General features: G+C 35.0%; 6 protein-coding genes and 1 long non-coding RNA gene across 8 annotated transcripts; 4 read left to right on the forward strand and 3 right to left on the reverse strand.

Moving 5' to 3' along the window:
* Positions 1-2,945: 2,945 nt before the first annotated feature.
* Positions 2,946-5,396, forward strand: LOC109154581 (40S ribosomal protein S9-2-like). Of its 2 annotated transcripts, XM_019302367.1 has the most exons (4): positions 2,946-3,140; positions 3,766-4,147; positions 4,949-5,133; positions 5,190-5,396. In XM_019302367.1, exons 1-3 carry the CDS (start codon positions 3,113-3,115, stop codon positions 5,130-5,132), a joined length of 594 nt encoding a protein of 197 aa, XP_019157912.1. In that variant the 5' UTR covers positions 2,946-3,112; the 3' UTR covers position 5,133; positions 5,190-5,396. The 2 variants fall into 2 exon arrangements, with proteins under 2 accessions (XP_019157912.1, XP_019157911.1); XM_019302366.1 differs by having other exon boundaries at positions 4,949-5,396.
* A 499-nt stretch (positions 5,397-5,895) lies between these two features.
* Positions 5,896-7,810, forward strand: LOC109154357 (pentatricopeptide repeat-containing protein At1g74630). The gene has a single exon (XM_019302170.1). The coding sequence runs from the start codon at positions 5,914-5,916 to the stop codon at positions 7,456-7,458; it is 1,545 nt and encodes a 514-aa protein (XP_019157715.1). The 5' UTR covers positions 5,896-5,913; the 3' UTR covers positions 7,459-7,810.
* A 1,852-nt stretch (positions 7,811-9,662) lies between these two features.
* Positions 9,663-24,716, forward strand: LOC109154566 (phospholipase A1-Igamma3, chloroplastic-like). Its single transcript, XM_019302346.1, has 2 exons — positions 9,663-11,385; positions 24,686-24,716. The coding sequence occupies exon 1, from the start codon at positions 9,806-9,808 to the stop codon at positions 11,378-11,380; it is 1,575 nt and encodes a 524-aa protein (XP_019157891.1). The 5' UTR covers positions 9,663-9,805; the 3' UTR covers positions 11,381-11,385; positions 24,686-24,716.
* Positions 24,696-27,725, reverse strand: LOC109154567. Its single transcript, XR_002049745.1, has 4 exons — positions 27,402-27,725; positions 27,172-27,268; positions 26,864-27,004; positions 24,696-24,908 (listed from the first exon to the last, which is right to left on the reverse strand). It is a non-coding gene; the product is annotated as an uncharacterized LOC109154567 (long non-coding RNA).
* A 13,839-nt stretch (positions 27,726-41,564) lies between these two features.
* Positions 41,565-44,953, forward strand: LOC109154356 (protein RETICULATA-RELATED 4, chloroplastic-like). Its single transcript, XM_019302169.1, has 8 exons — positions 41,565-42,245; positions 43,389-43,457; positions 43,587-43,718; positions 43,842-43,895; positions 44,004-44,048; positions 44,207-44,361; positions 44,472-44,597; positions 44,688-44,953. The coding sequence occupies exons 1-8, from the start codon at positions 41,697-41,699 to the stop codon at positions 44,749-44,751; spliced, it is 1,194 nt and encodes a 397-aa protein (XP_019157714.1). The 5' UTR covers positions 41,565-41,696; the 3' UTR covers positions 44,752-44,953.
* A 4,986-nt stretch (positions 44,954-49,939) lies between these two features.
* LOC109154415 lies at positions 49,940-56,688 on the reverse strand. The gene is made up of 3 exons (XM_019302213.1): positions 55,882-56,688; positions 50,246-50,788; positions 49,940-50,079 (listed from the first exon to the last, which is right to left on the reverse strand). The coding sequence occupies exons 1-3, from the start codon at positions 56,671-56,673 to the stop codon at positions 49,981-49,983; spliced, it is 1,434 nt and encodes a 477-aa protein (XP_019157758.1). The 5' UTR covers positions 56,674-56,688; the 3' UTR covers positions 49,940-49,980.
* A 4,432-nt stretch (positions 56,689-61,120) lies between these two features.
* On the reverse strand, positions 61,121-62,500 carry LOC109154388. Its single transcript, XM_019302190.1, has 2 exons — positions 62,079-62,500; positions 61,121-61,979 (listed from the first exon to the last, which is right to left on the reverse strand). The coding sequence occupies exons 1-2, from the start codon at positions 62,498-62,500 to the stop codon at positions 61,121-61,123; spliced, it is 1,281 nt and encodes a 426-aa protein (XP_019157735.1).
* Positions 62,501-72,089: the final 9,589 nt, after the last annotated feature.

The following is a 72,089-nucleotide window of genomic DNA, read 5'->3' on the forward strand; positions in this document are numbered from 1 at the left end:
CAATGTAGATGAGTACTTCATTTTGTGATTGCAAGCATCAAAAGTTTAAATTAAAATTTGTATCCCAAGAAAATGTGATACTTGGTTCTGCATTGTTGTAGGGATGAGTTTTTACTCTTAACTGATCTTTTGAAAAAATGCAAGGTGCAGTGCATGGTATAAAAGATTAGCCTCTGTGAGCATGAAGTGTGGCCGCTTCAAATAAGTTTGGGTTTTACTTGGTACGTGCTCATTAATGGATACGGACACATGGCCTTAATAGTGTCAAGTTACAGTGAGTTGTAATGACTGTAAAACTTGTGCGTGTTATATCTACGTTTCTTCAAAGAGACTGCGTGATTCAAGGTTCGTCCATCACTGCGATCCGAATTAATGTAACGCATATAATACTATGTGAAAGTTCAATCTGTAAGACACTTTCATTTATGTATGAGTTTTGGATCTGTCTTGGTACAATATTAATTTTTACTATATAAATGGAGGAGGAATGTTGGAAATTTATATAGTAATGAAAATTAATGTTTCAGATGGACTACCATGAAAACTTAAATAATATTTGAAGTTGTGGAGTTATAAATATTATTTTAGTTTTGGTAGAAATTAAATTGGGAAATATGTTTTGGAACCAAAGTTTAATGATTCGTTGGTGTTACCGAATCGTTGAATTGTTTCGATGCACGATTCGTGTGAATGGTTTCGGCTGAAGGTTTTTTAACGAATCGATGAATTCGTTATTTGGCGAAAGTTGATGGCTCTTTGTCAATTCGTTGGTTAACGAAATAAGAAATTGTGTACTTTCGACTTTGTTACTGCATGCGTGGAAGTTGGAGTATATATGTATGTTAAGGGTATAGTTCCAGTGAGAACATGTGTTTAGGTGAGAACACATCTTGTGCATCCATCTAATATTTTTTAATGGTCTAGATTAGATTAAGTGTGTGCGAACGCGCATTAAATGTGTGCAAATACGATTTAGTGTGTTTGCACACATTTAATGCGCGTTCGCACACACTTAATCTAATCTAGACCATTAAAAAATATTAGATGGATGCACATGATGTGTTTTCACGTTCTCACCTAAGCACATGTTCTAATTCTGTATGTTAATATATATATATATATATATATATATATATATATATATATATTAGAGAAGAGTATTAGTAAAGTGAGAGAAAAATAATGATAATATTAATAGGATGTCGAGTCCGAATCATATTTACAATTAGGTTACAGATGCGCCGTGAGGTGTGCCACGTGGCTATCCACGCCCCTTCCTAGGCCACCCCAATCTCCCTCCTGGCAATGACATCACCCTCAAGTCCATGGCATCACCTTCCTAGCGCATAACATCGTTTCCCTAGTCTTATAAATTGTAAAACATAATTTCGAGTAATTTATTTTTAAGAAATATAATCAATTGAGAACACGGCATTAAGTAAAAACTCGAACTAATACAAGTCGTTAATTTGAGATAATCAAGAGTAAATACATAAAATGGTCCCTCGACTATAGCTAAATTCACAAATTGGTTCTCGATTTTTAATTTCAACCAATTAAGTCATTAACTTTGTAATTTTGACACGATTTAGTCCTCAATTTATTTGACCATTTGTTGACCGTGATCGACGATCTCCAGAAGAACATTAAGCTCTCGTCGGAGCACGTGGAGGCCTCCAGGATGACGTTGCACTGGCTCGGAAACACGTCGTCTTCTTCGCTCTAGTACGAAATCAACTACATTGAATCTAAAGGGAGGATGAAGTAAGACGACCGGATTTGGTAGATTGCTTTCGGCGGTGGATTCAAATGTAACAGTGCGGTCTGGAAATGCAACTAGAACCTTAAAAAACTGACGATTGACCATGAAATTACATATATATCCTCAAAAATCACAGTCAACAAACGGTCAAATAGAAAGAGGGCCAAATTGTGTTAAAATTACAAAGTTAAGGACTTAATTTGTTGAAATTGAAAGTCGATGATCAATTTGTGAATTTAGCTATAGTCAAGGGACTATTTTAGGTAATTACTCAATAATCAATGACTCTAAAATAAGGATGACAATGAAGAGACAATTTCATAAATATTACAAATCTTTAATTGCTAAAAGTGCATCACGTAAAATTACAAAGTACATATGATGATATGTAAAAGTATATATGATAACCAACTGTATGTAATTTTACATATCATCTGATGCTTTTTATAATTTTGCACAATTCACTTTTAAATTACAAATTTTGTGTGTATTTTACATATAATTAAATGCACTTTATAATTTAACAAATGCACATTGACACATTCTCAATATGATTGTGGTTTTAATATTGGACATGAGCTTTCATGCATTTGTGTTTTGTAATTATAAAGCGGGATAAATGGGCAAACTATGCTGTGTAATCGTGTGCATCATGCATGGTGCACACTGTTCTATGTTCATAATTACTGAACAATATGTTCATAATTATAAAGCTATATATTCATTATTTTTGAACTTTATATTCATAATTATTGAATTCTATATTCACAATTACAGAACTCTATGTTTATAATTTTCAATGTTTATATTCCCAATTGTTGAACTCTGTATTCATAAATTACAGAGCTATATCTTCATAATTTGATAACTATACAGTTTAGAAATTATGAATCTACAGTACAGATATTATGAATCTGCAGAAATTATAAATCTATTGTATAGAAATTATGAATCTACGGTTTAGAAATTATGAATCTACAATATAGATTTTATGAATCTACAACATAGAAATTATGAATCTATAGTATATAAATTATGAATTTATAGTATAAAAGTTATGAATTTGGAACCGTGTGCAACTTGCATGGTGCACACGGTTGCCCAGAATATCGTTCCGGATAAATGAACATGATCCAAAGGCCTTATAACAGTTTTCTTGGGCTAGAATACGGATTATCAGAAAAACCGTATGGCCCAAGTAAAATCCCGTCAAGAATTCCTCCGTAAAACATAAACTCATACAGCACTCTCGCCGCGCTTCTTCTTCAGCGGAAACCCTAGTCTCCACTCCAGATTGCACCTTGAGCACCGGACTGAGGATCACACCGCCGTGTGCGGCGGCTTAGCAGCATGGTTCACGTCAACTTTTACCGCAATTGTCAGTTTTCTTTTCTATATGTTCTTTCCTATATACGTCTGTATGCATTCACTTTTGCTTTTGGCATGATCTGAATCATTTTGCGTGCTTGTGTATATTATTGTTTTTGTTCATCTCGTTCAGTATGGGAATTTATTAATTACTCTCTGTTCAAATGTATTTTAATCGAGGCCATTACATTTTTACTCAAAAAGCGTAGTTATAGTCTAGATGATACGACTCGTGTGTCTTCTGGTGGTAAATTTAATAATCCGTACCTGTTTTAATTTTGATTGCATATCAACGCGTGCAATTCATCATGTCTCTGGAAATACTTGAACTAAAGAAGTATCACGAACTAATTTATTTTCCACTTTCTTTTTATAAATTTTAAAATCCTTATGTGTCTATGATCTCTAGTAAATTGAAGAAAAACTGTCAAATGAAAAGGTGTAGTTGTTATTCACCCATCTGATTGTGTTTCCCAACATTTTTTGATGAATTTTTGAGGCACATTTGGTTTGCTTTGTCATCCAGATCTTATATTAATGAAAAAAAAGTTAGATAGTTTGTAACTACTAGCTTTTTAATTTTTTTTTTTTTAAGGTTATATTTTACCTCATTTATGGTATGCTATGAACTGTAGATGGAAAGACATTCAAGAAGCCTCGACGTCCATATGAGAAAGAGCGTTTGGATGCGGAGTTGAAACTTTTGGGTGAGTATGGTCTTAGGTGCAAGAGGGAGCTTTGGAGAGTACAGTATGCTTTGAGCCGAATCAGGAATAATGCAAGAATGCTTCTTACTCTTGATGAGAAGGACCCACGCCGTATTTTTGAGGGCGATGCCCTCCTGAGGAGAATGAACAGGTATGGTTTGTTGGATGAGAGCCAGAACAAGCTTGATTATGTCCTTGCCCTCACTGTGGAGAACTTCCTTGAACGCCGTCTCCAAACTCTCGTTTTCAAGGCTGGCATGGCAAAATCAATCCATCATGCCAGAGTTCTAATTAGGCAAAAGCATATCAGGTAAATATAACCATTCTAATCATGGCATAGTTCTGAATATGCTCTCTATGTATATCATAACATGTTAAAACATACTCCGGAACTTTTTATCTGATGCAGTGTGTCTGTTAAGGAGTTATAGGTATAGAATGCTTGTTGCATATAATAAATATGTGTTTTTTTGCATCACCTTGATCTGGAAAAGATATTACAGGTCTTACAATACTACTGAGGATTCTATTTATTTGGATTTAAGTTTGAACTCCTTGGCCTAAAAAAGGAATACTACCAGTAATGGTTGTCTTTATCGGACTAAATAATCTAATTATTGGGGATTATAGGTTAAGTAAGTTACCTGTTACAAGTTTGGCAAGTATTGTTAAAAGAAAACAAGATTGTGGGATATTTGAGCTTATGTAAGCCTATAAACCAAACATAATGGATTATTAGAGTTAATAATTATAATCATTCTTCATTATTACTAGTGTAAACCTGTAAGGTAACTTTTATTTCCTCCATTTTTTGGATTGCATTTTTATAAATACATTTTGTACACACATGTTAAATACATGCTGCAAAAGATGTTAATATTTTATGATTTTGAAAGGAAATGGCAACACTTTGCTGATGAATACTAGCAATTTCTTACTATTACTAATTACTGGTTTTCGGTTTACAAATTAGAATTGGTTCATCTTGTGGGTAGTGAGCCTTGTTATGTAAAGGCGTAAAGCGTTAACTAGGTTTTAGATGTTTCAAATTACATGTGCCTACTTTTCTCCGTATTTGTTTGTAAATGTGTTTGTTTTGATTTAACTTCAGGGTTGGAAGGCAGGTGGTGAATGTTCCCTCATTTTTGGTTAGAATGGACTCCCAGAAACACATTGATTTCTCTCTCTCTAGTCCTTTCGGTGGTGGACGCCCTGGCAGAGTGAAGAGAAAGAACCAGAAGGCTGCCGCAAAGAAGGCTTCTGGGGGTGATGGTGATGAAGAGGATGAAGAATGAGGTCCTTGACACCTTGTCTGACATCCAAAATAAAAATATCAAAAAGTGAAGAATGAGGTGTGGCTTGTCACTTTGGAAACAGAAAACAATTAATGATGTTGGAGAACTTCATTTTAAGGATTTTGCCAGCTTAGAAAGTTAGAATCATGTTGCTTAAACAGTCTGTTTTTCTTTTGAAGTTATGAGAAGTTTTGTGACTAACCAGAATTTTTGTTGTGCTTCCTAATGCATTTGTGGTAATCTTAATATGAATTCAAGTAGAAATAGGCCTTGAACAGAATAGAATGCCTTTCAACAGACAGCTTTGATCATAGATTTGATTTTGGGTTGCCCCCTTGTGCATCTTAGCTTCAGTAGATGCAGCCACTCTCAAAAAGCCTTTTTTACTAATTAGTGGATTGGGGTCCTAACTATAAGAGGCACTCAGTGCTTACTATATTGGTATGAGAGGGGATTTTAAACTTGGACCTCTTTTAGGGGATAAGAGGGAGTTTTGAACTCCGACATTTTTTAAAGAATAAAGTGTTCTGAACTTCGATCTCTTTTAAGTGATAAAACTGTCAACTAAGTTGGTTAGGTTAACTCACAGGTAGGCGGCTAGACAGTATTTTGAAGAAGAGATCAAAATATAAGGTTTGAAATATTATGCTCAAAGTGAACAGATATCAGCGAACAGATCCTTGTGGATTTAATGTCTTAGGAGAAGCACATTTGGGATACTTTAAGATTGCAGTTTGGATCCAAAAAAATTTCTATTTTGCTTCTTGAAAATGCAGCATAAATGAACAGCGCTACCGGAAATTTATGCTTTTCGCTCTTGGGCAGTTGCAGGAGTCTGAAAAGCGTGAAGCAACTCCACGCCTACATCTGCAAGACCGGTCTGGAATCCGACCAATTCATCGCCGGAAAGCTCCTCATTCAATGCGCGGTGAATATAGGCGACGCACTCGACTACGCTCGCCGCCTCTTCCTCCACATTCCAAACCCAGACGTCTTCATGTACAACACACTCATCCGCGGGCTCGCTGAGTCCGACTCCCCACAGGATTCCCTGGAAACCTTCGTCTGCATGCTCCGAAGCTCGGATTTCCCTCCTGATAGCTTCTCTTTCGCTTTTACGCTCAAAGCTGCCGCGAATATGAGGTGCTTGAAGAGTGGGTCTCAGCTGCATTGTCAAGCTTTGGCTCGTGGCCTCGATCGCCATCTGTTTGTGGGGACTACCACGATCAGCATGTACGCTGAGTGTGGAGCTATTGGGCTTGCTTGGAATGTGTTTGATGAAATGTCTGAACCGAATGTGGTTGCTTGGAATGCCATTCTTACGGCTTATTTACGGGTCGGTGATTTGAAGGGCGCAGACGGAGTGTTCGATTTAATGCCGTCAAGGGACTTGACATCTTGGAATCTGATGCTTGCTGGGTATGCTAAAGCAGGTGAACTGGATTGTGCCATGACGATTTTCGCTCAAATGCCAAGAAGAGATTGTGTTTCTTGGAGCACTATGATTTTCGGGTTCGCATGTAATGGCTATTTTTACGAGGCGTTTCGGGTTTTCAGGGAATTAAGGAGGGAAGGAATGAGTCCAAATGAGGTGAGCTTGACAGGGGTTCTATCTGCCTGTGCCCAAGCTGGGGAGTTTGAATTTGCAAAAACTCTCCATGGATTTACAGAGAAAGCTGGGATGATGTGGATTACATCACTGAACAATGCACTTCTGGATACATATGCTAGGTGTGGGAACGTGGCTATGGCTCGCTTAATCTTCGAGAGAATCCCAGGGAAGAAGAGTGTCATTTCTTGGACTTGTCTGATCACAGGTCTCATAATGCAAGGCCATGGCGAGGAGGCGATGCAGCTTTTCCACAAGATGGAATCCACTGGAACTAAACCCGACGGGGTCATCTTCGTTTCAATCCTGTACGCATGCAGCCATGCCGGTCTGATCCAAGAAGCCCAACACATTTTCGATAGAATGAGCAGAGAATATGGCATGAACCCAGATATGGAGCACTATGGTTGCATGGTTGATCTTTACAGCAGGGCTGGGCAGTTGAAGAAGGCTTATGATTTCATCACCCAAATGCCTATCCCACCCAACGCCATCATCTGGCGAACACTTCTGGGCGCTTGCAGCTTCCATGGTGAAGTCCAGTTAGCTGAGGTGGTGAAACAAAGGCTGTCGGAGGTGGACCCTAACAACTCCGGTGACCATGTTTTGTTGTCTAATGTTTATGCTGTTGCTGGGAAATGGCAGGGGGTTGCAACACTGAGGAGATCAATGACTCACCAAAACATGAAGAAAACCCCTGGTTTCAGTGTAGTTTGAGTGGACTGTTTTCGGTGTGGCCGGTGCAAATTGCACCATTAGGAATACGCATAAATGCACACCACAATGTTAAAAAATGTACCAGAATGAAATGCACAAAAAAATGCACCACACACCAAAAAAATGCACTTTCAAACACCTTGTGATGCATTTATGCCTATCTAATGATGCGTGACTGCACGGCTGCACGAGAAGCATTGTCCGTACGGGAACCTGACCCTATATACTTATGCCCAAAAAATATCCATTCTAAACCCATTCAAACCCAATCTTGTTGCTAGAACTCCAGAAGCAACTAAGCAAGTCTTAAATACAACGGCAAGAGGCAAATTATACTATGGACCATAAACAAATGTTCATTTTTTAAGGTTTATTATTTAGTAGTATACCAAATAATCTATCTTTAAAAAAATGAATCTTTAATGTATTAAAAATGTACCTTAGGTAAGTGGTCTACTTTACATAGTGAATCATGGTCTATGGTATAATGATTGGATAATTTGATTTGAGTCATCTTACTAAAAATCATTACATGTAAATTTGGGTCTTAACTAGGTTTTTTGGTTTTGACTGTATGCCACCAAATTAATACCAGTCACTTAAAAAAGACGGAAATTAAAATAAGGAAAACAATTTTCATAGTACTTGTTTGTATTATTAAAAATTAATAATATCACATTGTAAAATCGTTTTCAAAAAAATATGAGCACATTAAAATCAATCATTTTGCTTAGTGGTGGGAGCCAGCGTCTCAGACGGACTGAACAAGACCCTGTTAGTTAAGCAATCACGATGTGAAATCTTTGTCTTCTTCTTCTTCTTAAATTAATTTTTTTTTTTTTTTGAAGATTTCTTAAATTAATTTTTACTACCACATTTTTTTAGTTTTTAATAATTGATGGATACCAGCTTCGGGTACACAATTGGCATTACTTGGCAGTCAGGATATATAGGAAGGTGGTCATTAGCCCGACGGCCAACTGTAAAGTGAGAATTCAGATCGACACTCTATAGATATTAGAAAATCTGTTACCATATTTTCATTCCAATTCTAAATGTATAAATACCCCGTAGGAGGGGAAAGTATATTGTGAGGGAAAAACTTCTACCCTCTAGCAAGAAAAAGGAGAGAGATCACACTTGTGCATATACAAAAACTATCTACAAAAAATAGCGGATCTTAGCTTGGCATCGTCCAAAAGATCAGTGATTTTTACATACCATTCAATTTCCACGTAAAAAATATCATGTCTCCTCCATTTTTCCCTTTCAATTATTTATATTTTCTCATCTAATCAGTAATATTGGTCCGTCAACTAACTACCCTGGGTAGTCATAAAACCAACAATAATAATATTAAATTCATACTGATTTTAAATTAAGGTGTTATATAGAATTCCCTCAAATTTATGAATGAGACATGTCTCCTCCAACTTAACTAGAGATTAAAATTTATAAGGGAGTGCTTTGTCGCCTATCTAAAATGAACATGATTAGTCATAGTGTGGTAAGAAAAATTCCTTAATTATTATGCATAAATCTGAAAATATGATACTCATCCTTCTCATTTTAATTGTCATGTCTATTGTTCAATTCATTGCTCAAACAAACTCTTTTTTTTATTTGTTTTAATTTTTTAAAATATTTTTTTTTTTTAAATTTGATTTGTTGTGTTTAATAATATATAAATTATATATATACTAATACTAAGTTTAATATTATAAAAATTGAATTAAAAATAACTTCAATCAAGTTTAGATAACCCAATGGAACACATAAAATGAGATGGAAGAAAGTAGTTTATAAAATATTCATGGGTAATTAGATAACTTGTAAAAGAGGCTTTCTACATGCATATACCCAAGACATCAAAGCATTCATGATTGCATTGACTCATGATCATCTGGAAGCTAAGGTAGTCCAATTCTGTTTAATATATAAATTCTATAACACTTCAATTTATGCATGGCTTCAACATAACCCTTCTTTATTGGGAGTTACTGATTTAGAGTAGTAGCAATGTTTCATTCAATAGAAAGAAAGACAAGTCAAATAATATAATATATAATTAAGAGTGATGAACTACTGATGTAGTGATGTGTTCCTGGAGCAGATTAGAACAGTCTAGGCCCAGACCTTATAAGCTTTAATTTAATTTGTTTGTTTCATGTGAACAACGTGAGGTTCAGGTTTTTTTCACTACTTATTATCTATTTCTCCCACAATCTGCCACCCAAAAACGAAAAGAAAGAAAATGAGTTCACAATAATGCAGTCTGGCCTGGCCTGCATATCAATAACCCATCATCATATTGGCAACCACAACACTTTCTTTCTTTCTTTCTTTCATGGCTACTTCTCTCCATTTCTCTCTCAACAACCCCAAACTCCTCCCCTGCAGCTTTGAAGATGGCTTATTATCATTAAACAAAGTCTCTTTCTTCCCCATAAAACCCTCTTCTTCTTCCCTTAGGTCATCATCTCACCAGTTTTCCCTCAAGTGTTCAACCCTTTCAAGCCTACCCCCACCGCAGCTTGAACAACAACCACCCCACCAAGAAAATGAAGAAGAAGAAGAACGAGCACAAGAAGAAATAGTAGAAGAATACATGGAAGACCAAAGGCCTCTTGAGAAAATATGGAAGCTAATCCAAGGATTGGATCACTGGGAAGGGTTACTAGACCCCATGAACTCTCATCTCCGCAAAGAAATCATTCGCTATGGCGAGTTCGCTCAGGCCTGCTACGACTCCTTCGACTTCGACCCCCACTCCAAATACTGCGGCACCTGCAAATACTCCGCCGCCGATTTCTTCCACAAGCTCGGCATCGCCCACCGCGGCTACGACATCAGCCGCTACCTCTACGCCACCTCCAACATCAACCTCCCAAACTTCTTCCAGATGTCCACCGTGAGCAGCATCTGGAGCCAGCACGCCAACTGGATGGGCTACGTCGCCGTCGCCACCGACCCCGACGAGATCCGCCGCCTCGGCCGCCGCGACATCGTCATCGCCTGGCGCGGCACCGTCACCTACCTCGAGTGGATCCACGACCTCAAGAACATCCTCCACCCCGCCCACTTCCGCGACGACCCGGACATCAAGATCGAGTCCGGCTTCTTCGACCTCTACACCAAGAAAGAGAAATCCTGCAATTTCTGCACCTATTCTGCCCGGGAACAGGTCCTCTCGGAAGTGAACCGGTTGATAGAGAAGTACAGAGGCGAGGAGCTTAGCATTACGGTCACCGGGCATAGCCTGGGAGCTTCCTTGGCTTTGCTAAGCGCTTATGACATAGCGGAGATGAAAGTGAACATTTTGCACGACGACGACGACTCCCTCACGAGAATCCCGATCACCGTTTTCTCCTTCGCCGGCCCCCGCGTGGGCAACTTAAGGTTTAAAGAACGGTGTGAAGAGCTCGGGATTAGGGTCTTGCGGGTGGTGAACGTTCACGACAAGGTCCCCACGGTGCCGGGGATCATCGCAAACGAGAATTTTCAGTACCAGAAACAGCTAGAGAAAACTCTGCAATTTCCATGGAGCTATGCTCATGTGGGAGTGGAGTTGGCTTTGGATCATACCCACTCTCCTTTCCTCAAGAAAAGTGGCGATATAGGGTGTGCGCATAATCTGGAAGCCCATTTGCACCTCGTCGACGGGTTCCACGGCAAGGATCAGCCGTTCAGGTCGGCGACCGGCCGGGATGTTGCGCTTGTGAACAAGGACTCCAACTTCTTGAAGCGTGAGCTTGACGTGCCGCCTTACTGGAGGCAAGATGAGAACAAAGGAATGGTGAGGACTAGCGACGGGCGGTGGGTGGTGCCGGACAGGGCAAGAATTGAGGCCCATCCGCCGGATACCGGCCACCACTTTGAGAAGGTGCTCAGACTTGCAAGATCCAGATTAGAATTATTTTAGATGATGAGAAATTATCTCTCATCTTTCTTTTACTACTACTACTTTCAGTAATTTTAAAGTGCATATGTAATCCTGGTTTACTAAGGTGAATGATAGATGTATTCAGGTGGAGTGTAACTCTATCTAAGTATATGAGTTTAATTTTGTAAAAAAAAAAGTGATTGAGTAAAATTTATGAAAGCGTTCTTTTTCTAATCCCCATTAGCTCCGAGAGGTTGGGAGCTGACCCGGGAAATAGTTGTTTGTAGAAATCGAACTCGGGTTATTCCGAAATTCTCCCTCACGAAGAGAGCTCATTTATGAACTGTTTTTTTTTTTTTTTTTTGAATCAATTAAAGTTAAATATCTGGGTAAAAAAAAGATAAAAGAGTGTGTAGTATTACTCATTTACTAATAGCCTCTTTCTTTTACTACTTTCAGTAATTTAAAAGTGCATTTATCCCTATGTAGTCCTAGTTTACTAAGGTGAATGATAGATGTGCTTTGGTGTAGTATATGCATTCGTTAGGGGTGTTGATCTCATGCAATTCAATCCACCAATGACATATTTGATGCTAGTCAAAGAAAATTCTAAGGTAAAAAAGATAAAATAAAATAAAATAATAATATAAGAATTTAAACATTCAAAAATAAAAATGACAATAAATTTTCAAATATCCCATTTAATTCATTAGTGACATATTTTTGTTGGGTGGATTCACATCCCATTTACTTTGTGGATGTACATTGGATTGGAATGATTTAGTATATCCATGCTCACCCCTAAATGGAGATATGGTGAACACTTTTATATATATATATATATATATATATATATATATATATATATATATATATATATAATGGACCCAATTTAATAATTCAATTTCCTACTTCTCTTAATTTCCTTCCCCATTATCCCATTATACTGTTATTGATTATTTTATATTTAAGAAAATACTTAATTTTTTTTTATTGGGTTCAGGTGCGGCGGTGTCCTTAGATGCGACGGTGCAGCGTCACCAATAGTTCAACAAATATACACCATCAACATTAGAAAAATACACCACAAAAATACACACATATTTGGTACGCATCACCAAAAACACATCATTAGGTGTGAGTAAAAACACCATACAGTGTTCAGAAATACACAATTGGGGTGTGATGAGTTATATGATGTATTTTTTGGGTCTGTTGTGTATTCTGTGATATTTTTTTGCATTTCATTGTGATGCGTTTCCCTTACACTGTTGGTGTATTCTGTAACCGCCGCACGGGAACTTTTTCCCATATATATATATATATATATATATATATATATATATATATATATATATATATATATATATATATATATATATATATATATATATATATAGGCTTCGAATCCGGTGCACCTCCTCTAATAGATGAGACCATGAGGCCTCCTAATATCCATTGATTCAATTTCCATCAATGGTTGAGATTATAATAAATTAGAGTAGTAATTAAGGACATTTACCAATGTAAAGGTTATATTAGTAATTGTAATTCTAATTTATTTATGGACATAATATTATTGGAATGTGAAGCATTATTTTAGGGATTTGTGGATGGAAATTAATAGTTTCAATTATTACAAAGCTGGAGCACATTTCTCAAATGGCTAGTATCAGTACTGGTAAGTGCATTTATATGTCACCGTCTGTGCATATACTAAAGAATGGGTTTTTTTCTCCGGTGGGGTGTGGGAGGGGGGTGTGGTTGTTGGACGAAGTAGTAGTCCATTGACGAGCGTAGCGTGTTCGTGTTCAGGTGGGTGCGTACAAGGTTATTTGTTTGACCGATATGATGGCGGGATGATGCGTAGACAACAAAAAGTATGTGCGTAGACATCCCATCCATTTGTTAATTTGTAATGGATGGATGAGATTGAATGAGGAATATAATATAAATAAGGACATATTTTAAATAGGGAGGTTTAAAATTAATTGTATTAATGTGCTAATTTTGGTTAGAAATAGATTGGAATCTTTGACATAATGAAAGATCACAAAATTAATGGAAAGTAGTAGTAATCCATTGTTGTTAGTAGGTGTAACAGTCAAACCGTGAACAAACTGTGTTGAAGCACACAAACAGTCCAGAGGTTGAAGATGGCGAGAACTACCACGGGTAGGTGATGCTGTTTTGAATTGTAAATTGATTTTGAATGTCGGTTTGTGCATTGTGGACCTATGGCATGTGCGAACGAACATTTAACGCATTTGTTATTGTGTTTTGTTGATGTATTTTGAACAATTAATATGTAACGGGAACACGAAGCAATTGGGGGGTTTTTGTTTCTGATTTTTATTAAAAAGAAGAATGCAAAAGCAGTTGAGTAATGGGTAGACTATTGGTGTGTGCGTGTGTTTAAATTGGCATGTGCATGTTGTAGATTAGGGGGGTTTGAAATTTGTTTGTTCTTCATTTTGTATCCAAAATAATTATTATAAAGGGTTGTGCCTGTAATGATATTTTTAATTCATTTTGAATGAATTAGACGATATAGGTATTATTTGTTGGTCTGCTATGAAACGTATTTTTTATAGACACTAGTGTGTGTGTGTATGTTGGTAGGTTTGTGCCCGGGAAGTTATTTGGTTGAATTAGACCCGTATGAGTATTTATTTGGTTGATTTACTATGCCACGATTTTTTTTTTATACATGTTAGTGTGTGCGAGTATGTGTGAAGGTGTGTGCGTGTATGTGGGAACGTGTTTTTGAAGGGTTCCACGTATGTGCGATTGTGGGTAATAGTTTGTGCAAGCAGCTTTATAGTTGCAGGCATGTGCGTGTAATTGGTGTGTCTGTGATTGCATAAGAACGGGCGTATGCTTGGAAAAGCATGTGCGTCTGCAGATATGAACATTAACATGGAATAGAATAACACAATCAAATTGTTAAAAAATGAATACGAGGAGAGGGGAAATTGCATTACTCAGAGTTGATTAAAAAAAACGGTTCAAATTAACTAAAATAAACGAAATACGTCAAAAGTCATCATAATAAAAATGAAGAGACAAACATAAAGTATTTTAAACAGCATATAAGGTGTCAACGAGCATGCCCCCGGAACACACAACACAATTGATATTTGATACACGGTGTGTGTTAGCCAGAAATAGTAGAATTTCGTACAAAAGCGCGCGCGTAGTGCAAGCATGGCCCGTGCATCACCCCTTCGAAGCCCGCCCCTACAATCGAACACAGACCATAATGTTCAGGCACCCCAATTAAAAGCCCTGTAATGTCAAGTCCAGATTAATGCAACATGCACATAGTGAGTCACCACTACACACAGAATTAGCAACCAAACATTCAATTATAACCAACTATACCCCTTTTTTGACAATAGACTATTGTAAATGAAAATGACAATACATACAAGTTAACCTTATTTTTTTTGGTGCAAACCAACCTTAAAAATTGAATTTAACTTCACATTCTAAATACACATACACAAAGGGATATAATGCAACGCACACAGTGAGACACCACTACGCAAACGCCATGTCACCAAACATTGTAAGCCCCAAAACCAGCTAAAATAACATAATATTGTCAACACGTACACTAACGCAAGAACACACACACCATGAAATTTTAAAAGAATAAACCTCAAATGGCGATACCCAATACCAGAAATTTCAACAATTTTTCACACCCAATACAAACATGCATATATAAAAATCCATTACAAACCAACAATGGAGAAACCCAACACCAAATCTACACTAATATGCACACGACGACAAAAACTCATGCCATAAATTGACCACGCACAGAGTATGCTGAAACGCGACTATACACATCGGGGACCAGGAAATAAAAAGTTATACAGTAAAGTGCACAAGCGTACATACACTACGCACAAACCAGAGTAAAAAAAAAACACAGTAAAAAATTTTGCATTCCAAAAATACAATGAATATAAATATTTGATCTCGAAACAAAAAGATTCTAGAAATACGTGAAAAACTCATGCTCACTCTGAGAAACAAAGATTTCTAACCAAATACAAGGAAAAATACATTATAATACCATAGGCATGCCAATACCCCGGTCACGTTACAACACTATGCACAGACTAAGGGGGATGTACGCACACACCCCATATGGGTATTTATTTGGTTGATTAACGCAACCCGCCGCGCAGACTTGAACTGCCACCGTCCGGCCACCCTCGAAAGACACACAAGCAGCGACAACCCCACCGCCCAAAAAAAAAAGGAAACCCCAAAAAATAACAACGAAAATGAAACACCTGATCAAAAAAACCAAACCCCTGCAATCGAACACAGACCACAAAACCCCCAACCCTTGCAATCAAACCACAAAAGAAACGACTAAAAAGGGCGATTGAGAATACCTGCAATGGAACCCACAGATGACCTCCATAGCCTCTTAGATCGCCGGAAACTCGAACCATCCATGATGAACGCCACCAAAAACGTCTATGCCCGGAGAGGGAGAAAACAAAGGAGATACAACGTGGAGAAAGGAAAAAAGTGGGAGAGACAACCAATGAATCTGAATCCTTGAATTGGGAGAGAATTAAATACACCGTAATAAAACCCATTAAGAAAGTACAAAACAGCCCCTCCCATCCTGACATATCAAAGGCACATGGCAAAAAAGCAAACTTAATCTGAACCCTTAAATTGAACTAATAAACGGCCAGCAAAGGGACTCACGAGCTCATCTAACAAGGGGGAGTGCACCGGATTCAAAATCTATATATATATATATATATATATATATATATATATATATATATATATATATATATGTGTGTGTGTGTGTGTGTGTGTGTGTGTGTGTGTGTGTGTGTGTGTGTGTGTGTGTTAACTTCATGTATAACTTCTTTTTTTTTTGCTATACCTGAATTTATAAAATAATAGGATTGGGTCTACGTATTTGATTGATTATTAAGGAATGAACTAATGTTAATTTCTTAAAGGAAAATGGTATATGTATTCCATGGAGTATGGCTCTTACCAAGTATTTAATTTTTATTAGATAAAAAAATGAATAAAAACCATGGTTCTCCCTTTTTATTAATCAATTCCCAATCAAAGAATGACACATAGTATAGAGAAAAATTAAAGTAAAAAAAAAAAAAAAGAGTAAAGAATGGAGTTCATCTAGTATTAGTCTTTAGCATGAATAAAGGGATTTATGTCCTAAGACCAATCTTATCGTAGTTTTTCTCATCAAATTAATGTATGATAAGGAGGAGAACTGCGAATTGAGATTTGCTCTTAGAGTTTAAATCTTTTTATTTATGTTCGAATTAGGATCTTAAGTTGAAAAGGATGAATATACCCTTAAAAATTTTAGATTTCGACATGTCTTAAATAGAGGGGTGATCAGCATGATAAATTTTAGCACTAAAATAATAGTCGTGAATGAAAATTAGTACTAAAACAATAATAGTAGATAAAAATTTTGTAGGAATTAAACATATAAATCAAAATTGTCATTTTGTTAATACTCGTGAAACAAAAATTAGTATTTAGTCATTAATCTTTCATAAATGACTAGTGTGAAAATTTATGGACTTACTTCTCATTGATTTGTGGTCCAATTTGATTATCACGATTTCCATGACTGAACAATTGTTAATTGACATTGAAAGGAACAAGAGAAGCAACAGCATTGTCACCCCACCATTAATGTGAGGTTTTGCTAAACATTAAGACTAAGAGAACCATTCAAGATCAGAATATATAGGATCCAATACTCCAATAGGATGGGAAAGTTTTATCGTATTGCGTGCTTCTGTCCTTAGAGTTAGAATCTATTACGACATCTCCAATGGGATACAATAGGATTCTTAGAAGATTTATATTATGTATTCTCAAATTTTACTCCATCACTTTTACTTCATGATATTGTAAATTAAATAAAAATGGGCTATTTTTATCATGTGGATTATGGATCCAGTGAATGGGTCTACATTAAGAATTTGTCTACATGAGCCACTCAAGTAATATCTAAGTAGTAAATATGGACTATATATTGTTGGAAAAAATAGCTTAAAATGGCATGTTAAGTGGCTATTTTGTGGTACAATTATCAGTAGGGTCCATTTTCGATTTGGGTCGGGTCAAAGTGGATTCGGATTCTTCGTAGTGAGACGAAGAGATTGATATATTGTACGCTCAAAACGGATAATGGGTGAATGAGATATTGATTTTCAAAGTAGACCCATTTGAGTTGGAAAATGAAGGGAAAATGTGAGCTTTTGTCCGACATTGGTTTGGAAAGAGGATTTGTCCCACTATTTATACAAGAGTCTTTTAGATGCTTATTGAATGTATAGCATAGAGGCTCTCTCTCTCGCGCGCGCGCGGGGAGGGGGAGGGGGGGTTGTAAATCAAATCTCAAAATGAGATCGAAAAGGCTTGGCTCAAGCCTGATCTACAGCAAGTTATGGCCGAAACATGTTCGTGGCCGAAACATGTTCGGGTGAGTTCTGTTGTGGAGATTAAATTCATCTGTTACGGAATTAATATTACTTTAATTTCAATTTTGAATTCTGAATTTAATCTTCAGGTAGTGGCTTGCTGTTGCAAAGCTTGGCTTTATGTCATCTTTAAATGCCATAATAAAGGCTATTCACTCCCCAGTCCCTATATAAGAAGGAGTTGGGCAGTAGCAGATTTACACACAATAGAAAGTTTATTTTCAGCCCCAAAACTCTCTGTCTCTACTCATTTCTTAAGCCAAACTGTGTTCATAATCTTGCTCTAGTTCGCCGGATTCCTTGTTTGGGTGCTCAAACATTAAATCGTAGCAAGTTTTATCCTGGGAAGCCTAGGCTACAACGCTCTTAGCACTTGTGGGAGGTAGCAAATAAGATTTTAAGAAAAGAGTGATCGCTTGACTCTTGCTAAAAACCCAACACCAAACACGAGCCTTTCTCTTCATCTTTCCTTCCCTTTTTTTCTACATAAAATAATAATCCTTATTTTTAGGATTATTATTGGGTTATATCAACGAGATTTCCAACATATATGATATAAGATCGAGTTTTGATAGATGTAGTTAATTAGTATGGGGTTTCATCCAATATATATGATAGGTTTTTTGTAGGCACCATGCATTCATCCTCTTATTTAATGGGTCAATGACTCACTTTACCCATTCACTATCTTATCAAGCTAGTGTGTGAGACTCTAGGAGCAAGGGAATTTCGATCACATTTTGGACAAATTATGCTATGCAACCGTGTGCATCATGCATGGTGCACACTGTTCTATGTTCATAATTACTGAACTATATGTTCATAATTATAAAGCGATATATTCATAATTTTTTGAACTTCATATTCATAATTATTGAACTCAATATTCACAATTACAAAACTCTATGTTCATAATTTTTTATGTTTATATTCTCAATTGTTGAACTCTGTATTCACAAATCACAGAACTATATGTTCATAATTTGATAACTATACAGTTTAGAAATTATGAATCTACAGTTTATAAATTATTAATCTGCAGTACAGATATTATGAATCTGCTGTATAGAAATTATGAATCTACTGTATAGAAATTATGAATGTACTGTATTTAAATTATGAATCTACGGTTTAGAAATTATATATGGATCTACAGTATAGATTTTATGAATCTACAGTATATGAATTATGAATCTATAGTATAGAAATTATAAATATGTAGTATAGAAATTATGAATCCAATTCTGTGTGCATCTTACATGGTGCACACGGTTGCACAGCATAACAATCTCACATTTTGTGGACAATGATTCTTTGAGTTTGAATTAATTGATTTTATTAACTTTTTACAATATTTAATAAAAGTTATGAGAAATTAATAAGGTATTTTTGCATCAAGATGAAAAAATACTAATAATTCTTTAGTTTGAAGTTTGAACCATAATCTTGAATTAATGTTCTTTAGTGCTTTTTCTTTGAAGATGGGTGGAAGAAGTACATCGTGAAATATACTTTAATTGATTCTCAAATATTTATATAGTGCCTAGAACAAATTCAAATTCATACCTCCATTGTTTTTTTCTTAATCCTTGGTAGGATTATTGGGTGCATAGACTATGTTATTAATGAATTTATTGGGTAAAAAAAAAAAGAAATGAAAGAGATAAAGTGAATAAACCCTAAGGGCGTTTTGACCAAGTAGTTATTTAACATTAACATTATAACATAGGACAATAGCATTCCTGAAATTGTCCTTATCAACCACCGCACTTGATAAATGCATTTATGGTTGTTGTAGTGAAGGAGCTTCATTCAATTCGCAGTTCTAGTCTTCCGGCCAGTTTCCTGGACCACTACTGCATCTTCTGCATGTTCTTTTGCTTCTGTCGTCGCATGATATCCTAAAGATTCAGCAACGTAACACTCAATAAGAAAACACAATAATAAAAAAGACAATATATAATCGCAATTGATATAGATGCATCATATCATTTGAGGTGGCGTGTCTAATTTAATAACCGCTAGTAGACATATTTGTGATCAGCTAAGGTGGCCAGTGATATACATATATATAGGTTAAAGTTTCAGTGCGGGTGGATGCTTCCTGTGCAGTTGTGCGGGTGATTAATGTGCGTCAGTTTTGTGCTTAATATGCATGAGTTTTGTATTTAATGTGCTTGAGTCTTGTGCGTAATGTACGTGAGTTTTGTGCGTAATGTGCGTGAGTGTGTACTTAATGTGAGTTGTTGTTGAAACTTTAAAGTGCATGAGTTTTATGCTTAATGTGCGTGAGTTTTGTGCTTAATGTGCGTAAGTCGTGTGCTTAAGATGCGTGAGTTTTGTACTTAATGTGCGTGAGTGTGTACTTAATGTGAGTTATTTTTAAAACTTAAGGTGCGTGTGTTTTTGTGATTAACATGCGTGAGGTTTGTGCTTAATATGCGTGAGACTTATACTTAACATGTGTGAGGCTTGTGCTTAACATGTGTAAGGTTTGTGTGCTTAATGTGCGTGTGTTGTATACTTTAAGTGCGTCAGATTAATGCTTAACGTGCGTCCACTCGCACAACCGCACGGGAAGCCTCAAATGCACTTGATCCCATATATATATATATGGTCCCAATGAGAACACTTGCTTAGGTGAGAACGTGAGAACAAATCGTGTGCATACATCTAATTGTCTAGATTAGATTAAGTGTGTGTGAACGCGAATTAAATGTGTGCAAACGCATTTAATCACGTTTGCACACATTTAATTCGCGTTCGAACACACTTAATCTAATATAGACCATTAAAAAATATTAGATGGATGCACACAATTTGTTCTCACATTCTCACTTAAGCAAGTGTTCTCGTATGAATGATGTGTGGTTGTTTTGCTACTGTTGTTTTCTTGTTTTGTTTGTTCCCTTTTAAATTTTGTCAAATTTCACGTAGTTGTTGATTGTTTGACGAGTGGATAGTGAAGGAGGTATGTAGTATAAATAATACAATGCAAGAAAACGGTACATATATACCCGCAATCTTGATTAAGAATTTCTTGAAAAACGAAATAATTTAATCTTGTTATATAACGTGTATGTGTAAAAACTTTATTGCGCAACATGTGAACGTACTCTTAGCATATTTTGCTAAACAATTGTGCAGGTATGGTTGTAGCATAAATTGACGTGTAGTGGTTTTTGAAACAAGAATGTGCGAATTATTGCTGTCAATTCATAAAGCTTATTAGGTCATAGTGGCACGTACTATATATGCCTGCATGCTGATATTTGATTCGTGAATTGTCAGCTTTTGCTCTCGATCAAGTATTTGTACAATAATATTTACAATAAACTTAAATTCATTACTTTTTCACTTATGAACGTATTTTTTTTTTTTTTTTGAGTTTTTTAACCAATAATTAAAATATATTCGAAGCACACTATTTGTTTAATGCTATTACATTAAATAATTGCACTTGTTGGAGATATATAGGCCAATAAGAATTGGGTTCTACCTGAATTAATGAGCTCTAGATTAATTGATTCAATCGTTATATCCTACACCACGGCGCACATAGCACTGTGCGCCGCGCACCTCCCAAAACGACGTCGTTTTGGGGTAGTGTTGGGAGGCGCGGTAGGAAGTTGCTGAGATTATGTGTATTTGTTCACAACGTTATGTGTATTTGTTCACAACGTTATGTGTATTGGTTCATACAGTTATGTGTATTTTTTATACAATTATGTACATTCTTTTTATACAATTATGTACATCCGAATCAGAAAATTTGTGTGTATTATGTTAAGAGTTGATGTGTATTATGTTAAAAGTTTATGTTTATTATGTATTATGTTAGATTATGTGTATTATCTTTTAAAAAGAGTATGCATATTTTGTTATATAATTATGTACATTCATGTATAACATTATGTGTATTCTAGTATAACATTATGTACATTCTTGAACAGCGAGTTTTTTTTTAAAGAAAAAACTACTGCCATTCACTGGGGCGGAAAATTTCAAAAAAAAAAAATAATTAAAACGACGTCGTTTTGCATCTAGGCGCATAGTGCAACGCGCGCCGTGGTGTAGGATATAAATTGCCTAATTGATTCATTAGGTTATTGGTTGATTGATTGATTGATTGATTGATTGATTTATTATTATTATTATTATTATTATTATTATTATTATTATTTAGTTAAAAATGGTGGGACTTTAATATATAGATTTAATGTTGGTAAAGAAAAGTGCGAAAAAAACAGGGATTTAAATTTTAAGAAATAATTTGTTAGCAACAATGATGCAGAGAGACATGGCCTTTATGCTGTATAATATAATTCAAACTTCTCAAAAATATGAATGGTATATATACTAGTGTAAATTCACATTTCTTTTCTAATGTGAGACAAACTTCTTACAAGCTTTCCAAACGCTATTTTTTAAATTTATGGGTACACTTTGAGAATCAATTTTTCATTTACCCATTATTTATTTTGATAGTACAATATATCGATTTATTTGTTTGACTTAGAAGAATTATAATTAACTCTGACCCGATCTAAAATGGAAATGAATCTCACATATATTTGTACCACAAAATGACTACTCAAATGCCAATTTTGCTAATACCAGTAGTTTCCAACAATTAAAAGACTGGGGCGTATGGTGGTTGCGATAGGCATATGTTTGGCTATTTAATATAGAAGTGGGAAGAAGATGGAAGAATGATTTTACGTTGTCAAAACATGCGCACGCAACTAGAAATGGGAGTACGTGATTAATAATGAAGGCTGTATAAATTCAAAATCAAGAGATTGATTAAAGATTTATGCCCTGTTTGGTAATATAATTAGTTTATCAGTAAATTTTAGTTTATATAATCATTATTTGTTGTTTGATTTGATTACACAATCAATATGAGTATTTGATTAATTAACTTTTTGTAACAATTTTTTGCTTCAAAATGTTAAAATTCAAAAAGTTACTCAAAACAACTTTTTCAATAACTTTTATAAGAAAGTAATATTGCATGCAATCAACTATTAACTAACAGCTAATTACCAAATATTTTTTACAATCAGTTAATGTTAAATCAACCAGTCAAACCCACTAACCAAATCAGCTAACAGCAATTTACCAAACACCCCCCTAATATCTTTAATCACTATAATATTTATGTGTAATTGAAAAACAACCATCTTTAATTATATTTTCTTATAAAATTGGTGAATAATAAAGGTCAAAAGGGTTCTACACCCAACTCCTTGATTAAACTAACTCATCCTATTATATATTACTCCATCTGTCTCATTTTATTTGTCCTATTTATTACTATTCATTGGTCAAATCAACTTTTTATTCTTTGCTTATTTCTATTAGCATTTTCTTATAATTTTTAAATTTGATTTTTTATTTTTAATAATACTTTTAATATAATTTCTAAATATATTCAATTTTACATACTAATTCTAAACTTAATATTATGAAAGCTTTTGACTAATTTTATTTGAATCAAGTAAGATCAAGTTACCAATGATTTTGTGATCCAATGGTACCATGTTACTCTGTTATGCGAGAGATGATTGGTTTGAACTTCAGTGGGTATCCCCTTCTTATAAATAAAAAAAAAAAGTAAGATCAAGTTTATCCTTATAATTTTCTTCATTTCATTATGACATGATCAATGCCATGTCACTCTTTCTTAAAAGAAAAAAATGAATGTGGAACGAAAGGCTTGCGAGTGTACGTTACAAGCCTTTTATCCAACACTTATGTTACCTTTTGGCAATTAAAATCACACCTACCTTACCAAATAGTAAGGTTGGCTTATTTTATTATTATTATTATTATTATTATTATTATTATTATTATTATTATTATTATTATTGAAAGTCAATTGAATTATAGGGATGTCAAAAAAAAAAGTCAATGTATTATAAATATATTAAATATGAAAATAGAACTTACTTTTAGAAGTAAGGGAGCATTGAAGTGATAAATATAATTTAACTAAGATTTACGATTTTTAAGCATCAGATAAGATACAATGAATAGTAAAAAACTAGTTACAAATAGCGATGGTACATTATTTTCTTAATTTCACCTCTTTAAGGAAAAAATATATTATTAATCTTTGTCATTTTTATTAATAAATTTTTTTAACACAAAGTGTGATCTGTCAATTTATGTTTAAAATGAAAAAAAAAAAAAATTATCAAGTCAAAAAGTGTAGATTTACAATCATTTTAGGATAAATCCATGTTCCCTGCATAATCATTATCCGAGCACGTAATTAACATATTTTTCCGTCTTTTTTCCCATCATAGTTCCACTTGTTCAATATAAAGCGCATAAGAAAAGACAACTCCTCAGCTCGATGCTCCGCCAACGTAACTTTGAGACAATCCAGTGACGTAATCAATCTGTGTTTAAGTCAATATAATACAATTATTAATGTTACATTTAGTTAGAATTTATTTATTTATTATTGTTTTATTAATGTTATAATCTTCCTATATATTAAAGCCATAAGAATTCAGCCAATGAAATGGCTCCATTTTCCCGCTCAAACAATACTACGTCGTTTTATGTACATAAATTACTGATCTGATTTAATTGCTTATTCACACTGTTTTACACCCTTTGATCAGGTTTAACATAAGTAATTATGTAATTAGTTGGCTAATTTATTGCTTTGCAACTTACGAGAATTAAAGATGGCCGGTGCACAATATTCGAACTATCTGGGAAGTCGAAAAGGGAAAAATGAAATTGAATTTACAATTTACATTTTACACTCTAGAACTAATATTTACAACTAATACATATGTTCTATTTCTGAAAATAAGTAATTTGAAATTTGAAATAACAAAATGATTATTTCTCATTGTTCCAAAGTAGGACTCTTCGTTTCTCTAGGAGAACAGTCCTCATAGCACATTCCATCTCTATATATAGAGGTCGATGAGATGAAGAAGTTCAATCTGACTTCTATACAATACAAACGTAATACTCTGCCAAAATATCCAATGCCTTCTCAATATGTACTGGTCAAGAACATTAGTCTGCACACCAAGCGAGAAGTGGCCAAATTACGATGAGTAAAAGAATGAATATTTCACGATGAGAAGGTAAAAATGATTTAGAAAGCAATCTTTTAAATATTTTTCTACCATACAAATAGCAGATTTATACAAAAGAGCCATGTTTTTTTTTTGTTTTTATCATACGAATAGAACTTATATAATCTGTACTATAATAGGTTACTTTGCTCTTTATCATGTGGTACTACACCTATAAAACAACTGGACATAAGTATCTGATTAAGTTTAACTATAGCACTGCTGTCAAAGAGAGTAAACAAAAACTATTCTCTACATAGATGTTTGCCTCAGGTCTTTCGAATCATTGAGGAATCCGGATGAAGTTAATGACAATGAGCTATTTGGTAAGCAAATATCTTTTTAATCCTATATCAAATTAACTGCCTGATTGCTGTTTTAACAACTATTTTTTTTCAATAGATGTGATAGGGAGAGTAGTTGAAATCTACTCGCCAGTCAATAAAATCTGGAAAGCCTATATTCGAATTTGATTGAATTCCTAATAGCTGATACAAAGTTGGATAATTATTTTATATTTCTGTTTGTTAATTTACATTCTATTTTGAAACATTTAAAAACTGTACAACTGAAAATTCAGACACAGTCAAAAGATGCATTCTGGACCAGTTCTCTTCATCGAACAAAGATGCACCACTGTGAAACCACAAAAAATTTGAAGTTTGTGTGTGGGGACAGTTTTAGATCTGTAATGCTGTTTTCTATGGATTTTGGATGTATTTAATTGGTAGCACTGTTACAGTGCTATCAATTCTATTCATGCTTTCTATTTTGCTATTGGCTTAAGTGTCAAATTAAAACTCATTAAACTTCTATTACTCTAAATCTATATTGATTACTATTTGTTTATCTAATTTGTTGTGTTAGCTTAAGCGGAGTAATGCAAAGTTATATGTTGCTACAACATTGAAGTCATGATACACCTACTCTATGGCAAGGAATTCAAGTTTACTGGCAAAGTCAAGTGAAAGAGAGTACTGAAGTCATCAAAAATAAAGTATGAAGGAAAGTGGTTGGTGTTTTTTTATATAAATCAACTGAATTTTACTTCTTATTTATCTGATGGCAGCAAATATTTGGCAAACAAAATATTGCAGATCATTTGCCCAAATAGGTAGCAAGTAAATGATGTAAAAATAGTAAAATTTGTATAAGCAAATCACTCAAAGGTGCATTATAAATTTTTTTTTTTTTTATGTTTTGTAATCAAATAAGCAAGTTCTAATCTATTTTTCTTTCCTTTAGGAAAGTCAAAATATACCACTGGAAATTAGTTGTTTGGTTGGTCTGGCATGGGTGTTCAAAATTGCTGTTTGTGAGTAACAGTTTTAAAATTTACACAATGCTTTACCAGTTATGCAAATAAAAAATGACAAGGATATGTTTGCTATTCAGTGTCCTGATATGATTGGCAGTAATTCCAAATCTATTTTTTTTTTCCAAACATGGTTATCTCTTATATTATTCTACATTAACTAAGTGTTCTATAGGGTTTCTTCTCTGGAGAGGAGGTTGAAAGATAAGTGCAGGTTGTGGACACTATTGGGATTTCTAAAGAAACTGAGAGTGAGGTGGTTAAAAGGTGCCTTTGAGTGCAGGTACGAGATGGGATGTAATATTGAAGCTTCAATGGAAAGAAAGATGTTCATCAATTACACAATCATATTGTATTTATTAGTAGATACACTTATGCAAAGTTGTATACATATAGTGCAAAATGTATGATCACACAGGGATTATAATACTATATTTTTTATTATTATAAATCAATATTGTTATTTATAATACTATCTTTTGGCTAAACTTATTGTAATCCACTGAGATAATATTTAAAACATTTGCAGACACACAGAATAATATTTAAAACATTTGCAGACACATAATAAATTTAAACTTACCTTAATTAGTGTTCAAAGCATTATATTGGCACCCATGAGTCCCTGATTTCAATAACCTCCATTACTTAGCCATCAATGAGAGCACACTGAATACTTAGCCATCAATTAGAGCACATTGAATTTGTACTTCATCGCATAACTCTGTGAACATTCACATTTGATTAGTTACTTTATATTCAAATTTAAAATTTAAACACTCACATCACTAACTTGCAAACAAAGTAAATAGAACATATTCAAATTTAAAATTTAAACACTCACATCACTCACATCCCTAACAAGAGCTCGGAAAAAAAAAAAAAAAGCACCTTCTGTATTTGTAGACCTGCTCATGTCCAGTTCTTGGTTCCAGATCCTACAGGTCTGGTCATGCATGTACTAGATCCCACTTTACAGCTCCGAAATCTACATAGAACATTAACATATAATTCAAATACTGAGAGTTAGTCTCATATTTCATATTAGAAATGTAATCAATTCAAATAGACAATATTTATACAATAAATATACCAGAGATGTAAGCTGTACAGAATCTTACACTCTTGAGTTCAACGATGACTGAAGACAAACTCCGATCTCGCTTGATTATATTTCCGCTGAACTCATACCCTAAAAAACAAAACAAAAAATTAAGAAAAAAATTGAAGACATGTAGTAACCTAGCGATCGGACAGGCAGGTTCAACAGATCCATTCCAAAATCAAGGATTTCGGAAAGGATCTACGCATTTAACACTAAAATGTGTGTAGATAAAGCGATCGGAAACATGCAGATTTTTAGGAAGAAGGAGTATATGCTTCGTATCTTGAGAGTGGAGAGAGAGACAAAAATGGTGAAATGAAGAACTTTCTCGATTCTTAGCACCGGATTATAATTTACCATTATTGTTATTATTAATATATTATTAAATATTATTAATTAATTAATTAATAATAATAATTATTATTATTATTATTATTATAAATATAAATTAGATTAGAAACACTGCTTTCTAAATTATTATTATTATTATTATTATTATTATTATTATTAGTGTCGTATTTATTTTAATGAAATTTTTATATTTTAAAAAAATATAAATTCAATATCTAAATCTAATAATTTCGTTTTTAAAGCTTAGAAAAATTTACGAAAAGAAATACAGATATTGTGATCGTTCTTTCCATTATGGAAGGACGTTGGTGAATTTTACAATAACGTCTTCGTCAACTTGCAATATGAATCCGCTTTGTATTGCAAATGTGGGTTGAAATCTCCGTTATGTGTAGCTCGTGATAGTGGACATAAATTTTTTGGTTGTCATCAATGGAATGTTATATTACAATTATTGATATAAAAATTATTTTGTTATTATGTGGTTAATTTATATGAGTCTTTTGATATCGCTGGAAAATGGTTTTGGATTTTTTGTATTTGTTGATGATATTCTAATGAATGCTCAAGTTCAAGAGATCCCGGTCATTGATTATGAGGCAACACTAAATGCAATAAGAGATTTGAGTTGTATTGCTAAACAACTAAGAGATGATATGTCATATGTCCAAAGAGAATGTGAGAGAGTTAAGATGTGAATCAGTAGCGGTACTGAAATTGAAAAGAATGTTGGTCCAAGGTGCTTATTGATGTTGTTGTGATAAGTGTGGTTTTATTAGCAATGTTGCTATGTTTTGGTACAAAAAAAAAAAAAAAGAGTAATAATTTTAATATGCCTGTGGTTTTAGTAATACACAGATTTGCATTATGGTTTGTTGATTACAAATGTTGCCTATAAGAAAGTGTGTGATAAATTCTACAAGAATTTAATAAATATTGGTTTCATTTTGTTAGAGTCAATGTCTATATGCAATGTTTTCCCTTAGAATTCTTCATTTAGTAATTTTTTATTTCTGTCTATAATATATCTTTGAAAGACAGCTACTCTATTTTTATTTTTATACCGTGCATCGCATGGGTGGAATCAAGTACAACTTCTATATCAACCACTAACATTGTATATCATGAAGTTTTCAATAATTTGTAATGCTCTAACACTTTGTTTTTATTAATAACATAAGTTGTATTTTGAGTATTTATTGTAGAGTATTAACATGTTTATTTTTCTGTTCAATTCGCAATTTAAATACAATTTTATGATTATTATTTTCTCCGGTATGAAAAATAATAAATTAAATTATAATTAAGGCACACAATTGGACAATAAATTTAACAATTTTTTATCCCGTGCATCGCAATAAGTTTAATACCACACAATAATCATTGATGTTTTTGTATATAAAAAATTTTAATTTCTCTTACAACATCCAATTTAGTTAAATGATTGCAAATGGGCTTTAGTATTCATACTCTTCTAATTTTGAAATTTCACATTCAAATTTTGGAACATCGATTATATTTTCTCATGAAAAAATAATTTTTTTAAAATTTATTATATATATTTTGATTTCCTAATTTTTAAAATTTGTTATAAAAATGTGTGTGTATGTGTGTTATATATATATATATATATATATATATATATATATATATATAAGTCTCCGTGCGGTTGTGCGATAATTAAGGTGTGTGAGTTTTGTACTTAAAGTGCGTGAGTCCTGTGCTTAAGGCGCGTGAGTCTTGTGCTTAATGTGCGTGGGTGTGTACTTATGTGAGTAGTTGTTGAAATTTAAGGTGCATGAGTTTTGTGCTTAAGGTGCGTGAGTTTTGTGCTTAATGTGCGTGAGATTGGTGTTCTTAATGTGGGTAGTTGTTGAAACTTAAGGTGCATGAGTTTTGTGCTTAAGGTGCGTGAGTTTATTCTTAAGGTGTGTTATTTTTGTGTTTAATGTGCGCGTGTTGTGTATTTAAAGTGTGTCAGTTTAATGCTTAAGGTGCGTTTCTTTGCACAACCGCACAGAAAGCCCTTCCCGCACCTGACCCTTTCCGTATTGTAGTTGTTGAAATTTAAGGTGCATGAGTTTTGTGCTTAAGGTGCGTGAGTTTTGTGCTTAATGTGCGTGAGATTGGTGTTCTTAATGTGAGTAGTTGTTGAAACTTAAGGTGCATGAGTTTTGTGCTTAAGGTGTTTGAGATTTGTGTTCTTAAGGTGTTTTATTTTTGTGTTTAATGTGCGCGCGTGTTGTGTATTTAAAGTGTGCCAGTTTAATGCTTAAGGTGCGTTTCTTTGCACAACCCCACGGAAAGCCCTTCCTGCACCTGACCCCTTCCATATATATATATATATATATATATATATATATATATATATATATATATATAGAGAGAGAGAGAGAGAGAGAGAGAGAAATTATTTAAATGTAAAATTTTCAAATCTCATGTGGTATTTAATAACACAATTCTTTATAATATATGCTAATAGTATGCTGTGATATTCAATATAACAACCAATTTCTTATTGCTCTAGAAAAATGCATCTCGAAATAAATTTTCATGATTAAAGTTTGATTTTATCATTTTTTAAAAAACATTATCAACAAAATGTTACATAAATTTAATGTCATGCATCGGGGGCAACTGGAGAATCAATAAGTACGAGTACAAATATTATTTATAGGAAAGTTTTCAATAATTTATAAAAAAAAATTATTACTAAATTATAAATACTTATTTATTAATTTGTAATAGTTGCACGTTTCAATTGTTTTCATTATTATAATTAACAATTTATGATATATTATTATCTTATTCTGTTTTATTTATAATCAAATTCTTGATCCTACAAGTTATACTAATTTAAAAATAATTGATGGTGTATGTTACAATATTTGTAGAGATGCGTGTTACGTTAGAGACTTAGAGTGTTAGTTGATGATGACAGAGAATATGTTGATGCAATAGAATAAGTAAGTCAATATGTGGCAGAAAGTAATTTGAGGAGATTGTTTGTAACGTTAAGAATGTCAAACTCAATTGCAAAATCATAGTTTCTTTGGTAAGGTGTGTAGAACCATCTGTCTGAAGATGCACAATTCAAGCTTCAACAACAATTGTGAATCTCATTTTTGAGATAAATTTCTTACAGCTTTTATTAAGATATAAAAGATTGCGTTTGATGTTAATATAGAAAAATATTTGTAGGAACAAAGGTCTTAATTCCCATAATGTCACTAACACCGTCATATCCAAGATTGCCTTTCAAATTCCAAATGAAGCAATTTCCTTTTATGCTATCTTATGCCATGACAATAAACAAAAGCCAAGGACAAACAATCTCAAAAGTAGGATTGTTTTTGAAAAGACCTGCATGTCTTTAACCATGACCAAATGTATGTAGTTGTTTCACGGGTTAGTAACCCAAGAGGTTTAAAAATTTTGATATGTGGCAAAAATATAACATGCCTAAGTACAACTAAAAATGTTGTGTACAAAGAAATCTTCAATTATATGTAATAAAATTAAAAAGTTTATCATTTCAAATTTATTAGGTTTTCAAACTATATATTTTTTCATCTGATTATATTATATTGTATATTCCATATACTATACATATGGCCGTGCATCGCACGGGTGTAACTACTAGTTATTTTCAATAAGCGAGAACTATTAAGAAAAATATTGAGGGAGGTGGTGGGCTCGGGGCGGGGGTGGGGTGGGGGGTATAACAGAAAAGATGGGAAACTTTTTGTTTTGTTTTTAATGAAATTATGAATCCGATAAAAGATAAGTTAATTACCGATTTCGTCTCTTGACTATGAGAATTTCACCAATTTAGTTTTCGATTTTTAAAATTTTTCAATTTAGTCTCCGATTATGCTTTTTTTAATTCAAAATGGTCCTAACCGTTAGGCGTCTGTTAACTCGGGACCAAATTGATAATTTTGTCATAGTCAAGGGACCATTTCAGTCATCACATACACCATTTTCTCCGAAAGTTAATTGCTGAAATGGTCCATTGACTATAGTAAAATTATCAATTTGGTCCCGGGTTAACGGACATCCAACGGTTAGGACCATTTCAGGTATTAAAAAAAAAACATAGTCGAGAACTAAATTGAAAAATTTCAAAAGTCAAGAACCAAATTGGTGAAATCCTTATATTCGAGCTGATGTACCAAATCAGTAATTAACTCATAAAAGATAATAAGATTGACTTACAATAGTAACATAATGAACATGCACTAGTGACCTGATGGACTTGTGATGCAGTACATGAATTGAAGCAATAATGATTAAATACATGAATTTCAAGAGACATGTAGTTTGGTGATTAATTTTATTAAAAACTTGAATTAGTTTCAAATATTCTTAATATTTGTAATTCTCTTTATAATTAGTTTACTTTTTTATGCATGTTTTTAATATTTGTAATTTTCAATTTTTTTAATTATCTATTTAAACATACTTTTGTATTGAAAATTTAAATTTGAATATCATTAAAACTCTTTGAGTTTGAATTATATTATTGTATTTTTTTGGTTTCTCTTGTCCTACATAACTTGTAATAGTAACTCAATGAATCTATATTACTACATGCATTAGTGACTCAGATCAATAGACTTATAAGTTGAGCCTATTAAAAAAAATGAAAATCATCAGCAGTCACTAAGCTAGTGCCTATCCTATTGGATAGTGAAGGCCACCAAGTAAGAAATAAAACAATCATTCATCTTCATAACCCACGTTTCCTGCATAATCATTAATTATCCCACTGGACCCACCATCACATTTTCCTACCACCATGAACTACATAACTCTATGAACCATGAATAAAATGTTGATTTTTAGTATACTAAATTACATTATTTGAGCACTTAAGATACAATATTTTGTATATTATATTATTATCAAAATAATGTACATTCAATATATAAATAACGAAAAAATGTATCTTTGGTCTTTGATTTATACTCAAGTTCTGACTCAATCCTTTAGTTATGACCGTATTCATTTTTGGTTCCTCAGTTATGAACGAAGTAGCGCATTTGATCCCCAACCGTTAAAATTGACGAAAAAATTATAAAATATTTAAATTTTGAAGGGTGAAGTAGGAAATTCACATTTTATTCTCCTTCTTATATCAAAGCTACGTTCACAACATTATTTTTCATTTCTTACCTTCTTATTTCAAGATTGTTCAATTCTAAAAGCATTTCAATAACTTTAGTATGACTTGTTAGGAACTTGGCTCTCGTATAACAAACTTAAGACTTAGCACAAACATAGAAACACTTGATCATTGTCTTCAGACGTGTGAAACACACTATCCTATCAAATTTCAATTTTCTTTGCTTAAGCAACAAAGGTAATTAATCAAATCAGAAATTTTGAGATACAAAATGATGTCAAATTTCTTTGCTTGCTTTTATGAGAAATTCACCAACGGAATAACATGAGATTTTTAGTATGTAAAATTTTTTCATATGCAGTAGTTTAGTTAGTAATCGTTTTTAGATGTTACAAAAGTTTTTAAAATTTTCATAACTGAATCTTAGATTCCTCATTCATTACTCTGGTTTTTAAGAAGACAGATCAGAGGAGGTGATTGATATATATATATATATATATATATATAAATATATATATATATATATATATATACAATTTTCATATATTGTCAGGATATACGATTCTAGATTAAGTTACCACAGAGCTTATGAAAGAATTTTACATACGTACTAAAAATCTAAGTTACTCCCTTGGTGAATTTGTCATAAAAATAACCTGAGAGATTTGATATCTTTTTGTATTTCAAAAGTTATGGTTTGATTACCATTATGTTTAGTCAGGGAAATAAGAAACTTTTCGGGTGGTATGTTTCACATGCATGAAGACAATGATCAAGTATTCTCTTGTTTGTACTGAATCACAGGTTTCTGATACGAGACTCAGGTTACTAACAAGTCATACTAAGATTATTGATGAATTGCTTTTTGGAGTTGAAGAACCTTGAAATAAAATGCTACGAAGTTGAAAATAATGTTGCAAAAATGGTTTCAATATAAGAAAGTGAATAAAATGTGAATTTCCTACTTTACCCCATAAAATTTTAAGTACTTTTAAATTTTTCTGTCAGTTTTAATGGTCGGGGACCAAATGGGCCACTTCACTCTGAGGGACTAAAAATGGATACGGTCATAATTCAGGGACTAAGTCACCACTACCATTATAATTCAGGGACCAAACTCGACATTTTCCCTATAAATAATATACATTTAGTATATTAAAATGTACCTTTTTATTCCTTGTGCACAGAAATTTTTTTCGGTGCTTATGAATACCGTAAAAATTTTGTTTTATCTATATGTAATACTACATCTATCTCATTTTATCTGTTCTACTTATTATTCCTTGGACAAACTAACTCTCTCTTCTTTGTTTATTTTCTTTAGTATTTTTTACTTATTTGTGTTTAATAATACTTTTAGTCTAGTTTCTAAATATATGAATTTTGTATACTAATATTAAACTTAATATTATGTAAAACTGAATTAAAAATAATTTCAAAGCCTCGTTAACTGAACCAAACATATAAAATAGGCAATTTATATCATGGACCCCATATAACATTGTGGACCCTGGATCAAAATGACGTCGTTTTGATATTTAAGCTTTAATTAACAGATTCTGTAGTTTCCCTTTTCTCATGTTTCAACACAAATTTTAATTTATTCTAGGTATAGAATCAATACTCTTAAGGTACAGAATTTCATAACACAAGACACATGTAATATATTTTACTTATTCTCATCGTACAGAAGATGTTGTATGTTACACAACTACTAATATATTTCATGTACAAAATCCATATGCTTAAGGTACAAAATTGCACAACATGAGACACAGAAACACATACCACAAGACACATAAATTCGTAAAATAAGACACACAATATGTTGTATGTCACACAACTACTAATATATTTCATGTACAAAATACATACGCTTAAGGTACAAAATTGCATAACATGAGACACAGAAACACATACCACAAGAGATATAAACAGGTTTTACAGTAAAATAACATCCATGTAACGTGAACTTAACAACAAACAGTCGCTGTCAAAATTAAAATTCAAAACGACGCCGTATAGGATCAGGGTCTATAGTGTAATGTGAATCCTGGTCCACGATATAACGATTGCATAAAATAAGATAGAGGGAGTAGATTTTAATTATGATGCATTACTACTAGGAATATTTGGGCTTTAACCCAATGTCCAGTGGCCAGTTCAATGACAGGAAGCCACTAGAGAGCTGGTTGAAGACTTAATGGGCTCGGTTCCATGTGAATCCCAATCGTTATATCCTACACCACGGCGCACATAGCACTGTGCGCCGCGCGCCTCCCAAAACGACGTCGTTTTGGGGTTGTGTTGGGAGGCGCGGTAGGAAGTTGCTGAGATTATGTGTATTCGTTCACAACGTTATGTGTATTGGTTCATACAGTTATGTGTATTTTTTATACAATTATGTACATCCGAATCAGAAAATTTGTGTGTATTATGTTAAGAGTTGATGTGTATTATGTTAAAAGTTTATGTTTATTATGTATTATGTTAGATTATGTGTATTATCTTTTAAAAAGAGTATGTATATTTTGTTATAACATTATGTGTATTCATGTATAACATTATGTGTATTCAAGTATAACATTATGTACATTCTTGAACAGCGGGTTTTTTTTTAAAGAAAAGCCTACTGCCATTCACTGGGGCGGGAAATTTCAAAAAAAAAAAATAATTAAAACGATGTCGTTTTGCATCTGGGCGCATAATGCAATGTACGCCGTGGTGTAGGATATAAATTGCCTGTGAATCCCACTTTCAGCAACATATATACGCTGCCACAGGACTGAAAGCAGGTTTCCTTGATTTTATAAAACTCGTTGGAAATATGGTTGAGACTTGAGAGTGAGTTTTGGGTGGCAAATTGTGCTGTGACACGGTTCCAAAACTGTTCATAATTATAAATATATAGTTTAAAAATTATGAACATATAGTTCTATAATTATAAATATAGAGTTGTGAACATAATTATAAGCATATAGTTTTGTAATTATGAATATAGAGATTCAATAATTGTGAATATGAAGTCCAAAAATTATGAATATATAGCTTTATAATTATGAACATATAGTTCAATAATTATGAACATAGAATTCTGTAATTGTGAATATAGAGTTTAATAATTATGAATATGAAGTTCTAAAATTATGAATATATAGCTTTATAATTAGAACCGTATTCACCTTGCAAGGTGGACACGGTTCCACAACATAACGATTGGTTTTGGGTCGAGTGGATTATTAGGCCTAGATTAAATGGGCTGGACATTAATTTACCAAATGCATATTAGGTGGACTATGGTTCACACAGAGTTAATTACCAAAAATGGTCCCTTGATTATAGCGAAAGTACCGACTTGGTCCTCGACTTTTTTTCTTGACCGATCAAGTCATCAACTATTCAATTTTTGACCCATATGATCCTTCGTCTGTTTAGGGGTTAAGTCGTCGTTTCTTTTGAGGACAAAATAGGACTTTTACTCTTTTATCCCATTCTCATATTATATTTAAGAGGAAGAAGATCCACTATCGTCTCTTCCTCCAATCGGCGGCGGCGATCGAATTGTCCGCTCCACCGGCCGGAAAGGCCGTCACAGCAAGGTCTGCACCGCCAGGAAAACTTGGGACCGCCATGTGCAGCTAAACACCACAATCCAGTTCAAAGATGTTCAGGACCAGCAAGCAGGCCTGAAAGAAGATGATCGAAGAAAGCATCTGGGATTCCATCGATCTCATCTTCCCTATCCCTAACCCTAATTTGCGATTTTAGCTTCCACCACAGTGACGCGGCTATAGCGAAGGATTTGGATGACTGTGAGTTTTGGCTTTCACCACAATTTCTCGCTAATGATGACCTCAAGAAGGGTGAGCCCGGTGCTGGGTTTTTGTACGGTGGGTTTCCGACGGGGGAGCTTGGGATTTGCTTTTTGTTGCCGCCGCCGCCTACGATATTTTGAGAATTGTCGGGGCGTTTCGCGTAGTGTTTGTAGAGGTAAAATCCGATAGCAGATAACACTCCCAAGGTGACCATCCCAACCGATAACGCAATTGCCACTTTCTTGACCGGCCGCGCTGCGAGGCGATTGGGTTCGACACTGGTGACTCATTCTGCTAAGCTGGCGGCGGCAGCTGTGGGTTCTGATCTGGACTCTGCTCACCGAGAACTTCCGGGACAAAGGGCTGCTCAGGGCTAGGCAATACAGGCTCAGCAAGCAGGCGGCGGACGTGGCGGAGGGGCCGAGTTTGTTCCTGCCGGCGGCTTTGAACCCATCGGAAACAGCGGCTGATGCAGAATTCTTTGCTATTTTCCGCCCCTGTATTGTATTCCGGCGTGAAAAATGTTGTGTCAACAACAAAAGACACAGAGTCAACAAATGGTGAAGGGAAAGACTCTAATGCCCTCAAATTCGAGACTGAAAGGACTATTTTGCCCTCAAAAGAAATGGCGACTTAACCCTAAACAGACGGAGGACTATATCGGTCATAAATTGAATAGTTGATGACTTGATTGGTCATGAAAAAAAAAAAGTCGAGGACCAAGTCGGTACTTTCGCTATATTTGACGGACCATTTTGGCAATTAACTCGTTCACACAACTATGTGGATTATACATAGAGTACATTATTTTTTTTTTTTTTATGTATAAGATACATTTTTCTTTATACGTAATGCTCATTATTTAATTTGAATGTGTACAAAATAATTTGAAAACAGCTCGAGGGTTAATGATTTAAATGCATCATGTTCACTATTTATATGCATAGAATTATTTATTTGAACATGTATAAACTCATTGAATGTTGATTATTTAGCTATGTATATTTTAAGTTCATTTGTGTTGTACACAAGATTCATTATTTGTAGAGCATAACTAGACTTATTTACCACAACCCATTTTCCTTTACTTATAAATCTAATATTCAGTACATTTAGATTCATTATTTGTATGAATGTATTTTGATGCATGATCTATACAGTTACATGGACCACGACCCACAATAAATTTTACTGTATATAACGACAAGTGTTCCCGCCTTTCAAAAAGTTTCTTTCTACAAAAAAATAAAATAAATAAATAAATAAAAAAATAAAAATTTAAGGTCGCTTCCTTAATTTTTTTTAAACCAATTGTTAAAATATATTTTCTAAAAAAGTTGCAAACAATTAATATTTATGTATGATTAAAAAAAATTTTGTTGTTTCCACCGCTACCGGTCGTTACTCCCTTATTTTTGCATTGTTGTTTCTCTTTGCTTTGTTTTACTGGCTTAATTTTGTTTGTAATTTCTGTGTTTATCATCTCGTGTTTTGACGAGTTTCTTCCTCTCGTTTACTTGTCAAGTTCTTTTTCATAAAACGTGAAACGATAAAACTGGTCATGGCATATTGAATCTCATCATGGTGACAAACATGACAATGAAAAAGAGACTCTTTTGAACTATGATATGCAGTTCAGCCCGATGAAGTTATTGTCAATGGATAGTAAAATGAAAATATTATTCAACTAGTATCAAGTCTTGGGTACGTTTGACTAAATCATTAATGAAATTTTAAATTCCTCCAAAGAATTCAGCTTCAAAGTTGTGAAATAGTTTGCAGATCAAGTTTTCTGTAGCATTGCTAGTGAGGATGTTTTTATGTCCGGCTGTAAGGAATGTTTGACCATTCCATCAATATTTATTGTAAACGTTTCAGCCTATGATTAATAAATTAGCTTCTTTATTTAAAAAAAAAAATTGTAAATGCAGATGTTTATATATTTTTATATTAAAAAATTTGTGCGTGATTGTTTAAAGATCTCAAATATATATATATATATATATATATATATATATATATATATATATATATATATATAGTATTACATTATAGTTAACACATAATTCTTTTTAATAATGGATCAACAAATGAAAAATCTTATTTTTTGAAAAGTATTTTAAAAATGTAATATTTAGGATTTTGAGTGAAAGTATAATATTTGTTGACTTATAAACAAGTATTTACTTGTCTCAAATGAGACAATAGCATTTGAGGGCTAAATATTTTTATGTGTAAAAAGAATTTAAGTTTTAATTTTTTGATTTATATAAATAAAATTAAAGAAAATATAAATTATACTGACATAACTTTCACATTACATTCGTGTATAGAAAGAAAAGTATACATTAATATAAACTGCAATAGCAAATAATTTACATATGAAAAGTTGTAATTGTGTTTTCTTGTTTGAGAGTTAATATACTTTTTTAAAAAATAATTTAATAGTGAAAACTGGTGTGCTAGTGGCTTTTCTTTTTTGTGTTTTTCTAATTCTCTCATTTCTGGATTTGGTGATACTTAGCTTACCAGCATTTAATTATTGTATTTATTTATTTCCTTCTCCTAACAGGGCGTTTGATTGGAGTGATTTTGAATTCCCTTCCCACTTAATTCCCACCTAATTCCAAAGGCCATTAAATTCCGTAGTTTGGTTGGAGGGAATTGCAATTCCTCCATTTTCATGAAATTAAAATCCCATGTCTCCCCTGGGATTTTAATTCTTGGGAAAAAAAGATAGTGATGAGTCAAAATTACCCTTTCATTTTTTAACCTAAAATTAATGTCTAATAACAATAATGGACATTTTTGACTTTATACTACTTATTCCCTTTCAATTCCCATGTATACCAAACATTGGAATTGAAATTCCCAGTAATTTTATTCCTGTCAACCAAACACTGGAATTTAAATTCCCAATAATTCAACTCCCATGGAATTACAATTCCTTTCCCACATAATTCCTCCCCTCCAACCAAACGGCCTGTAAAAGGTTGAATCCCAATCACGAGGACCCCCACACCCCAATTCGATAGAGCATTTGAGAGAATGTAAATCACAGTGATTTAATGACTCAGCAAACATGATCAAATACTTATGCGCACAAGAGTTCTACTCACTTTAAACATAATCTTAACATTGTTGCCGCCGAAGTTCAAACCTTAATATCTTCCTACAAATACTGACTACTGAACTATTGAGATAAATCCGAACTTCTATTTATTTATTTAACAATAACAATAGTTGTGGAAGCGCCAAGCACCTTGTGCACAGATGACATTCGAGTTGGATTCTCATATGAAAAGTTGTTAATTCGAGCTCCAGTGGAAGTGTTATTGACTCTTTGTGCTTTAGTACTTTGAGAAAGTAGTTATGAACAGATACTACACAAATAAAAAGAAAAAAAGTTGTAGAAGCGGTAGATGATCTGGCGAGCGACACGACGAGGGGGAGGGTTGATGGTGAGGGGTCCCCACGAGGGAATTAAAGAGCTGTTATAGGAGGATAGCATTAAATTTAGTTCGATAAATAGATTGTATCGCCAAAATTAAATTTTTTTATTTAAAAAATAAAATCCGAGAGGACCGGAATGTATGGACTGTGGAGCACGTGAGAGGTGGCAAATGGCAATGGCCCACAAGACGACTGAATTTCCGATAGTCTCACCGCATACCACATCGAAATTCCCCACGCTCTTTCACCATTTTGCTGTCACGCTCCCCTGTCCCCTACTATTAACTCAAAAATGATGGATATTTATGCTTTGCATGGTGCATACAGATGTCAAAACGACATCGTTTTATTAAAAAACGCGCGTCTTTCCTTTAAAGAAAATTCAGGTTTGATTCCCAGCAATAACATTATATTGTTCATTCATTCTGGAATTTTAGTTTATAGATTATGGAATTATAGTTCATTGATTATGGAATTATAGTTCATCGATTATGGAATTGTAGTTCATCGATTCTGAAATTTTAGTTTATAGATTATGGAATTTTAGTTCATTCATTTTGGAATTTTTAGTTCATAGATTAAATTATGGAATTATAGTTCATCGATTATGGAATTATAGTTCACCGATTATGGAATTTTAGTTCATATGTTGTTGCTTGGAATCGAACCTGATTTTTTTTTTTTTTAAGAGGAGACGCGCGTTTTATTAAAACGACGTCGTTTTTGCATCCGTATGCACCATGCATGGTGCATACGGATGCACGGCATAATTTGCCAAAAATGATACTCAATCGGTCATATTTTATCTGTCTTATTTATTATTCATCACTCACATTAATTATTTTTTTCATTGTTTACTTTTTTTTAAGAAATTTTAATTATTTTTAATTTGATCTTTTGTGTTCAAAAATATTTTTATTGTAATTTTTAAGTATATAAATTTTATATACTAATACTAAACTTAATATTATAAAAAATTAAATTAAAAATAATTTCAGTCAATCATCTTTAATTGAACCAACAAACAAAATGGAATGGATGAAATATATATGGCTATCCTTAATTCCTTATCCCTGAAATGATACTACTAGAAAGATTATATGGCTTTTGTGTCAAATATATATTTTTTAATTTAATTTTGTTACTTACATGTCTAGCAAATTTTCTATTTTAGAAAGCTTGCTAAAGGACAATGAAAGCTATCAAATGGCAACTTTACATTTTTCAAAAGTATTATATTTTTTTTATAAGTAACAAACACTTTATTATTGATCAATATTATATTTTTTCAACTACATTTTCATATTGATCCGACCCATATCTCGGCCGAGGAGGGTGACTCCCATATTAATTAACAACTATGAATATTCCGTATTTGTTATAGTATATGCAGTAAAAATGTGTCTCCTTTGACCCTGGGAGTATTGTACAAAACGTTGGCCGAATAGAGTATCGACAAAAGCGAGGCTGTTACTTAAAAGTAGTTATACAGAGCTTTTCAGAGTTTCCCTCCCAATAAACGCTGAAACAGAGGGGGAGACAGGCGGCGTTAATTACCACGACAATGCCGATCGCCGCCAACGCCGCCGCCGTTAACTTCCTTTCCGCACCGCGCTTTCTCGCCGCACCTCCCCCAATCCCCATCCACTTCCGCACCTCCTTTTCCACCATTAGTTCACTCTCCGTTCGGCCGCATTGTCTCGTACGCTCTTCAAACTCATCGCCCACCTCTAACCGTGGCGTCTTTTTACAGCTTTCAGTTGCGGGAGGCGACGGAGGTAACTGCAACGGCGGATGGAGCGGTGGACACGGAGGCGGCGGAGGAAACGATGATGATGATGGCGAAAACAGTAATAGCGGGGAGAATAAAAAGGAGACGTTAATGGCGTTGGGGGAGGCTGGGAGGTCATTAGAGAGCTTGCCTAAGGACTTGAAGGCGGCGATCAAGGACGGGAGGATACCCGCTTCTATAGTGCAGAGGTATTTGGAGCTCCAGAAATCAAAGTGGATGTCTTGGTTGCTCCGCCATGGAGGTTTCAAAGAGCGGCTCTTGGCCGATGATCTCTTCCTCACTAAAGTCTTTATTGAATGCGGCGTTGGTCTCTTCACCAAGGTAATAGACTAACATCACTTATGTGTCAAAAGCATGGTGCTGGATTTGTCCTTTACCAGTTTCCGTCAAATAATTTCTTAGTCATAGCTCTAATCTCTGATTAGAGCGGTAGAAATGGATTGACGGGGTGGGGTCTGTCTGGGCCCGTCATATTGCGGGGTGAATTATAAAGCCCGTCAAAATACGGGCTTAAAATAGGCCGACTCGCCCCGGCTCGCAGACCTTGGTGGAGGCTATCAAGCCTGCCGACCCGCCAAAGCCCATCATTTTGGTGGGGCGGGCTAAAAGCCCGTCAAAATACGGGTCATAAAATTCAAAGCCCACCCCGACCAATTGTTATATCCTACACCACGGCGCGTGTAGCACTGTGCGCCGCGCGCCTCCCAAAACGACGTCGTTTTGGGAGGCGCAGTAGGAAGTTGCTGTGATTATGTATATTTGTTCATACAATTATGTATATTTTTTATTATGTACATTTTTTATACAATTATGTACATTTTTTTTATACAATTATGTATATCCGAATCAGGAAATTTTTGTGTATTATGTTAAGAGTTGATGTGTATTATGTTAAAAGATTATGTTTATTATGTATTATATTAGATTATGTGTATTATCTTTTAAAAAACAGTATGTATATTTTGTAATACAACTATGTACATTCATGTATAACATTATGTACATTTTTGAACATGAGTTTTTTTTAAGGAAAATTAACCGCCAAACACTGGGTAGCGAAATTTCAAAAAAAATAAAATAATCTGGAAAGACGTCGTTTTGCATCTGGGTGCACAATGCAACACGCGCCGTGGTGCAGGATATAAATTGCCCACCCCGACCTTTTAGAGGAGCAGGACGGACTAGCTTGATGAGCTAAGCCCGTTTTGACGGCTCTAGCTTTGATACCACTTGTTAATTTAATCAAGTGCTTACCTTTAAGCAAAAAATTATAGTTAGTAGCAAAGACAATGCAACTTTATTTTCTTATATGGTCACAGATTTTCAAGAGTCAAGGTGTTAACTTGGCCTTTACCCGCCTCCACCAAACAAGTCTCACATTAAAAATGAAAATATAAGAGAATATATGAATTTATAAGGCTATGGGTTAAATTGCTAATTTATTGAATTCAATCATTTGTGCAGACTGCTGCTGAGTTTCAACGTCGCGGGGAAAACTTTTTTAATGAGTTAGACGTGGTTTTTGCAGATGTGGTATGAATACCATTAATAAGCATCGCATTTCTGTGAATCGAATTGAAGATTCTAACTTTTGCAGTAATTTAGAACATAATCTCGTAATTCTCACCCTTTCTGCATTATCCCATTATTTCGTGTTCGTAGGTAATGGCAATTGTTGCAGATTTTATGCTTGTTTATCTTCCAGCTCCCACTGTTCCTCTTCGCCCACCTATCCAACTCAATGCTGGGCGTATTGCTAAGTTCTTTCACAGCTGTCCAGACAATGCTTTTCAGGTTAAAAAACACCAAATTTTCCATTACTTACTAGTTTCTAGTGTACGTTATAGCAAAGTTTTTAAGAAAATGATCTGAGAACTGAGAAGTAATAATCTGATCCTCTATATGTTTGCATTGTAGGTTGCTCTTGGAGGAACATCGTTCTCTTTGCTGCAGAGGTTAGGCGCAATAGCGGTAAGAATTGAAGCATCTATAGTCATAGTTCATTCTTAATCTGATGTACAAAGTTTGGAGAGTTGCAGTTGATGCTAATTAATCTCGATCTGGATAATTAACTTTCAGAGGAATGGTTCAAAGCTCTTTGTTGTTGGCACGGCGTCCTCTCTGGTAATATACAATGTTATTTTTCTTTTAGTGTTAGGAAAACACGCATTTAACAAGTGCACATACCTAAGCAGTTCAAATAAAAAAAGTCAATAAATTGTAATCTTATATGATTATCAAGTTAACAGTGTCACTAACTTGGCTGGGTTGCGGAATCCCAGGTTGGCACAGTGGTGACGAATGCATTCATAAATGCACGCAGGGCAGTTGACAAGTCAGGTGCAGAGGAAGTAGAGAATAATAATAATAATAATGTGCCCATTTTATCAACTGCAGCTGCGTATGGTGTCTATATGTCAATTTCTAGCAACCTGCGGTAACATATATATATATATATATAACCTTATTAGTCTGATTATCAATTTAAATTTTTAGCTGAGACATCCATCTTAAACTAATGTAATGTACTGTGTGTAACGTTATTAGGTATCAAGTATTGGCGGGTGTGATAGAGCAGCGGATTTTGGAGCCATTGCTGCACCAACACAAGTCAGTACTGAGCGCAGTTTGCTTCGCTGTTCGGACAGGAAACACCTTCATGGGCTCATTATTGTAAGCTAAGATTTGTAACCCTCAGCTCCATTTCTTACACAAATTAAATCAGTTGATGATGAGAACTAAAAAAGGTTGTTTCACGTGCAGGTGGGTTGATTATGCACGCTGGATAGGACTCCAGAAGAGTGAAGAAATCCAGGCTACTACATGATGATGACAAGTTTGCATGGCTTTAATTTTCAAGAAACCAGCAGGGAGAATCAGTACTGCTTCCATTCTTCGGATTTAATGAAGATAGAGTTAAATTGTAAAAATAAAATATATATGCAGATTGAATGAGATGAATGACTTTTCGATTCCATCATCATTCCATACTGAGAGCATATGATTTTAATTTGATTCCATTTATATTATATTCTGTATGCCTTTCAAAAGACAGAATGCATGTATCATAGGAGACAACTAACTAAGCAATAACCTCATCTCATCTGTCGCACATTCTCTATATTTCTCCTGTTTATTTTCAAATAATTACTCACTTGGCTTTCTCAATCGTAAACACCAATCATTATTGTATGGACCATGGTCCACACAACTTGTGTGGACCATATTTTGTCTACTGTAAAATAATGTACATTCAGTACAAAAATAATGTACATTGTATTCAGAAGATGTACATTATTTTTGTTCTGAGTATACATTATATTATATAATGTACATTCACTACAAAAATAATATACATTTAGTATATTAAAAATGTACTTTTTCTTATGGTCCACATAACATTGTGTGGACCATGGTCCATACAATAATTTGCCCGTAAACACACGGTCGAGCTCGTTTAATCCGTTTTAATTTTTAGTCGGGTTAGATTGGAGGTTTATCTAACGCGGGCCATCCGGACCTGGCCCGTATAACCCGTGAGGGTATCCGGATTGGCCCATGTAAGTACCCCCAAATTTATATTTGTATTAGTATTTAAAAATGTTGTTGATTATTATGATCAAAACTCATAACTTTTCAAGTTTCAATCAATCAAGTATTATTAAAACTAACTAAAGACACTTGTTGAATATTTGTACGGGCCGTCTCCTACGCCTTGCGAGCTGCCTAGCCTACTCTGCGAGCCAATTTTTTTTTTTTTTTTCAATGCACGCTGGGCTATGTCCATTACCCTGTAGGCCTAGGTGAAGATTCGCACGCCGGGCTGTGTACCATACCCTGCAGGCATTGCAAGCGCCATACGAGGTGTGGGCCACCTACCCTGCTCTACAGACTTTGTTGTTGTTGTTGTTGTTGTTGTTGTTGTTGTTTCACGCTGGGCTACGTATTTTGTCCTGCAGACCTAGGAGAAAATTCGCACGCCGGACTGCGTACCTTACCTTGCAGACCCAAGTGAAGATGTGTACGTGCCACCTCCTACGCCTTGCAGGCTGCCTACCCTACCGTGCAGCCCGATACTTTCTTTCCTTCGATCCTTTTTTTTTTCCTCTCCTAGGCGCCTACCCTGCATGCAGGCCCAACCGTAATTTTTTTTTTTTTCTTCTCTTGGGACGCCTACCCTGCGTTGCGGCCCCAACACTAAAAATGAAAGGGGGCGAAGAGTAGTAAGAAAATAATAAAAAGTGTTCTTTTTATTTCCTTCTAAAGCTTCCTACGAATCCAATCACAATTTTTTTCTCTAGGCCGCCAATCGTGCCACTACAAGAAAAATGCACATAGACAACGATTTTTCACCGTTGTCGTAGCGGTAAAATTTCTGTTGTTGAAGCCAGTGTTGTTGTAAGTCCCGCGTATAGACAACAGTTTTTAACCATTGTCTTTTTTAGAAACAACAATGGTTTATGAATCGTTGTCTATTAAGTGTTGTTGAAACTGGTGTTGTTAAAAGTCAAGCACATAGACAACGATTGGTGCTCAACCTATTTTGTAACCGTTGTTTTTGTAGTGTTCTTAAATACAACACACAAACAACAACGGTTAAATAAAAATCGTTGTCTTTATAAAATAATAATGCGCAAAGGCAACGGTTTTATAAAGCCGTTGTCTTTTTAGTGTTGTGTATTCAAGTACGCTTAAAGACAACATACCAAAGACAACGGTTAAATAAAACTGTTGTCTTAAAAAAAATAAAGAATGTGCAACGACAACGGTTGTATAAAATCGTTGTCTTTGTAGTGTTGTGTATTCAAGTGCTATTAAAGACAACACACAATTGACAATGATCAAATAAAATCGTGGTCTTTTAAAAAAAAAAAATAATGCGCAAAGACAACGGTTTAAAAAAACCGTTGTCTTTGTAGTGTTGTTTATTCAAGTACACTTAAAGACAACATATCAAAGACAACGGTTAAATAAAACCGTTGTCTTAAAAAACGCATATAGACAACGGTTTAAAAAAAAAACCGTTGTCGTTGTGGTGTTGTCATTTCTCAAAATGCACAAAGACAACACACTTATAACAACGGTTAAGTAAAAATTGTTGTCTTTGACAAAAGTGTTGCGTCAAAGACAACGGTTTTGGACCAAACTGTTGTCTTTTATACAAAAGACAACACTTTTGTTAAAAAATGTTGTCTTTCTAGTATTGTCTATGTGCATTTTTCTTGTAGTGTGCTTTCTGAGCCCAAGGTACAAAATGAACCTGAAAAATGTTTTATTATCTCCTTGGGGTACCTACCTAGTCTGCGAGCCCATTTGGGTGTTATTGTTTATTGTAACATCTCTTGTCTAGATTGCGGAGCCTCCAACTCGCATCAGGACCACTTATCATGTCTACAGGCCCACTACCGCGTCCATTTTTATGTTTTGGTAGTTTGCTTAGCCTGCAAGCCCAACCAGAAATATATGTTAATATTTTTCAAATGTAGATAATGTCTTTCCTTACTTCCCCGTCCTGCAGCTTGCAAGCCCACCAAGGTGCTGTTATCCGATTCAGAGCTGCGTACCCAGCTTGTGGGCCCTTAATGGTTGGGGTACAATCGATACTCTCATCGATGAGCTCATTGTGAAAAGGGTTCGGGCTCCCTCCATGACTTGTTCCCTCATTTCGGCACTAGTTGCGGCCTCAAACACCTTGCACTGGGAACCAGCCCCTCTTTGGCAGTGCCATCCTCCCAGCTCGTTGTGTGTTGAGTCGAATAAGAGGATGATCTCATTGAGTGTTTGGGTCAGCGATCGGCTATCGGGCTGCACATCACCCTATTGCTGCCTAGCCCATTCACCAATGACGTTCGTTGTCTATTGTGCTAAGTGTTGAATGCTATGTCTGACCTCCAGGTGACCTTAGTTGGTTCTTCCAACGATAATTTCTCTTTTGATGGCTATAGTGCTAGTTGGACCTCTCACGTGTTATGGGTAAAGAACCGACCCTCGTGAACTGAACCGACCCCTACTTTGTTGGCTAAGGCGTTCTTGTGGGTCTGGGAGCATTGTTTTGTGACTCGGTCATTTCATCATATCTTATCTTTGATTGCGTAAAGGGAAAGGGTAAAACGGGTATAAACTATGAATGCGTTCTTTTCGTAGCGATCCCCACAGACGGCGGCAATGATGGTTTTATCGTGATCGGATCCACCATAAACGGGTATAGATGTACATAACGAGGGGTAGGAAAATATAGTTTTATTGCTCAGGGCGCTAGGTCCAAAAGAGTACATACAAAGCTTGAGATCACTGTCCCAAAACGGCAAGCGAAATAAATAAATAATACTCCCTCCGTCCCGAATTATGTGTCTTACTTTGCATTTACACGGATTTTTAGGAAGCAATGAAAAGAATACTAGTTTTCCTATTTTACCCCCAACATGCCATGTGATGATTTGACCCTTCTATCACTTTATACTCAAATCACTTGTACTACATAGTACAAAGTACAATAAATTAACTCAAAAGTATGAAATGCACATAAGGGCAAAATTGGAAAAATAGAATGATAGTAGTGTTTAATTTAGGAAAGTGGACAACATTTTGGGACAAACTAAAAAGGAAAGTAAGACAGGTAAAATGGGACGGAGGGAGTACTAGCTATAGTCCAAATAGTGGACTAGAAATAATAATGTTGTTGCTATGAATCAAACCCTGGGTATAGGTTGAAGGTTAGGATCACAAGCCACTAGACCAGGGGAAACTTAGTGAACAAAATGATGTTTTTAAAGGAGCGGCAAGAGTGCTTTATATATAGTGTTGAAGATCTTTAAGATGTTTGACAACTGTAGAACATCGGCTAGTCTTTATTCTTGGTCACACATTTGTTCCCCCCTCCCCCTCCCATTCCCACTACTTTGCTTCCAGCGCAATTCCCATACATAAGTGGAGCTTCATGTCATCCTATATACAAGATAAGTAGTGACTTGGTGGATTGGGGCGTGTGTTGTCTTGTGGAGGTCGCGAGTTTGATATCCCCTGGCAAAACCTCTAATTCTTAGCTTATTTTGCTCCAGGCTTCATTCTTTCCTTAACCCAATATTTTTATTGGGCCAACACACCATCAATAAATATGGACACCCCGCTTGAGCTAAGACTTTCCCAATAAAATGGATAGCGAGGTCCCATAGCCCCATCATACACAATGCAATTTCCCTACATATTATCTTAGAGGTAGTACGTGAGTTAGGTTATAATACTTTAAATTGTGCTCATAATGGATTTAGGCTTTTCTCCTAATACAAGAACTGCCTCGCAGATTAGGGATTTCACGAACTGCGTTAAAAGCTTTTGTACAAGAATTACTATTCTAAAACGATCCTCACAAAATTTCACCTATCTTTAATTTATTGCAATATAATAATCATTTTAATGTTAGAAAAATACATTTGACATTTATTTTCATGCAATAGGTTTATCTTTGATAGTAACTAAAAATATTACTCATTGTGTTCCATTTTATCTGTTATACTTATTATTCATTGGTCAAACCAATTCTTTTATTTTTTTTATTTATTTTCTTTAGTATTTCTTACTTATTTTTAAATTTGATTTTTTGTGTTTAATAGTAATTTTAGTATAGTTTCTAAATATATAAATTTTGTATACTAATACTAAATTTAATATTATGAAAAATTGAATTAAAAATAACTTCAGTCAAGCTTCGTTAATTGAACCAGACACATAAAATGGTACGAAGGGAGTACATCATACACAACATGAACTCGTAGCAACATTATATTTCACGACCAATCATGTCTAGCTAGCGTCTATGCTTTCCAATTTTCCATTAGCCGAGCCAAAACATAATTAATTAATCACTTGGTGTAATTCTCATATATTTTGATGGTGAATCAAATAATTTTCTAAACACACCATTATTTATCCCATTATTTATGGTATATATATATATATATATATATATATATATATATATATATATATTGCAGTGATGATTGATGAAATAAGGCTATTTGAGAAGAAAATTAAAGTATAGTTACAGCTTGACTACTAGTTAAGCAATGACCTCAGTTAACAAACATTCTCTATATTTGACTTTCAAACCTTCCTCACCATCTGAATGAATAACGTCACAACATTCACATTTGTCCATCTGAAACAATAACACCAAAGTACCAAAATATTAGATTACGTATTTATGCATGTTAGGTCGTGAGTCGTAACTCTAATAGTTTTGAAGAAAAAATGTAATAGATTTACATGTGCTAGTGAAATAAAAAACATTTGTTGATTTTTTTTTTCTTTAAAAAAGAGCTAACCTTAGGACGCTTTGTCGATGGCGAGTAAACTTCAATCGTCGAAACATAAGCAGCCGAATGGTTGCCGCTAGACGAACACGCCGGCAACCCTCTCTCCGACGATCGGAGATACGTCATAACCACCCCATCTTCCTTGGTTCGGTTCACCGTTTTAAGGAAGAAAACGTGTGGCGCTTCGCAAGGATCCTTAGAAGGAAGCCGAGTGTTGAACATGTAAAGCGGCAGGTGATGCTGATCCCCTGCCCATGGCTGGAACGTTTCGATCGGCATTTGTAGGTAACTCCGGCGATGAATCTTTTCATAAATGTGAATTGAGTATCCCCACGAAACGGAAACCGACCAGTTGCTTTGTCGGTGATAGCAAATGGTCTGCTGCAATATTCGGGTCTGGTCGTGTTCCGCCGATTTCACCAAATGCTTCGCCGATTGGAATCGGTCCATTGCCGGAAAGATGGGCTCTACCGCATCAAGATGATGAAGGGATAGCAGTGGAAATTTCGGATGGGACGACAGAAATCCAGACAGGTCCCCACGTAAATCAATCTAGTACAACCCATGAACCCAAAAACCATGGTCATAAGTCGTGATCAATGCGGTGAAAATGCAATTGTTATATCATAGATCAGGTTATTCAAAAATCATGTGTTAGTTTACTGTTAACACATTATGTACTAATAGTTAACAATTTCTGAACTTGTTAACAAATTGGAGACACATAACTTGTTAATTATAGACACATAATATGATAACTATTGATACATAAATTGTTAACTGCAAATACAAAATAGCAGGTTAATTGCAAACACATAAGATGTTAGTTAACATGTTATGTGTATGCACTTAACATATTTTGTACTTGCGGACAGTTAATAATTTATGTATTTGTAGTTATTATGTTATGTGTCTTCAATTTGTTTATATGTACATAAATGATTAACTGCAGGTACAGAATGTGTTAACTGCAAACACATAGGGAGTGTTTGGTAAATATCTGTTAGCTGATTGAGTTAGTGGTTAATAACATTAGCTGATTGTAGAAAAGTGTTTGGTAAATTAGTTGTTAGCTGTTAGCTGATAGCCGATTACATGCAAAATGACTTTTCTTATAAAGCTTATTGAAAAAGCAACTTTTTGAATTTTAGCATTTTGGAGCAATAAGCTGTTACAAAAAACTAATTAATCAAACACTTATCGTCCGTTTGGTTCCCTAGAAAATATTTGAAGGAAATGAAATTCAAATTCCATGGAAAACAATGCAAATTATCAGGAAAATATATTCCATTGTTTTGTTGGTGGAAAAGAAATTATGAATTCCATTATTTGGTTGGATTTGGAATGATAAGGAATTATGAATATAAAGACCAATATGCCCTTAAAAATAATAGTGATAGTGATAATAATTTTTTATTTTTTTTAAAACGAGTGATAATAATATATACATGTGTAATTAATAAACTTTGATGAGGGTAAAATAGTTCAATTGTGTTATACTTTCTTCCCAAATCATTTGGAAAACAAAATGTCAATCTTTTGCTCAGGTTTTGTTTTCCTTCACTTTCCGGAAGTCAAATTCCAATGGAAAATATTTTCTATCCAATCAAACAACATAAAACAATATTTTCCTCTACTTTTAGGAAAACCTTTTCCATGGAAAATGTTTACCATCCAACCAAACACCCCCTTATTAATTGTTTAGCTAATAGTGGTTAAATAAGCCAAATTTAACTGGTAACCTAACTATATTACCAAATAACGCCATAATCCTAGTGGGTACAAATGTATTGAACGTTGTACTGGTCAATCAAAACAATTTGTACTATCAAAGTGGGGGGTGGGGGGGTTTCTTGTGCGCAGTGAGTAAAGGTCTAGCCTCTGTGGTTCATGTTCAGTTGAGTTACCATGATTTACATCATCCTAAATGCCGTGTCGGGTCAGGGTGTACGAAGCCTTTAGGGTTAGGGTTCGGCCTAAAAAAAAAGGAAGAATAACAATTTGTACTAAATTGACTAGTCATGTTTCGTGGGGAAGTGGATCAGAGAAAGTATTGATAAGCAACAAAAAAAAAATAAAAAATCATTTCATTACAAATTTATAACAATATTGAACACTAAAATTTATAGTAATAGAATTATTCAAATAAAATATTTAAAAATATAATTACTAGTTACATAAAATAAAAAAATATTAATAATATATATACAAAATTATATTGATATAATGTTACTATGTTAGGCATAAAGCAAAGAGCTATTATTTACAATAACAATTTGCAACGTACTGCAAACAACAATAAGGTGCTACTGCTTGCAGCCCCAAATTACTGTTGTGAATAGTAGTTCGCTATTCGTAGTAGCTTGTTGTTAATAAAACGAAAATAAAAAATATATTATATGAATATAAACATAAAATGAATAAAAATCAAAATATACATGTATTTATATGAATATTATGAAACATATAGTAAAATTTGACGGTGATAGATGAAAAATTTGTTTTGTCTATGTATTTAGGGAAAAAAAGTTCTTGGAGAAAGTTTAGAAGTTAGGGAGAAAATTAAAGTTTGTAGAGAAAGTTTAGAAGTTAAGGTTAAAAGTTCGTAGAAAACAAAAATCAAAATATAGAAGCAATAATGAAGTAAAAGTAATATTATTTTGAATTTTTAGAAGAAGATTGTAAAGTTTAGGAGAGAGAAAAAATTGGTAAGGTAGGTATGAAGAAAATGCAAGATAATGAAGAAAAAATAATATATTGAATTTAGGTATAAAGTTTATAAAGTTTACTAGTTTTTTACGCGCATTGCGCGATTGGGATAATGCCCAATGTTTTTTTTTTTTTTTTAAATAAGTACTTTAAAGTATATTAAGGCAGGATTATATTAAAATTGTTCATGCATAGATAATTGAAGGTTGAATTTGCGTATTTAAATAGATAATTCTTCTCCCAAAGGTTGAGTCCCCAACCCCAAGGGCCCCCCACACTCCGACCCGACAGAGCATTGTGGGAAGTTGTAAATCATGGTGACTCAATGGTTCAACAGACAGGGCCAAATGCTGATACGCACAATGAATCTGCCCACTTTGGACATAATTCCCGCACTGCCGCCGCCGAGGTTCAAACCTTCGTCTCTTCTCCCAAATACTACCCACTAAACCATTGAGCTAAGCCCGTGCGGGTTAAATAGGTAATTCTAAGTTTACAAATGCAATATAATATAGTCAAGATTGATTATAATTGTCAATAAAATAATTGTATAAGTATAGTTGAAACCAAATACGGGACATAAGGGAGAACAAATAAAAATTAGGACATAAAATATTAAATATATACTAATATTGTTTGAGGAGATTCCGACATTAGGATTTGTGGTTAAGTTCTATTAAGACTTTAATATTAGAATTAGATTAATGGTGTAGTTATAATTCTATATTAGACTTTAATATTAGAATTAGACTAACGGTGAATTAACGGAAAAGTTAAATGCATAATCATATAATTAAGGATAAATTAGAAAATCTTAAAAGAAAAAATTAAAACCTGAACAATATGAATCATTCATTTGATTTAATAATTTGGCCGTCATTTTTTCTACCCAATGTTAATAATTAAATAAATTCGCTGGTCAAATCCGCTAACATTAACCGCTAACTGCTGATTGTCAAACAAGGACATTGCGAGATAGTTCTCACTTCAATTTGTTGTGTGATTTGAATACTCTCGTTGTCACAAAATCTCTCAAGTAGTTAATATGGTTGGCTTTATTAATTATATTTTTTCTTAATTTTTTCATGGTATTAATAAAATACTTGGTAAATAAATATATAGCATTATTTTGTATTATAACTTGGATATTTAATTAGAAATATAGTGCACAAAAAAGATAATTGATAATGTAGTGAATATAATCAATTGATGAATTTGAATGTAAAAATTTTTACATTTGAGAAAAATAAAGACAATATAACTAATGAAAATATTTCTTTTAATTAATTTATTGATAATTAATAAATTTTTTTTCACTGAATAAAGACATTGTAAGGATAATGTAGCGAATATAATCAATTAATAAATTTGAATATAAAGAATTTTTATATTGAAGAAAAATAAAGACAATATAACTAATACAATTATTTCTCTTATTTAATTTATTGATAATGAATAATTCTTTTTTTTTTTTTTGGAATAAAGGCTTTGTGGACACATAATTCTAAATTAAAGAAATGCATATGTATTATTTTTTGTTGTAACTACTAAATTATTATTTATATAATCTACTATACTAATAAGAGCCTAAGAGAGTTAGGCCTATAATGGGTAGAAAAAATGGCGGTCACAGATTTTAATCAAATGAATGGCTCAGATTAATTAAAAGATTGATCAAATTTAAATTTTACACTAAAATTTCCTAAAATACCCACACATTGTTACTAATTCCGTTAAAATTTTAAGAATTTCCGTTAGTTCACCGTTAACTTACTCATAGATTTCAATAAAAAAAAAAAAAAAAAGGTCTTAGGTTCACCGTTAACTACTAAATTATTATTTATATAATAATTTAATAAGAGTAAAATAGAGTACTAATTATGCCAACTTTGGACATAATTCCCGCACTGTCGCCGCCGAGGTTCAAACCTTGGTCTCTTCTCCCAAATACTACCCACAAAACCATTGAGCTAAGCCCGTGCGAGTTAAATAGGTAATTCTAAATTTACAAATGCAAGATAATATAGTCAAGATTAATTATAATTGTCAATAAAATAATTGTATAAGTATAGTTGAAACCAAATACGGGACATAAGGGATAACAAATAAAAATTAGGGCATAAAATATTAAATATATACAAATATTGTTACCGTTGAGACCTAAGACCTTTTTACTCTTATTAATTAGTACTCTATTTTACTCTTATTAAATTATTATATAAATAATAATTTAGTAGTTAACGGTGAACCTAAGACCTTTTTTTTTATTTTTTTTATTTTTTTTTTATTGAAATCTATGAGTAAGTTAACGGTGAACTAACGGCAATTCTTAAAATTTTAACGGAATTAGTAACAATGTGTGGGTATTTTAGGAAATTTTAGTGTAAAATTTAAATTTGATCAATCTTTTAATTAATCTGAGCCATTCATTTGATTAAAATCTGTGACCGCCATTTTTTCTACCCATTATAGGCCTAACTCTCTTAGGCTCTTATTAGTATAGTAGATAGTAGAAATAGGGAGAAAAAATACAGTTTAAATAGAGTGAGAAAACCTTCAAGCTGGTAAAAAAAAAAATTGAAATCTTGGGATTGATGGTTTGATTTCAACTATTTATATTTGAAAATGAAAAAATCTACAAAAGTCTTAAAATTAAAAAGTCTACACAAATTCATAACTTTTTGAATATCACATGACTTTTAAAGACTCTAACCATATTGCTTATTTTATACTCAGATTAATTCATGTTTGCACCAGTTTGGTGAAATTAAGTAGCAAAGCATTAGTACGTCATATGGATTATTTTGAACTCTTAGACTTAGATGAGATTGTACAACCACTATCCCAACCAAACTGGTTAAACAAAGAAATTAAAATTTGTACATGTATATATATATATATATATATATATATATATATATACAGTAATTAATTACCTGATGAATCCCCTTCAAGGGGGAAAAATTAACTCCAAGATCAGCTATGCAAAGCATGGTAATAAGATCGGCAGATGTGATGTGTGCATATCCCCTCAGGCAACTGTCCATGTCGTTGGACAAAGCTTCCGCCAGAGGGTAACTGAGAATGAAGCCGGCGCCGCCGAAGCCCTGGTTAAAAGAGAACCAGTAGTTGGACATCACAAACTCCGATTGACCCCCAAAGTAATAGTAATTTGTGTGATCATATTGCGCCAAAACATCAACCATATTCTCCACGAAGAACACAGAATCGTCGTCTCCCATCACCACCCACCTCACCCCCTCGTGCCTCTCCCTAAACACCTCCATTATCCCATGCACCATGCGCGCCATGATCGGGGCCACGTGCTTCGTCTCTTGGACCATCTGGTTTATATCGTCTGAGACTCTGTACGGCGGGGAAGACGGCGACCAAGGGAGGAGATCCCCGGTGGGCGCCACGTCGAGATAAAGGAAGCCGTGGGTGACGCCGGGCCGCCACCATGACTCGATGTAGGCCTTCCGGTGGTGCCATGCCTTCTCGGAGCCGATAAGGCCGAATAGTAGGTGGTTGATGTTGGTCGGAGATTCATTTTTTCTGCTCAACTCCGCCACCTCCGGCGATATCAGTACCCCTTCAGGAGGTGAATAAATGGGGTTTTTGAAGAGAAAAATGGAGGCCAAGTAGAGAACCACACCGGAAATCAGAACGGCCTTAAAAAGCTCAGCCCCCAAACACTTGTCATACCAAGAGGCAATATTCCCTCTCATTTCTGGAAATTTTAATTTGGACCAAAACGAAGAGCCAGTACGGGAAAATTTTAAAACTGATCGAAACTATAAAAAAGTTTCTTTTGAAAGCATAAAAAAGTTTGAGATAAGGGTTAAAAAAGTTAATTGCACACTTTTAATAAGTTTAAGGGTTCAATTGAATGTGTTTTTTTTTTTGTTAGTTTGAGAGCCTAATTACACCTTGATATATAGTTAGAAGGTTTATTTGACCCTTAAGAGTTGAAGTAAATTGCAAGCCTCTGGATATACTCAAAAGTCAAAACATTGTATAAGCTACTAAACTGGATGGCACACTATGTATATAGATATCATATATGGAATTGAAGTTAATTAGTTAATGATTGTTGACAAATTGTACGATAGACTAAGTCCACCTAAATACATTCTGGACCACAGTACAAAATAACAATCAGATTATGTGTCTACAGTTAACATGTTATGTGTTAATATTTAATAAATTAATTGTAAGTACATGCATAATATATTAAATATATACACATATATACATAATCTGTTAATTGTAGTAGATACATAATTTATTAGTTGAAGGTATATAATATGTTAACTGCAGATACATGATCTGAATGTCGTTTTAAATTATGGTCCACGATCATCATTAAAAGTGATGCTAAGGAGATTATTGATTACTTGTAGTAAGGAAGCTAGGATGGGCATTCGTGGTCCTATCACTAATGAGTGCCTTCGGTGGCTTCAAAAGGATTGGCAAACGAATTTTAAACATGTGCTTAGAAAGCAAAATCATGTGGCTGCCTTCATGGCTAAATAATAATAATAACAATAATAATAATAATAATAATAATAATAATAATAATTATTATTATTATTATTATTATTATTATTATTATTATTATTATTATGGTCCACAATATATGTGGACTTGAGCCTGCCAAAAATTTTGACCATCTTTTGTATGGTTTACAGTTCTTTGATACACCATCTGTTGCCATTACGTCTAAACTTTTTGCTAATTCCATTCATGCTATTTAGTCTAGATTTTTCTAGTTAATTTTTTTTTTTTTTTTTCAACCAATTCTCTCTTCTTTTTTTTTTTTTTCAATTTTTTTTTTAAGTCAAAAGGCTTATTGATATTCAAAGATTGGCTTAAAAAGCCTTTATTGACATTATTAGTTTTGTACGCTCATTGCACGATTGAAATAATGTCCAATATAATTTTTTTTTAAATAAGTACTTTAAAGTATATTAAAGCAAGATTATATTAGAATTGTTCATGCATAGATAATTGAATGTTGAATTTGCGTATTTAAATAGGTAATTCTAAGTTTACAAATGCAAGATAATATAGTCAAGATTGATTATAATTGTCAATAAAATAATTGTATAGGTATGGTTGAAACCAAATACGGGACATAAGGGAGAGCAAATAAAATTTATGGCATAAAATATTAAATATATACTAATATTGAAGAGCTAAGTGCTGATTGCCAAACAAAGACATTGCGAGGTAGTTTTCCACTTCAATTTGTTGTGTGATTTAAATACTCTTTTTGTCAATAAATCCCCCCAAGTATATGATTGACTTAATTATATTTTTTAAAAACAATTATTATTATTTTCTCAAAAAAAAACAATTATTATTATTATTATTATTATTATTATTATTTTTTTTTTTTTAGAATTTATGAAAGGGGAATACCCAAGGACATTACAAAAGGGAGCTGTCTAGTTGGCGCCAAATTGGTATGCCAAATCTGTCCTCTTCAAGGGTCTGCTCGAGTAAGTCCGGTGAGGTTTCTAAGATTCTTAGGCCTGTGGTTGGCCCAGCTGTTTTGGCCAAGCAGTCTGCTGCGGCGTTTTGTTCCCTTGGCACATATGATACCACCCATGTCGGGATCCTCCTGAGTTCACGTTTACAAGCATGAATGATGTTGTTTGTGGTACTGCCAGTTCTCTCGTTCCGGTTCACATCATTTACCACGCTCAATGCGTCACTTTCGAAGCACACCTTCTTCAAACCAAGTGCATTTGCTAGCTGGATCCCTTTTAGCAGCGCCTAGGCTTCGGCAGACTCAATTGAACAGGTCCCCACAACATACGAAAATCCTCTAATCCAAGAGCCTTTCTCATATCTGATCAAACCCCCACACCCAGCTTGGTTCGTGCTGGGGTTGTGGCATCCATCTATGTTGATCTTTACCCGCCCTGGTGGGGGTTTTGTCCATTTGAATAGCCTCCAGCTTCTCGTTGGTGTCCTTGACCCGAACCTCTCATTCTTGTCAAATGCCTCATTAATCTCTTTTGCTTGCTTGTCAATCCAGTAGATCTTTTGGGTGGTCTCATAGTTCTTGCCGTTGAAGATTCTGTCATTTCTCCATTTCCAAAGCCACCACAATGCGACAGCAAAAATAATCCTGTTGTTATGCTTACGTCTGTTGCATCTCCAGCCTTCGACCCCTGCATCAAACCACTCCACAAAGGGTAAGCTTCGTATACTGTTATCCAGAGTAGGTACTAGAGCATCCCAAATTTGTCTAGCGACTGGGCATGTTCGTAGGATGTGTTCGGTTGATTCTACCACGTCGCTGCAGAGATCACACTTGTCATTGTGTGTAAAGCCTCTCTTGGCTCTATTCTCGTTTGACATTATTCTATTATGTCTTACTAGCCAAAGGAAGGACTGGATTCTGCTTGGGATCTTCAGGTTCCAGATGTTGCTCCACTTTCGCGATCCTGGGGCCGGCTGGTGGCTGGCTAGCATGGAATACGTCGAGGAAACAGAAAACTCCCCAGAGTTTTCGGGACCCCAACCAGTGGTATCTTCCATTCCCTCATCAATCAAAATGAATGCCGCTATTTTGTTCAGAACCTGAGGTGGCAGAAGGTGGTCGAACTCATCCCACTTCCAACCTGTGGAGTCGTCCCAGTACTCTGAAACCTGAGCGTAAAGCGTTGGGAGGGGTAGGTTGATAGCGATGAACTCAGCCAAGGGCCGTTGGTCGATCCATGGATCGAGCCAAAACCGTGTATTCCTACCGTTTCTGACGATCTTCTTAAGTCCCTTATTGAGTATTGGAGATGCTCTGAGAATTCCTTTCCAGGCATTCGTCATGGCCGTTTTGGGTTGCCATGTGTTAGGATCCATACTCTGTACTCCATATTTTGCTCTCCTGATCTGGGTCCAGAGCCCCTCTTTTCCCATTTGGATCCTCCACTCTAATTTGACCATGAAGGCCAAATTCATACTGTCTAGCTTTCTTATTCCTAGCCCTCCATCTTTCAAGTCTCTAGTAACTGTCTCCCAGGCCAATAGGTTGCATTTTCTTTCTCCAGTAGCACCTCCCCATAGGAAGTTACGAACCAGTTTCTCAATATTTTCAAGCACCCCCGCAGGTATCACCGTAGATTGCATAGAATAGATGGGGATTGCAGAGAGGACGGATTGGGCAAGTACCCTTCTTCCCGCAAATGAGAGTGTCTTCATCTTCCACCCTGATAACCTGCTTTTAACTCTGTCAATAAGTCCCTGGTACGATTCTTTTTTTAATCTTCCGTGTTGTGATGGAACTCCCAAGTACTTTCCCAGATCTTCAGTAGTGTTAATATTTAATAGCTCTGTTATTGCACGCCGATCAGCAGGAGGGGTGTTCTTTGAGAAGAACACCGAAGACTTTTGAAGATTTACCTTTTGTCCTGAGTTGTTGCAGAAGTTATCTAGGCATTATTTGATAACCAGTGCTTGCTGCAGTGTGGCCTCTCCCAACAAGACCATATCGTCCGCAAAGAGGAGGTATGTTATGCTTGGGCCATTCCTTGACACACTAATGCCTTTCCACTCACCACTTTCAACCATCTCATTTATTAGGTGACTAAAGCGCTCAATGCAAAGAACAAATATTAATGGTGAGATAGGGTTGCCTTGCCGAATGCCCCTTGATGGCTTAAACCACTGTGATTTTCTACCATTAAGAGAGATGGCTAGTCTAGTTGTTGTGATGCACCCCATTACGTGCCTTATCCAGATTTCGCTAAAACCTGCTTCCCGGAGTGTGTCCTTGACAAAGCTCCATGACAGTCTATCGTAAGCCTTCTCGAGGTCTACTTTAAGAATCATCGACCCCACTTTTCCTTTCTTGAGGCTGGCTGAATTTAGCACTTCTTGATAAGCAAGTATATTATCCACTATCTGCCTCCCAGGAACAAAGCTCGACTGATTGGGGCCTATTAATTTTTGTATGGCCATTTTCAATCTTGATGTTAATGTCCTTGAGATCACCTTATACGATACATTGCAAAGGCTAATAGGTCGTAGTTGTTTGACATTTTCCGGGTTTTGCACTTTAGGGATTAAGGTTATGATCGTATCGTTGCTTCCATCTGGGAAGATACCAGACCTGAAATAGTCCAAAACGAAAGCTGTCAGCTTCTCCCCCACTATCGGCCATAAACGTTAATAGAATCCAGCATGGTAGCCATCCGGCCCAAGGGCCTTGCAAGGTGCCATGTCGAAGCATGCTTCCTTAACTTCCAGGGCCGAGAATGGAGCGTTCACATAGTCCCGGTCTGCTTCGAGAAGGGTTGGAAAGGATCTCCTCCACCCAATTTGTCTTGACTCCCTCATGTCCTCTGTATACAAGTTGGTAAAGAAGTCTGTAATGTGGTTCAATATTTCCTCATCAGATGTTAGCCACTCATCTCGGTTGTTCCTTAGTGTGGTAATCCTAGAGTTAGCTTTTTTGGCTGCAGTTGCTGCGTGATAGAACCTTGTATTGCGATCTCCAGATGCTATCCAGTCCTCGCGAGACTTCTGAAACCAGTAGAGTTCCTCTTGATTTAGGATCTCTTCCAATTCCTTCTGAAGCTTCTTGTTTAATTTGATTAAGTCCGATCTTGGCCGGTTTGCAAGAGCCTTTTGGACCCCTTCGATCCTTACTAGAACTCTTTTCTTTCTCTGGAATATACTCCCAAAGGTACTGTGGTTCCAGGATAACAAATCATTAGCTAATTCCATCTTTGCTTGCTCCAGTCCTTCGTCAATATTCCATTTATCCTTGACAAAGTTCATGAACCCTGGGTGCGAAGTCCAAGCTGCATTGTATTTGAAGTTTCTTGAGACTCCAGATCCTTGCGTCTTTATAGTCTTTATAAGGAGTGGGGAATGGTTAGAGCTGACCATAGGGAGGTGGGTTACACTCGCATCAGGGTAGAGCATTCTCCATTCCACATTACATAGAGCGCGATCAAGTCTTGCCGCTTTAAACGATGATGAGCTCAGTCCTCTGGTCCATGTGACTTGAGGTCCCTCGAACCTGAGATCAATTAAGCCTTCATCGAAGACTCATTTGCTAAAACCTGCACAACGTGTAGATGAGAAGTTAGTACTGCAAGAGACCTCGTCCCTTGTTAACACTGAGTTATAGTCTCCTATAGACAACCAAGGTCCTTCAAAATTCAACCCCTCCTGAGACAAGTCCGTAAAGAGTTGCCTTCTAAGGATGTAGTCAGGGCTACCATAGACAAAGGATAGATTCCATGGTTGGTTGCTACCCTCTGTAACCCTCAGTAGCACAAATTGGGGGTGAGTATTGGAGACTTGAACCACGATGTCAGTCTTCCAAAAAACCCAGATCCCACCAGAAAAACCAATAGCCTCAACCCTTAGCCATTCATCATAGCCAAGGGCAAAACATATATCATTCGCATTGTCTCCGGAAACTCTTGGCTCCAGGAGACACAAAACGGTAGGCTTAAACTCACGCAAGTAATTTTTGAGGGTACGGCGAAAAACTTTGGACGCCGCCCCTTGGCAATTCCAAACTAAGACATTCATCATAAAAACAAGAAAAGGGATAAGGGAGCTCAATTGAGCAGGCGGGTTTCCGCAGCCAAGCCAGACTGGCTTGTATTCGTATATCTTTCCTCCATTACTTCATTTGGTGTATCACAGTCAAAGAAGTCCGCTCCATCGTCAGGCGGTGCATACGAGTTATCTTTCGTCACAAGTGATTGCTGTAATTTGGGGCAAACAAATAATACCCGGAGTATTCGGGTTGTCGAACCACAGAGAGGTGGGGTACTAATCACTAGCTACTAGGTTACTCATATGAAACTAGTCCGAACAAAACTTGAAGGTTGATTGATTGCATAAAATAACAAGCAGAATAAAAAAAGTAGCAAGGTTTTGTAGACAATAGAGCAAAATAGGATTCTTGGGGTCACAATGTTTAATCACCTAGTGCCAATTAACGTTTGTAATATTTGGTTTGGAATTAAGATTTGTATGGGAATGCAAAGTGGAATCGAATTACTCCCGTAATCTCTATTCCTAGTGAATTTCCACTCCCATGGCTTAAACACCCAATAAGATCAAAGATCAGCATTCAATTATTCCTAATTACTACCATCTCCCGATGAGCAATAATCTAGAATAAACTTCCCCTAATAAGTTCCCCTTTCCCAAGGACCAACCATTAGGTGCAATCGTGTGTGCCCTAATTTATGCCCTAACTCCCATTGGTGACACAAACATGACTGTGAAGCTAGTAATTTAGGCTTTTAACTACCAACAACAACAGATTAAAACGAGATTGCAACTCAAATCATAAAACCAAACATAAATATATTAAGAAATTAACGAACTAGGCACATAGGTTTATAAACAAATTCACCCAAAAATCCTTAAAGAATTTAGCCGAGCATGGCTAAATTATACATAGCAAATATGAATAAAGGATTACAAATCATCAAAAGAGTACAAGAATTGACCAAGCGATTCTCCCAAATCTCCTTGGCTTCCTCCCTGCTTCCAAAGACAACTTGAGCCTCTTGATTCCTCTCTTTCTTGTCTACAAAGAACTCTAAAAATCTCTTCGTCCTATCTTAGGGTTGAGGAAGGAGGGATTTTATAGTGGGTACAAAGTTGAGATGAAATAGGAATCTTGTACAAAATTGGACTCAAATTATAATTCCTATATTTAAATAAAGAAATTGGAAGTTGAAGATGCTGAAGCCAACGCCCTTTTGTAATTAAGTTGTCGCATTCGCGCTTCGCTCGACGCGTCGAGACCAGCGGGTCTCGATCACAAAACATTCTGGAAATTTGCTCGACGCGTCGAGCTTTCTGGTCCCCGAACTTGTCCAAAATTGCTCCAAACTCATCCTTGAACTTCCCTTGCTCATAGAATTGACCTACAATGGTTCAAAAACACTAACAAACACCGTAAATCATTCAAAACAAGTGTGAACCATAATTAAATGATAATAGCAAGGAAAATATGTATTAAATAAGCAAAATTAAAGAACTTAAATACTGAGATGATTCAAAATAACTATAATAACAAGCAAAGATGTGATAACATCAACAAGGTGAGATGCCAGTATGCCAGGATCAATCTGTCTATGGTTCACAGTTTCTCTGGTGACTGGCATACCTCTCACTGACCCTCTCACGAGTGTATGTTTTTCCTCGGCTGCAGCTCTCCGGGGAGTAGAAGACCTTTCCCTTCTCTCCTGTTGAACTGGCTGGTTTGTCCAGATGTCCGGGGGTCAGCGACTGGGTGATAGGACTCAACTATGATTATTCCTGGTCTGGGGATCCTTTGCTGGAGCCTTATCGTCGGTGTACCTGCTCATCCTGCTGTTACTTCCCATGCTAGTCCTACCAGGGTCGTTTGATCTCTCCCGACTCTTCTGGCGTGTGACTGTGCGACTAATCCTTACCTCCTCTGAATGTTTATTGAGCCTCGGACTAATGTTCGATTGATCACTGGATTAGGGATCACCCATCGGTGCCTTACCGGCCGCTCTTAAGTTGGTTGTATCTTTCTCCACTTCTGTCGCCTCATCTTCTTATTCGTCGAGGTTGCTCAAAGGGCCAAATCTGGAGTTGAGGTTCTGGGCAATGGGGCCATTTGAGGTGCTTGGGTCCTGAGTCTTTTCTGCCACCCTCTGCTTTTGGGGGTTGCTAGTTTTCTCGTTCCTTTTAAAGGGTCGTCGGTCTCTTTTCGTGACAAGCATCCATGCCCCAAATCTTTCTTTCATGTGAACGTTGGGCGCATTCTTTTGGCGAGGTTGCTCTGGTTCTTGTGGTGCATCTTTCTCCGTAGTGTTGCGAGCGTCGGTCTCCATATTTCCAGTACTAGAATGGTCTTTAGGTATAGAGTCTTGCCCACAAGAATCAAGTCTATGCCCGTATTTACCACATTTGAAGCAGATGAGATGGATGCCTTCATATTCGACTGGAAATTCCTCATCTCCATTGAAAATTTGGCCAGTAGCTGCTTGGTGATATCAATCTCCACACAGATTCGGGCAAACTTCCCTCGAGACGCGAGGCATGTTGTGTCGTCAATCTTGACAGTCTTCCCGATTTTATCTCCCAGCTTCATCAAAGTGTCCTCGTCAAAGTACTCAATCGGGATATCGGGCAATCTGATTGATAAGTGCATAATTGTTCATATTTATACCCCATGTCTACCCCATATTTAGCCTTGTTTTGCTCATGAAGTGTCATAATGTTGTTCAAAATGATCTTTATTTTGCTCATTTGATCCATTATGCACAACTCATTATCTTTGAGTAGAAATGAAGGATTTTAGATCATGTTGGATGCATTTGGAGTCAAGGGGAGCCAAGGTGATGCTAAGGAGATGGATGCAACACTTCCAAAGGAGCCAAAGAGTGATGTTTTCAATGTTGTTGATCATATGGACAAATTAAACCAAGGCAAAAGTGGAACAAGTGTCAACAAGCTGAAATTCTCGAATGGATTGTCCACTGTTATGCTTTTGGGTCATATCTCGGTCTAAAAGTATCCAAATTAAGTGATTCTTGTTCCATTGGAAAGAAGACTCAAAGAGCTACAACGCATATTATGACATCAAAGCCTAAAAAGGAAGCCACAGGGTTCAAAATTGTCCTTGAAGTTGAAGTTCTAAACTTACAATTCAAAACTGACCACTGTTTGGTTTTTGGTCCATATCTCGGCTTAGGAATGTCCAAATGAAGTGATTCTTTCGCCATTAGAAAGAATACTCGAAGGGATACAACGTTCATGAAGACCATAGTTCCAAATTCTTACGTTTTGAAGGCCAAAAGACACGGCCAAGTGAACGGCCGTGTCTGTGGCCGTGTATTTTCTGTGCAATTCCAGTGTGAACTGCTTTTTTTGACACGGCCAGGGACATGGCCATGTCCCTGGCCCTGTCACTGTGCTCTGCATTTTTTAAAGCACGATTTTTGGTCATTTCTACTTGGTTTTGACTCTTGTTAGAACCCTAGACACTCTCTTTCATTCTCCTTCATATTTTTAGGTTAGAATAGGCTTAGATTTATGTTTCTTAACACTTTTGAAGCTTGTAATCTTGGATTTGAAGCTTGGATTCCAACATTTCAAGATTCCACCATCCATTTTCAATAGAGAAGCTTTTCTTCCTTTTATCTCTTTATTTTGCAAGATTTATGTTTGTTACTTATGCTTTTGTGTTCTTTATGCTATTTAATCATGAGTAGTTAGTTTATGGACTTGAGTTAGGGTTGTATTATCTATCTTGATGCTTGATTTGTGATTATTGCAAAAAGGGGAAGAACTCTAACCTAGGGTTCATGTGTTTGTGAAGGTTTTGTATTTATATCTTGTTAATGTTTGATGTACACATTCATTAGCTTGTTTTTGGAGGATTCCTTGCCTCAACGAGAGTTGGGTGATGAATCCAAGCCACCCCTTGCATAGACCCGATTTCTTCCTACGAAAATAGGGGAAATTGGGGGATTAGATGCTTTGTGTGCTTGATGGACTTGGAATTGATTCACCATGAAAGTGGGGCAATTTCTTGTTCTAATCCTTGTTTATTAATCATGAAAATGGTTCATAGACTAGGATATCTACGTGCATTCCCGCTTGATTCCTTGCTTACTTGTTCTTCCTAATCCCTTAGGTTGTTAAAGCATCTAGATGATAATGCTCCCAAGCTTGAGTCCTATTTCTTTATTTTGTGTTTATCTTTGTGTATATGTGTTAGTCTTATCATTTCCTTAAACTTGTAGTTTGCTTAGCTTCTTGTTGATTGCCTAGTGCTAGTGCCTAGTTTCTTGTGATTGCGTATTGCGTGCCATATCCCCCAATCCCCCGAGGACGACATAACACACCCGTACACTCACCACTGATCCAAACGCAGATCTTCTGGGTTCTGTGCGTCTTTGGCCTAAAATTTGGCTTCCATCGTTCTACAATCAGATAGTGATCTTGAATCATCCAAGGCCCTTCGCTCCTCGCATGTTCATAGTCCCTTTGCAGCTCAAATCGTGCGAGGAAGAACTCGTGCTCCAAATCAATTAATTCCAGATGGCCTTCCGGCTTCCAAAGATTTCGAAGGCGTCTAATCAAGAAATTGTAGCCAACTGCCTTACCCAGCAGACGAATAATGAGGGTCCTTCTCCATGGTCTTCTTATCCTAATTTTCTCCTCCTTAGTTAACCTAATTCTTGGACACTCCGGGTCTTCTTGCTCATCTGCGATCTCATCATCGGACACGTCGTCCTCTACTCCTTTAAGATCATCTTTCTTGTAGGTCATAAATTTGCGCAGGCTGAGTTTGTAGCTCGCTGGCAGAGGGGGGTTCGAGGACCTCGGTTGGTTGTCTTTTGCCGGCGTCGATGCCATCTCCGGACCTACATCTGGGAAGGTGTTTGCACTCGTCAATGGTGAGTCTTCTAAAGCTACATCTTCCATGGGTGTTGCCGCCGGTGATTCAACTTGGTCGCGAGTCCTCTTGTACTTCTTTGTCGATCTTTCAAGCAGGTCATGGTCCTCCGGAGACCGATTGGTCGCCGCCGGTGTGGTTACATCAGAGAGCGTTTCCGGCTTCCATCTCTAATTTTTTCAAATATTTTTTTTTACCAACCGTTAATATAATTCGCTGGTCAAATCTGCTAACGCTAACCACTAACTGCTGATTGTCAAACAAGGACATTGCGGGTAGTTCTCACTTCAATTTGTTGTGTGATTTGAATATTCTCTTTGTCAACAAATCCCTCAAGTAGCTAATATGATTGACTTTATTAATTATATATATATTTTTAATTTTTTCATTGTATTAAAAAATACTTGGTAAATAAATATATAACATTATTTTGTATTATAACTTTGATATTTAATTAAAAATTAGTGCACAAAAAAGATAATAGACAATGTAGTGAATATAATCAATTGATGAATTTTAATGTAAAGAATTTTTACATTGGAGAAAAATAAAGACAATATAACTAATAAAATTATTTCTCTTAATTAATTTATTGATAACGAATATTTTTTTAATAAAGACATTGTATGGACAATGTAGCGAATATAGTCAATTGCTCAAATTTTTTAATAAAGACATTAAGGAAAAATTAAAATCTAAATCAATCTGAGCCATTCATTTGATTAAAAAATTTGACCATCATTTTTTCTACCAAGTATAGGCCTAACTCTCTTAGGCTCTTATTAGTATAGTAGATACTAGATAGTAGACATGACAATAAGCCTTTATTTTTTTCCACCAATTTTTTCATTGCCAAAAATGCATGGAATGTGTTAAGAACGAATTGAACTATGAGTAATCAGCTTTCATTTGTTATGAAAATAATATGAGCAATAATATGAGCAATTTATATAAAATTTATGTTTCAATTATTTACAACAAATAATATATAATCGAGTTAATTTCAATGTCATCTAACATTTGAAAATTTGCATTCTGTTGTAATTTGGCCTATCTACTAGCTCAGTTCTCGCGTGATGTTTGCACGGTAACTTGCCCGGATGTTTGTATATATGTATGTGGGTATATGTAAAGGAGAGAAAAAGGAGAAGAAGAATAAGAAGAACACCAAATGTAGGGCACAACCATATGTGTATCATTTCATTAGCCTTCACTCTAGTATATAAGGTTTCATACAACCTTTCACATACTCAACATCAATACATGATTAAAGGCTAAGCTATTGAAAGGTCTAATGGTTTAATGACCACTAATAAAATATTTATAACATTTTCCGTTGGCCATTAAATAACTATACTCATGCCTCGTTAAAAACCTCTCTAGAAAAACCCAATGAGAAAAACCTAGACGAGGAAAATAGTACACGAAGTATGTGAAACCATTGTGTTGCACCGATTGCCTCATTAAAAACCTTAGCCTAAGAAAACCCAGTGGGGAAAAACTTAGCTAAGAAAAATAGTACAACCATAAGCCTTCCGTGCATAATCTTCAAGATTTCAAGGGTCTTCAGGGCTATCCACTCAAGTGCACCAACATCGGTTGCCTCATTAAAAAGCTTAACCTAAGAAAACCTTGTGTGGAAAAAATTAGCTAAGGGAAAAAGAGTACAACCATATGCTTTCAGAGCATAATCTTCAGGATTTCAAAAGTCCTCTAGATCGTCCATTCTAGCACAACTAGGGGTTGTCGCTCCCCCTAAAGATAACAATCTTCTAAGCCAACGCATCCCAATTTTATAAACATATTACTCAAAAGTGGATATAGGCAGAGACTTAGTGAACATATCTGCAAGATTATTCACTAGGGCGAACTTTCTCAACAAAAAATTTACCACTTTTCTGGAGTTCATGTGTGTAGAAGGACTTATGTGCAATATGTTTTGTAAGGTTCCCCTTAACAAACCCATTACTTGCTTGGGCAACACAATCTTTATTCGTCCTCATATGGGGCATTAGGGGTAAAACATAGCATAACTAGTTTGGAACTTGGCATCATAGGGATCAAATAAAAGAGCCAGTACCCAAGTAGCACATCAAAACCACATATGGGTTTCTCACATAAACCTCAAAATCTTTATACCTCGAAAATGATAGAGGATATGTTAAACACAATTCCAATATTTCATTGTAGAGGGAGCACTAAACGTTGCTAGCAATTTCATCCCAAATTCAATATCAGGCCTGATGCGACTATAGAACTTCTAGTTCTATAATAGTGCTCCAATAACAATGAAGTAATGGACTTCCAGTCCCTAAATATCCCCATCATCATCTTCGAGTCTAAATGGTCATTTATCTACTTCAAGAAATTATTGGACAACTGTTTGTGTGATAAGAAAATAATACTTATTCATATGAAACATCTTCAAGACATTTTCAAGTAGGCTAATTGGTGTATAAAACTTCTTCAAGGAGAAGCTCGATCTTCATGTCAAGACAATACTTGGATTTCCCAGTCTTTTATTTCAAAACTCCGTCTTTCGGCATGAGCTGATATCACCAAGTTCTCTATGTGTTTCAATGATATTTAAACCATTAATATCGACTGAGATGATAAATAAATAACTCCATTAGCAATTCGTTATCGAACACATAATGGTACATATTATTTGCATATTCCTTCCTCGGGAGGAAAACACTCAGTCAATAATATTCAAGTCACACAAAGACTTAGTAGTGTAATGATACACGTTACGATTTTCACTTTCCTCATTTCAAAAGCGTTGAATCCATCTACTAAGTCTAATCACCAGAAAGTTGCGGTCATGACGTTCATCAATTGCATATCTAGATTTACAATTCACTGCTAATAGTGTTAATTAGCGGAACGTAATGCCATATGTTCTGGGAGAGAATATTTGATCAAAATCAATTCAGGGTCTCTACGTAAACTCTTAAGCTACCAGTCTCACTTTATATCATACCACCCGATTATTTTTATTTCTCTTTTGTACAAACACTCATTTGTAACCTATAAGGTTAACATAAAATGGAGTACATGTTATAGTGAGAATACCGGTTTAGCGAGTTGAGCTGTATATGCCTTAATTGCTCTTTTATACATAAAAAAAAAAGTCAAGGCACTACTAGTGCCAAGCTCTGGATCCAAGGATATTTTTATCTGGTTGTTCCGCATCCCCAGTATTATGATTTTGGGTGCACCTATAAATTTACTGGGATTTTTCGCCTTCCGGACGAATGTCTTCAGGACATACTTCTTTAAGCGATTTCAAGAGTGACAAAATTTTCTACTAGATTTAGCTTTCCGCGAATTCTTGTCTTTTACACCAACATGTCTCTATGCTTCTAGCGTTAAGGAGCATTGGTAAATACATACGGTCCAAGTTGGGGAAGATATATGGGACATAGTCACTCTTTTTATCAGTATATATATATTGGCAGATTAATTATCTTTTGAACTTCCAGTTCAGTTTACTTCTTATGAACTTCTAGTTCAGTCTACCTAGTACGTGGATTCAAATATTGAAGATCTTTTTCATCAATCATCCATAAAATTTCTCGACATTCTATTAAATTTGAGTTCTTATATCTCCCTAATGCCGTGAAATGATCTTCATAAAGTGTGTAGTCAGCGTACCTATTTATATATTGATCCCTTATCATGGGCTCTAAAGACTTAAATAACGGACAGAGGTTTATAATTAATATATACATGCCCACAAAGGTACGCTATGGTGGTGATATACGAAAAAGATTGCACACTGTGAATAAAACGCAGATGAGAAATGTTTGATTTTATACCACGTACTAAGTGTTAGGGGGAATAATCATGATATGTAGCAGGTCAGATTGTGATAACAACAATAGCATATAAAACCGATGTCCCCAGCAAGAAAATATATAATTGCCCAAGGCTAAGTGCTAGCTCATGCTATACTATAAAATCATTTGGGTCATTAAAGCCGTTTAAAAGTGTATTGCAACATATGAAGTACCCAAAACATATATGCAATCATCTAAGAGTAACATATATAATCAGATATGAAAGCATACATATCAAATGATATTATAAGGCTACACAACAATCATAGGGAAGTTGAGAAACTTGTCAAATAAAATAGATCTTCAAGATCTCTCAAAAATCGTTATCCTCAACTTTTCATTAGTTCACTCACTGGTTTGGGAATTGTTTCGTGCAAATTCACACGATATAATTCACTCCTCCATTTGCTTCGGGCAAACTGATATGAAATAATTTATTCCTTCGTTTGCTTCTAGCAAATTGATATGATATAATTCATTCTCTCGTTTGCTTCGAGCAAACTAATATGATATAATTCGCTTCTATCTTCCAAACCAATAACATCTAAATCAATCATATCATGTATGACAATAAGTCAAAGATCATTCATATAAAGGAGTATACCACTCCTTAAACAGCACAGAATTGCACTAAGCCATATTCGGAGAGGATTTTGTCATGTTGACATAATAAATTTAGTCAAAAGGGGATTATCATAATTAGTTGATAATAGCAATCCTTCCGGGATTGATATTGGATTTATGGAACAAATAATAATTCAATTTTGAATTAGCAACAGTCAATTGCATTCGAGAGTCATGTTGCATGCATGAGAAAAATTTCCATATATAAATAAGCTTGCAAACTAAGAGAATTAACTCTGAAAAGTAAACTTCC

The sequence above is a fragment of the Ipomoea nil genome, unplaced genomic scaffold (assembly GCF_001879475.1).
Source record: "Ipomoea nil cultivar Tokyo-kokei standard unplaced genomic scaffold, Asagao_1.1 scaffold2647, whole genome shotgun sequence".
Lineage (NCBI taxonomy): Eukaryota > Viridiplantae > Streptophyta > Magnoliopsida > Solanales > Convolvulaceae > Ipomoea > Ipomoea nil.

What these genes read in the sequence shown, in the direction of transcription:
- LOC109154581 (XM_019302366.1), top strand. Translation starts at nt 3,113, where the DNA reads ATGGTTCACGTCAACTTTTACCGCAATT. An exon ending in CGTCAACTTTTACCGCAATT is followed by an intron (nt 3,141 to 3,765) that starts GTCAGTTTTCTT and finishes TATGAACTGTAG; the next exon opens with ATGGAAAGACATTCAAGAAG. An exon ending in ATTAGGCAAAAGCATATCAG is followed by an intron (nt 4,148 to 4,948) that starts GTAAATATAACC and finishes ATTTAACTTCAG; the next exon opens with GGTTGGAAGGCAGGTGGTGA.
- LOC109154388 (XM_019302190.1), bottom strand. Translation starts at nt 62,500, where the DNA reads ATGAATGTCTTAGTTTGGAATTGCCAAGGGGCGGCGTCCAAAGTTTTT. An exon ending in ATAGGAGACTATAACTCAGT is followed by an intron (nt 61,980 to 62,078) that starts GTTAACAAGGGA and finishes AATTGATCTCAG; the next exon opens with GTTCGAGGGACCTCAAGTCA.
- LOC109154415 (XM_019302213.1), bottom strand. Translation starts at nt 56,673, where the DNA reads ATGAGAGGGAATATTGCCTCTTGGTATGACAAGTGTTTGGGGGCTGAG. An exon ending in CCTTGAAGGGGATTCATCAG is followed by an intron (nt 50,789 to 55,881) that starts GTAATTAATTAC and finishes GGGTTGTACTAG; the next exon opens with ATTGATTTACGTGGGGACCT. An exon ending in CATCGACAAAGCGTCCTAAG is followed by an intron (nt 50,080 to 50,245) that starts GTTAGCTCTTTT and finishes TTATTGTTTCAG; the next exon opens with ATGGACAAATGTGAATGTTG.
- LOC109154356 (XM_019302169.1), top strand. Translation starts at nt 41,697, where the DNA reads ATGCCGATCGCCGCCAACGCCGCCGCCGTTAACTTCCTTTCCGCACCG. An exon ending in TTGGCACGGCGTCCTCTCTG is followed by an intron (nt 44,049 to 44,206) that starts GTAATATACAAT and finishes GCGGAATCCCAG; the next exon opens with GTTGGCACAGTGGTGACGAA. An exon ending in TCAATTTCTAGCAACCTGCG is followed by an intron (nt 44,362 to 44,471) that starts GTAACATATATA and finishes TAACGTTATTAG; the next exon opens with GTATCAAGTATTGGCGGGTG.
- LOC109154566 (XM_019302346.1), top strand. Translation starts at nt 9,806, where the DNA reads ATGGCTACTTCTCTCCATTTCTCTCTCAACAACCCCAAACTCCTCCCC.
- LOC109154357 (XM_019302170.1), top strand. Translation starts at nt 5,914, where the DNA reads ATGAACAGCGCTACCGGAAATTTATGCTTTTCGCTCTTGGGCAGTTGC.